The sequence below is a fragment of the Diadema antillarum genome, unplaced genomic scaffold, assembly GCF_040938485.1.
Source record: "Diadema antillarum isolate AM-2024a unplaced genomic scaffold, OU_Dant_1.0 scf00000165, whole genome shotgun sequence".
Lineage (NCBI taxonomy): Eukaryota > Metazoa > Echinodermata > Echinoidea > Diadematoida > Diadematidae > Diadema > Diadema antillarum.
Genome location: NW_027271054.1, coordinates 747457 through 812500, shown reverse-complemented (window position 1 = coordinate 812500; position 65044 = coordinate 747457). Strand labels below are relative to the sequence as shown.

At 39.8% G+C, this 65044-nt stretch overlaps 1 protein-coding gene across 3 annotated transcripts; it reads left to right on the top strand.

Annotated features, from left to right (window-relative positions):
- The first annotated feature begins 5321 nt into the window (after positions 1 to 5321).
- Positions 5322 to 35062, top strand: LOC139722431 (myophilin-like). 3 transcript variants are annotated; one of them, XM_071633724.1, is made up of 5 exons: positions 5322 to 5498; positions 21723 to 21838; positions 24580 to 24646; positions 26926 to 27063; positions 27830 to 29144. In XM_071633724.1, the coding sequence occupies exons 1-5, from the start codon at positions 5448 to 5450 to the stop codon at positions 28022 to 28024; spliced, it is 567 nt and encodes a 188-aa protein (XP_071489825.1). In that variant the 5' UTR covers positions 5322 to 5447; the 3' UTR covers positions 28025 to 29144. The 3 variants fall into 3 exon arrangements, with proteins under 3 accessions (XP_071489825.1, XP_071489826.1, XP_071489824.1); XM_071633725.1 differs by lacking the exons at positions 5322 to 5498; positions 24580 to 24646; positions 26926 to 27063; positions 27830 to 29144 and adding exons at positions 9204 to 9446; positions 32480 to 32546; positions 34078 to 34215; positions 34668 to 35062; XM_071633723.1 differs by lacking the exon at positions 5322 to 5498 and adding an exon at positions 9228 to 9446 and having other exon boundaries at positions 27830 to 29139.
- The last annotated feature ends 29982 nt before the right edge of the window (positions 35063 to 65044 follow it).

Below are 65044 nucleotides of genomic sequence, written 5' to 3'. Positions count from 1 at the left end.
TTTTGTTCTCTGTCTATTTCTCCATTCTTGATCTTCTGTGCCTTAATTCTCGTCTTTATTTAATGTCACTCCAAGCACTCCAAGCTTATTATAACGTAATCACTTCATCGACATTGTCATAACAGGGTATGCCCACGAAATTACCACAAACAACCAAGCCGGGATTTTTCATGTCCTGAATAACATTCTTATATTTTCACTACATTAATTTCTGTGATATTTCATGGTTTTAAATCGCATAACGAAAGACTTATGTGAGGAAATACAATCCTATCAACAAAGTAATATATTTTCGTGATCCAGCTCTAATGATGAAGAAACAACACGACGTATAGAAGTAGAACAGTGTAATCTGAGATTCAAATTCCAAAACGCCAGCGCTCTTCGTGTCTGAAATGTTCTTTGACGGTTCTTACATTTCCATTTTCAAGAACCACTCTTGATTGCCATCTCGAGTTATCACATAGAACCCATTTCAGAAAAGTGTTGCTCCTGCAATAATTTTTCTGGGGCTCAAGCTTAACTTAGGTCTAGGAAAGCCAATGTTTGAGGAGATTCCACCATTCCCGTCCAATATGCTAAAAAAAAGAAGTATTTCCTCTGTCCAAAGGACATGCACGGCACATGATAAGCAAGGATAGATAGGTTCGTCCAGTCATCCATCTCCCCCTCCCCCCCCCCCCTCCCCAATCGCCGGCGAGTTTTATTTCACACCAGCGATATTTTCGTTGAAAATTATTCCACCTGATATCCACACCCCTGGCCCGGAGTCCGCCGAGGAGGCCCGGTGCCATCATGGTGCATAGACGTTGAAAGTGACACCCCTGGTCGCCTGAGCTGGGCCTGAACACGTTTCTATAGGCTAATCTGACTTCTGTTCGTCCTTCTCTCTTATTGCTCATGACAGCGGAAAAATAAATCAGCACCGCTTGGTCCCACTTTTTTAGGTTCCGCCCAGCCGGTAAGCGCAACTGGTATAATCTGCCACGAAATTCGTGTGGATTCACCCTTTAAGAGGAATACTCCCTCCAGATAGATTTTTTTGAACGGAGAGGAACTTCTTGAATCTAGATTATCGGTTTGCGCAGCGAAAGAGGGATTCGTACCACTTACACACCGCCAAAAAACAAACTCTTCCAAATTTCCGGTTTCACACGGATAACCTATTTGCAAATAAACCGCCACCATGTCTCTGAGTTTGAACAGGGCGAATCGCGGACCACAGCTTGGCATGTGGAGGCAGATTTATCAGAAGGTAAGGATTACGGAGGTTATCGAAAAACATATTTTTTAGCCTCTACAAACCACTGGTGCTTATGATTTTGATCATGCTCCGTCTTGTAGTTCATCTCACGTCTATCAATCACATCGTGCACTTACCTGTCTTGCCATGATAGCGATGTTGTGTCATTATGTTAATCAGCTGTATACACGTGACGTCTGGCAAGCTTTAAGACAAAGAAACGATATGTTCGTGTTCGAAAAAAAAGGATTATCCCTTCAAAAATATAACGCAAATCAAAACTCTTTATATCGCGCGTTCGAAGCAATACAAGGTTGCAGTAAGATTAGAGCTTCGGTTGAATTCCATTTGCTCGACAAGCAAAAGCATTTCACTTTTTTACAACTAGTATATCTCTCTTCCTAGTTCAATATCTGTCATTTAGTGTTCCTGTGAGGTAATGTATAATAATTCTAACCTTATATTCTTCAAACTGTTAAGGAGGGTTATGATTGGTTGTTTATTAGGAGTTTTTTTTTTACATGATTTCTGAAACTGAAACCTTGAAGAATTTGCAAACTTTACAGGTGTTCCACCTATATGTAATGAAGCCTGATTTTTTTCTAGAAAGTTTATCCTTGTTATAGCATTCAAAATGTCGTCATAACCCCTTAGTCTTGCGAGAGAAGAAAGAGAGAAAAAAACCCTGCATTTCAGTTACTGCCGTCTTTTGAGACAAAAAATGAAAGGATGGAAAATTGCGTTTTAAGTTGTGGCGATATTTTCTCGTTTCTGTTCAAATTCTGCTTATATGAGGTTTGCAACACCGTATTCAGCGAGCAGCGATCCAAAGTACATTTATCCAGGAATTTATCCTAGCTATTTTGCTGACTTGGGTTAACTATTAGATGTGAAACAGTTCGCGTTATTTTCGTTGTCTGATCCCCTTCTGCTCAGTATAAGCTCGTCGTTTGTCGCGAGTTTAGTGATATGAGCATATGCTCTTATCCACTAAACACTATTTTTCATCTGTCGCTGTTAAGATGTTGCTGAATAGTTCGCCTTCGATCAGATGAGAAAAAGTCGTAATGATAAGGTTGCCCTAACTTTTCTATTTTGTGTTGGAATATCATCACCAACTACTGCTAGACTCTGGTACAAAGTGGTCTTTTGGGGTGCACATTCTTCGTCCGCATAACGTCGGTAGCTGACACCGAGGAGCGAACCGACAACATTCTTGTGCATGCATCGAGCGACGCGCATGCGCCTTTTGCGGGCAGGACATGAGCATGACGGGTTACAAAGCAGTACCTGAAACCTCATGACTCTGCACATGATACCTGCAAGTCTTCTGAAATTTGTTTTCGATATGCTTGGAGAAATGAATCTCACTCATAACCTATCACTGTGCATAGCTTTGCCTTCAGAACGGAGTATACTCCTTATCAACTCTTGTCTCCGAGTGATCCTACATAATTATGTATTATGAAAATATCACAGTCCTGCCGGTGACCCCTGCCCTTTCTTCCAGGCTTCTCCCCAAATATTTACATGACAAGTGCACTTGCGACATTGTTGAAACAGGGCAAAATGGAGATAATATCGATTCATTACTTTTAGGTATAAAAGACCAGAAAGAACTGAGTGTGTGTCAAGGGTTAAAAAGTTGAAAAGTAAGACAGGTGGCCGCTACGCACTAGTTCTTGAACACGATTTTTCTCTCAGGGGCCTCATGTATACGACAGGTGGTCGCCATAGACAGGTGGCAGCTGAGGCAAGTTTGACTGTATTTCAAAACTGGATTCTAATCCTTTTATTAGACGATCGTCCTACGTCATTCCCTATTGCACCTGTTAGAGTGTTTACGTCATTTCCTATGTCACTTGTTACTCTTATATGAGTGATTTGATTATTCTCCCTTTGTGTGTGTGTGTGTGTGCGCGCGCGCGCGTGTGTGTTTACGCGAGTGTTTGCATGTTTTGTGTGTGTGTGTGTGTGTGTTTGTGTGTGTGTGTGCATGTGCGTGTGTGCATGTACTAGGACGCGCTCACACTGTTTAGGCTGCACGGGTATTGTGTTATCATTGTGTATATAGGTAAGCTTTGTAATCGTTAAACATCTCGGAGTACTAAAGTACATGCATGCATGTAGATGTTGTTAATTGGGACAACACTATCAAAGGGATAGTACTTTTACGTTTGGCATTCTTCATAAACGCCTTTCGCATTTCTACGGTCAAAATCTTGCTTAGAACCTTCCCTGTATTCGAAAGAAGTTTGAAAACACTCTATCCTCTATCCTCTATCTTCGTAGATTGCATGTATGTGGTATTATTACACGGTGTGTGTGTTTTTTTTTTTTTACTAGCCCAACAGAGGCATAAGATTCCTCTGACATTCAATTTTATGTGATGGAATTCTTTGCACCTATTTCTTTGAGTATTATTTACAGTTTTTTTTTTTCAAACAATGGATAGTAAAGAGCGAATGATTGAGGAAAAGAACAGGTAAGCATATTAGAAATGGAAAATGCTTAAGTCAAGTATAGAGCAAGATATTACAAAAAAAATACAATACCCGCATGAATTATTTTCATACAGACATTTTAGAACTGAAATGAGTACGGGCGTTGTGACCTGGTAGAAAACTGAATATATTTCTGTCATTGTGCTCCCTGTATGCCATGTTTTATCATTAACCTCGGACTGAAGTATAGCGGCACAACACAGATTTTCATAAGAATTCGGCCTTTTACGAGGGAAATAACCAATACTACTTAGCAAAATCGTTATAGACCAAGATTCGTCATTTAAATTCTCTCTGGGTATCGACCTAAGTAGTAATACCCAAAAACTGTCATTATTATTTCTGGTGGGGGGGGGGGGGGGGGGGGGTCATTAAGGTATAGCCGGACTTCTGCAATTTTACTGATTTCACATCTACTCTGGACGGGATTTGTGTCGAGATTTCACATATTATAGTTGGGGCATTTATGTATGGAATTCGTCACGTAGGCACGACCAATGGGTAGTTGGTTCTGAGCATGTCCACGTGGATGGAACGTGGACCACATGATAGGCTCGTGTTGCTATATCAGTGGCATATCGGACCACTGATAGGAGGAGTGATCGAGGGTGGGGCATTCTGAGGGCACGCTCCTGATGAGGTCCCGCTGGCATGGCAAAACAGTCAAGATAAGCATGTTAAACAGCAGGGAAACACAGGCAGAAAGAAAGAGGGTTAGAGAGCGTGCGTGTATCTATCTGCTCATGTGTGTGAGAGAGAGAGAGTATGCGTGTGTGTGTGCGTGTCTGCGTGTGTGTTTGCCAGTAATCACATATTTTTAAGCAAAACAAAAGGCGTATAGACGCATCGCGATGCGATGATCTAATGTCTCTGGCGAACTGATAACCTGTTAAATGGGTTAATTGGTGGCCTGCGTGATTGCTTCTCTCATTGACCACTTCCCTAGATGGGGTGGCACGAGGAAAATGCCACGAAGGAGGTGGGGGGGGGGGGTGTTAAAGCGGTCGATTGCTGGTGAGAATTAACAGCGCGCAGTCTACACTTTGCGGTGTGATAAACTGTGGTGGGTTTATTGTACCTGACAAATTACTCATTTCAATTTTTATGGGCTCAGAAAGCATCACACTAACACTAACACTAACACTCACACGCGCACACACACGCACACACAAATGCAATCATACGGACCCAATAAAATTGTACATTTAGGGAATATTTATCTCTACATGAAACTGCATAGGCCTATATGTCTTATTCTACATTCTACTTTCCACATGAAACCGTTGGCTCACCCCTTAATCAACCAAGTAACCAATAATTCATGTACGAAAATTTTATAGTGTGCACACATTTTTGGGCTAGTTTCAATCTCTGAGCCCCCACCCTCCCCAGCTCCCCACCGCCCACCCGTCCATACCTTCACAGACGCAGTGCCGCTTTGAACGTGGACAGCGAAACCGAACGGCTACATACACCTTTGTTTGTTTAATACATTTATTCCACGCATGCGTACTCTGACCACCAACCCCATATCGCATCATCATGGTAAAAAGACATTTTAGAGCTCTGATTGTATCACTTCCCTATCTAGATTTTGCGCGAAAGGGGTTTCCGTGTCGTCTGCTCGGGTTGCAGGAGGCCGCACAATACTATTTTTTCCTGGATAAATATTAGCGCGCGTACACACAAAACAAGGCAACATGGCGAATCAGGTTCGACCAATGGGAGATACCCGTTATATTGCTTCAAAGGTAAGACTAACTAGGGAAGAGTATCTAGTTTCCATGACGACCGGCATTTGGATATAGGCCTGTCTTTGAAAGATCAAAAGTTGACAAGTTCCTATAAGGGCAAGGGGGTTTCCGTATAATGGCTATATAGGTAAATGCATGACAGTGATGCGTTAGATGTTTAACAAAATTACTTTAACGAGGTATAGTTCCTAACTCCTTATTTTCTTTATTTGATACGCTGTGAGCATCGTTGTGAGATGACAGAGAACGGTACCTCTACCCGATCTTATTGGTCTATAATGATAAATTGCCTTCATCAATTGATAAGTATTTATTTATTTATTTTTTTGGGGGGGGGGGTTGTTGTTTTTTTAACAGTATACCGACACATTATGTCTTGAAGCTTAACAGTAAAGGTATATAATGTTTACTAATTGGCACGTCAGGAATTCCCACGATGCAGTGTGAATTAAGCTTATTTTTAACAAGGAAAATGTCGCGGATTTCCGGCCACATACACAGGCATATACACACACAAAAAAAGGACATAATGAGCCCATTTGAAAACTTCACAGTCCAGCAAAGAACGATAACGATATTGATATACGAAATTAAAAAGTAGTTTGTTTCACTGGGGGAAATAATTGCTGACTACCAACTGTGGCGTTTATAGTTCGATATGTCATTACCGGGGCCGCCCCGATAAACACAGCACTCGCGTTTACGGTTTACATCACGGTTCAGCTCAACATTATCCCTCCAACTCTCTGTGGAGGAAACAAGGTTTCCTACATTGAAAAAAAAAGTAAAAAGTATATAAAATTTCACTTATTATAAAACATATAGCATGGCTCGACACTAACTTTTTTGTTTGGTGGCCCGATGGGGCCACCAAAATCCTAAATTTCAAATTTTTGGTGGCCCGAGAGAAAAATTTGGTGTCCCCCAAAAAACAATAAAAAACATTAAGAGTCCTTTTTTTTATGAGTCAAATATATAAGTTTATGATAGTACGAATTAGAAGTTGGACATATCTACTCATAAATAAACTTCAACAAACTTGCAACACTCACTCTCAGGCACTCATTCAGTCCTTTTCATCCATCCTTTAAGCAAATTTAACTGCCAATTTCGGGCGCAAAAAGTTACGAATTTATTGACATACTTTGCAAAACATTTTGGTGGCCCGAGGTGGGCCACCAAATTTGCCCTTTTTTGAAATTTGGTGGCCCGACTTTCATTTTTGGTGGCCCCGGGCCACCGGGCCACCGTTAGTGTCGAGCCCTGCATATAGCACTGAATTCAAGGGAATGATTCGATACTTCGACATTTTTCTTGCATATCCGTCAAGCCTCAAGCCTGCAATTATTTCCAAAATAACGCCAAAGACGTGCATTTTGGGGCGTTTTTTGTTTTTTCTATACTTGATAAGATTTTGAATATATTGAATTTCAAGGTAATTTGTATTTCTTGATATTTGCTCTTATGTTTAAAAAAAGTATCGTAAATACTGCAGAGAATACCCATCGATTATTATGCTGTGAAATATGATATAGTATATATATATATATATATAATACATTTGTTCGTCAATGCAAGGCAGATAAAGCATCTAATTATGCGATTAACAGCAAAGCAATATAGTGGGAGACAACACTTAATACCGAGTTTATCATCATACTTTATAAAGTTTAGACAAAAATTTTACAGGGATTTAAAATGCCATATTTTCAGCGAGGGTCAAAACCTTCCAAGGACATCTCTGCATAACGTTATCTTATACCCATCCTCGCACCATAACAGCGATCCCCGCCTGCCATGAAGCAGGTTTACATTCTGAGTGGCAGTGGACGAAAAAAACATGCGCCACCATGATAATTATCTCAGTTGAAGTTGCCTGCTTGGTTTTACGGAAGAAACTAAACACACAATAAAATGTCAGTCGAGTCTCTTGGAATGCTATTAAAGTCTCCCTGTCACGTTCCTACCGATATTTCGTAAGTTGACATTGTCGTTTATTCCTGACATACCAAATGATGCATTGACACTGTGTTTGTATGAAGTGTCTTCATGGTGTCTGTAGGTGTCGTGGTCCTCGGAAGGTTAAACTCCGATCACGTACCTTCGACTGACTTGCTTCGTACTTGAGGAATACAGGGTGGCAGACGCATCTTCCTCACCCCACCCCCCATATCTCTCTCTCTCGTTCCCGTTTCTCCTTGTCATTCTTTCTCTTCGATGACATTTAACCCACCACACGCCAGGGGGGCATTTCATGAAGCATTTTGGTCGGATATTTTTCTGACAAACCGTTACATCTGATTGGCTGAGAGCAAATCTGTGCGACAACTTTGTCGGACAAAGTGCTTCATGAAATGCCCCCCCCCCCCCTCCCGATACTATGTACCATTATCTGTCTGTTTAGACACTCATGCCGATTTATTTTACTGTAAAGTTTCATGTGGTATGAGAATGTATCTGAAAATACAATGTCTTACCTTTAATTTTTCCGAATACTGAGGTTTTCAACAGTCAACTAATGTTGATTGATTGATTGATTTGATTTGATTTCTGAATTTCCTTTTCATACATAAATGAAATATGAAGTCAATTGAACGAACTATTTGTTCGTTTGTTTTCCTTTTTTTCTGTATGAAAACTGCATAATAGCATATGATTTGCTGTATCCATGTAGGGATCCATTGTAATGCGATATGATAGATTTTCTATTTTTTAAATTTTGTGAACAATTTATTCAATGTGAAATACGTAATAAAATGATGTTAATATCAACCAAGGAATCAGTTTTCGATATCGTGATATTTTACGGGATATACCATTGGAAACCTCCTTTTAGATACGAGAAAGTGAAATACAACCTCAACTCAGGCAGTGTCAGGACATTGCTGTAACATCCCTTGCAAGGTTAGAAAGCAGACTGATTGAGTAAAGAACTGTTAAGAAGGTCACCGGGAAGAAAAATTCAAGAGAGTCTGCGCACTGAAGGAAGGCAGTGTCGACTGGAGACAAGATCTATAAGGCGCCAAAGTCATATCCGATTGTTTTTATGTCGTCTATGAGTAGGCCTATATCAGGTGTGTTGTGGATGGCGTTGCAGTGGCTGTATGTGCATTGTAGGGTCCCCCTCACTCTGGCACGGAGTTGGAAGGGCTGATATTTCCTCTGGAGTCAGGCAGGCCCACGTTCCGCGCCCAGAGCGAGATGCCATTGCGATGAGCGATTGCTGCTCAGAACATTCAGACGTTGTAGACTGCTCTTAGACTCTACGTTTTTATTAGGGGACCATAGAAAGGAGAAAGAGCTAAACAGCCATCCTTTGGTTCTAAATTTAGCTCCAAATGCCCGCTTACCCTTCGTCCATCCCCCCCCCCCCTTCCTCCTTACTGATCGCTTCACCATCTCATTGCCTTCTGGTAGCCCCTTAAAAGGTCTTTGCATTCCGAGACGTCGAAATTCCTTGCAAGGATATAAGATATCCTACACGGATATCCTCTCGCCCGCAAAAATCGTGACCCGCCCCGTCCTCTTTGCGCCCTTCTTACCTATCAACGAAGATTTCTTGCGCTCCGCGCGCGCGCTCTTCGACAAAGGCTCATCCTTAACCATCCAATCACGTCGCGCCGCTTCCTAGCAACGGACACAAGCGCACACCAACTGTCTATCCTAATCCCCTATCTACACCCTCTAGGTCTTGTTCGCACACCCGAAAGACAATCTTTAAATATTGTCACCCATCCGGCTCTTGTTTGCGTTTTGAGGCGGTCTTTTCCTGGTGATCAAGCGAGTCAGTTCTGTCGCGGTCGCTGATCGGAACCATACACGCCTTGCTGGTGCTCCTGCCCACAACACTTCCATTTCCACAGCTCGTTCAGGAATTAAACGAAGCTTTCCACAATGGCTTTCCAGGCGGCACCTATGGGCGATGCCCGCAAGACGGCGATGAAGGTAAGGCTCGGTGACGCCACCTCAAAGCAAAGCTAAGCAAAGCAAGGCAAAGCACAAACCGTTAATTGGTCAGGACTAATTAGAGTGATATATACTATACTATGGCCATCTTAGAGGCCTTTTCGCACTCACCGGGAGAAGAATGGGAGGGGGCGGTATGCAAATTACACGCGGACTTCACCATGAGCGATCTCGCGAGTCACATTTTGTTTTGTTTTGTTTTGTTTTTTTCGCATCACGTGATAGGCCACCTCTGCTTTCGCGATAACCACATGACACCTTAAACTTGACTCGCGATCTTTCCTCTAAAGCCGATTTTTTTTTTCCAATCTTTGGGACCAGGCGACTAAACGTCACCCTTTTACGCTGCTTCGACTTCTTTCCTCAAAGGTTTAATCGATGGCACATGGCTCCCATTTCGACAATTCTAACCCCCTTTGATTTAATCATTTATGGTTTTATTTTTTCTTTTCGTCTCGGTAAGGGCAAAGTACGTATTTTGCTATTTCTCAGATAGACACAAAATGATTTTGAATAGTTCTGTCTGGATATCGAAACTCAATAACTTCTCATTCTTCTACTGTGTGCACGACGCCAAAGCACAGATACCCAAACCCTCGCATCACACAATAAAGTTTATTGTGATAAAAGGCAAGACTTGAATATTCAGCTGACTTTGTGATTACTGGCCCATTCCTTATCACATTTTCTTCCTTGGTTAGAGAAACAAAAAGCAAAACGTAAAAAATAAAAAATAAAGAAACAGAAGAGGAAGGTGTCTACTCTGTAGATGTGTTTCAAAGCAACAGGCATTCTACATTGTAAGTTAATCACTTGACATGACGTTTATAACTCTGGACGTAACCGCACCCAATCAACACGTCACGGGACAACTACCCCCACCCCTCCTGACTTTAAGCTTAGTTTGTTTGTTTGTTTGTTTGTTTGTTTTTATTAGATTGTCATGTACTATAGATGATATAGATGCTGCAAAAGTTTATCTTACATAATCGCAAACGTTTGTAGTTTGATTTGATCAATGCGAAACTCTGAAAATTCATGGCACAGTAGGAACGGGGTATTTCCTTTGCACCCCTTCAATGAACTTCCGGCCTTGGTGGCAGCAGACATTGTTTCACTCATCTCTATAATAGCCTCCAGTCGGGGTGCTGCCGTTGAGCTTTCGGAAAAGATGTTCGGTATGTTTGGCCTGAAAGCGAACGCGCTCGTGGCAGTGACACCGTCGCATAACTTACCATAATTGCTAACATGGTTGGAGGATGGTGACGTTGACTCTCTGCCCATGTTGTGGCGCAACAGATGCCAAAGGAAGAAAGGAGTCCCCCCCCCCCCCACCACCTCCACCCTCCCCCTCCGCTCCAAGCATTCCATACGCATTCTCCTGGTTTCGGTTACTTCTCCCAGAATGCACAGCGATAGATGGAGGCAGGCAGGGAAGGACGCGGGAAGGACACACCCAGCCCAGCCATTGTTGTCGACAGCGCCATCTACCTTTCGCTGAAAGTTTACAAGGATAGGGATATAGACAGAGAGCTAGAGATACCCAGAAATAGAGACTGACAGTGAGAGGGGGAGGGAGGGAGGGAGGGGGAGATAGGGCGGTTGGTGCGGAGTTGTCAAACTATGTCATAGCGCCAACACAACCGAACTGACTTCGAGTTGTTTTGCCAGATGGAATGCGATTAATTTGATCATTTATTTTTAACAGCCACACCGTACTTCTGACGTCAAAATATGAGGGAGGTTGCCTATACCATGGAGCTACAAACGATAGCTCCATGCCTATACCAAGGCTGTGTAGATATTCCTTTGTATTGTAATTTGATTCCATAGTGTTGCATCAATTCATTTTAGCTTCTGTAAACATTTTGTTATCTCGGTAACGTCATATTTACTGAGGGCTTTTGACAAATCGAAAACATTCGATTCATTAAAGTTTAGTTCGCGCATCTTGATTTATTTGCGTGTACGTGTGTGTGTGTGTGTGTGTGTGTGTGTGTGTGTGTGTGTGTGTGTATGTAAGCATGCGTATATGCCACATGGTATACACGGGGAAAAAGACTACCAGTTGGTAATTCTGTCCCTGGTGCACGTTATGTTGTTCCCTAATATTTCATTTTCTCACTTACACCTCCGTCGTAGCGACTTGTCTCAACATCTGAAAAATACTGAAAGTAAAAACACCCGTAAGACAAAAAAAAAAAAGTATTAAGAAACCTTTATCCTTATTTCTCCAATCTATCTCTTTATCTATCTATTTACCTTTCTTTGACGGAAGGAAGAAAGCTAATGTTTACATTCGATATTAATTATCATCTGCATCAATACGACTCACGCCAATCACGGCCGACGTTTTTCATCTAGGCTCTTATATTGTTAATTTGACAATGTCAACATGCGTCCCCCCCCCCCTCCCCTTCTCTCTAACTCTCTAATATCGTCTTCGGATTCGTTGACCGACTCCTACATCAGCTGTTTTTGGATGTAAATGCACAGTGACATCGGTATGTGCAGAGATTGATTCCTCGTTTTCCCTCGTGGAAGCCAAGCCGTAAATTGGCTGGTCCCCACGGCGGCGACGCCAACGAAACTATCTCAAGCTTACTGCGCATGCGCGTCCCCATATTCCATGAGGAGTATGGGTGTTAAGCGCAGAACAACCACATCTTGCTCATTAAATATCCGCACGTTCAGTGTTACTGTATATTAACAACGAAAAATTTCGTTTCCAGTATAAGAAGATAGAGGGGTAGGGTGATTCTTACGACAGTTCTCTTGTTGGACATTAGAGTAATGCTATAGATGGAATTTTGTGGGGGTTTTTTTCTCTCCAAAGCCCACCGTATCGGTCCTGATAGGTCAACACTGTCAACAAGTTATACAAAATTCATAACTTGTATAGGTTCATCTATTCGCGCTCGTCGGGGTAATCTATATAGAGGCATTAAAACTAAAACAAAAAGACAATTTATTTTAATGAATCTGTCCCACACTGGCAATAACGCTATAGATAAACAAAACATTATGCTCTAGGATATGGAGCGACATTTCGTTTTTTTTTTTCTATAGTGCGTCCCAGAGCGGGTTAAACCCGCTCTGGTGCGTCCTTTATTGATCGGTTGCTTACAAATATTTTCAATTTTTCGAACTACATTACAAACAAAAATTAATCAAAGTATGAGGCAGTGTTAGACAACTTGGAACTGATTAAAAGAATATTCACACACATGTAAACATAAACATACATATAACAAAACAAAACAAAAATTTAAACTGCCGCCTATTTTCGTGGTACCTCAAGAGCAACCTGAAACCCCGTTTGTGTGAGAACATGAAAACCAACCGACGCAGAGTTAGCAATCACAGGCCATTCGTAAAAAAAAAAAATTGAATAATAAAGTTGGCAAACAAACGTAAGTACGAACTGGCGTTCGTTCGACAAAATGATCGCTCACGACGCAGCGGGGCGCGATGAAACGTAAGAATTTCTAAACAGGGCCATGCCCTTGTTCCTCGGGGATCTAACTTACTCGAGATCGCTGCTTTTCCTACGTAGTTGCTACCCTAGGTCAATGGTATGAGGTTACAATTAAAGTCAGCCTTTGTTCTCTTCGCAGCTGTTCTTTTCACCCCTGAAATTTCGCGCATATCGGCACGGAGAGTGAGGAGTGTAACAATGAGGTTAATGATGACATGACCAATCGAAACCTATATTTTACTATGGAAAAAAAGCAGCCCGAAATGAAATGTGATCCACTTCGTGTCAGTATCTGTATACTTTAGAATTCGATGGATGACTCATATCTTCCTTAGATTCCCCTTGTAATTTCAGTGTCCAAAAGTATATAATTTCATATCGTAATACCTCATTGACCCACAAAGGGGGGGGGGGGGGGAGAATGACTATACAAGGAGCATTTTGATCTCATACCTCGAAATTACATTTTGTATGATTACCTGCTCTACTAAGTAGGCCTACTTGAAAGTATGCTGTATAGATATGATGATGATGAGGCTGAAAGACGTAAATTATGTATTTTTCTGTTCGTTGAGGTCTTTTTTTAGTTCCATCTCCCCATATCAATTGCAATCATGACGCTTTTGTAAAATTTCTTCATTAATTCCAGCAACTTAGTATTTTATAACTTGTAGAAAAACGGCAATGACGAAAGTTAATGCGTGTAAATTCCTGCCGAAAAAGAAGAAGAGAAAGAAGGAGAAGAAAACGGAGGAGGAGGAGGAGAGGAAGAAGAAGAAGAAGGAGAAGGAAAAAAAGGAAAAGGAGGAGGTGGAGGTGTAGGAGAAGGAAAAAGAAAAAAGTAGAAGAATGAGGAGAATGAGGAAGAGAAAAAGAACGAGATGTAGAAGAAGAAAAAAGGAGGAGGAGAAGAAGGAGGAGGAGGGGAGGAGGAGGAGGAGAAGGAAAGGTTGAATAAAACGGAGAAGAAGAATTTGAAGAAGAAAAGAAGTAGAGTAAGAAGCAGAAGTAGAATGAGAAAGGTAAGGGAAAAAAGGAGACATTTCCCAACAAAACCTAAATGAACCAATTAGTACACTTGGAGAGAAAGGTATTAGTTTAAACTTGGATAATGTCACTAAGAAGATGGGGAAAAATGTAGGGAGTCTGAAGTAAGTCGTTCTTCACATTGCAACCAAAGAGGTATATGAATCATATATGAGAGAGAAACAAATTTGTTTTGAGAAAACAGTGATCACAAACAATGCTCGTTATTCTAAGCATTCGGTGAATGGCTGCAGAGAAAAGATCCCCTGTTGATATTGTGACATAATTGCCGTTTAGAAGACATTCCTTCCGGACGCATCCGTGATTTAAAGTCTGTTCAGATGCACTGAGGGGGTCTTCGGATCCTTTGCTGCCCCTCCCCCCTCCTCCAAAGAATGCTTCGTCTACCTGACATTGACTGACCTTGAATTCATATAAATGTCCGAATTATAAGAGGGGAGGAGGAGGGGGATGCCAGGGAGGGTGAGAGAAAAGAGGGAAAGAGAACATCCCAACTGGAAAGCTCATCAAATTAATCAAGGGGTTAGAGTATGAAATGGCATAATGGACAACGCACCCCGCCTGACCAAGTAATCTACCACCACAATCTCGCCCCTCCAATATCGGCTCCGTGAGGCGGGTAACTCGGAGTATATAAAACAGAGGAATTCCCACCCCTAGTCGACATTTTGCACCAACTCCTCACCGCCGTCGAGACATCGACTTCATTTCCCCCCCATTTGCCTTCGCTCCCTCTTACACCTCCTTCTGACCAACCGCCGAGGGAAGAATTTGATCCAATCCGACCCAGAATCTCGAACTCTCGCTAACGTCACGGGCTCACTTGTCGAGACGCATTTTTTCGGGGCATAACTTCTGTCGCTGGTCCAATATCCTAAGTACTCCTCCGAAGTTGACTGAGCTGTACGTGTGAACTAGACAGGTCACATTTATCCGTCGTTGATGCAGATATCTCTTTTTCGTTAAGATTCGCCAGAATATTTTCAAAGTGCTCCTCTTTTAGACACAAAGGGACGGCTCTACTATCTTCTTGGTTATACCTATTTGGATTTTATTTGAGCGGAGACCTAGACCCACATTTATATTATCAAACATGGGCGAAGCGAACAAGGGACCGGCCTATGGAGACATGAGGTATCGAATGATGAAGGTGAGGTCATCTGGTATATATTTGTTCTATGTAGTTAGCTGTCATGTATTATGATCATGAATGTATTATCTGCGGTATATCTGTCTATCTCTACCCCTCCCCCTCTCTCAATTTGCGTAACAATATACGATACATGTATATTATGATTATGCATGGCACAGCGTGGGTCTTGGTCTTGGGATTGCTGAAGCCATGTACTTTTATGAAGACCGTCATTCTCTGGAAAGTCGACTGGAGTATATCTCAAGCTAGAGACCTGCTTTTGGGATATGTTTGTATATTCCGATGTTGGCAATGCGCACAACAAACGTTTACTTAATACATCACGTCATTTCTTCCCTTAGCATGCCAATATATACCCCATAGGTCTGTCGTCTACGGAATCCTGCATGAATTATTTTCGCGAAAAAGTGCGTTCGACGACAGGTATCGAATTGTGGTTGTACAAAAATAGAATAACGCAGTGCAAATTGGATGTCATTGAACGTGAGGAAAAGATGGATGACAGGAGTCTTAATTGGATTAATTTGAGCGATATTTGTGTTCAGTTCAGTTCAGTTCAACTGACCTGAAACTGTGTACTAGTTTTGGAAAATACTTCCACATTTAACCCTGATACTCTTTTGCTTACTAACACCTCATGATTACAAAACTACTTCAGTCAAGTAAAGGAAACACTATACAAGGTTGTTCCTTCTCTATGGACGTTTGTTAGTCTGACCTCAAGCATTGATGTCAACATTTGACCGTGACTGCATTGATGTTATTTGATTGATGCATATTAATGGACGTACATGGCATTAGAAGGAGGGGAAGGGGATGTTGGTGATGTAAATCAACATCCGTATGAAGGATGTGTTTCTTCACCACTCTGAATGAAATCTGAATACGTGACTGACCTATTTTGACCCCTCGAGTCAGTCTGGGGGATTTTTTTTTTTCCTGCAGAAAGTGTCATCTTCTTATCATTAAATTGGCAACAATGAATTTTACTGCACGTCACTCTTACGTCAAAGAAAGATCAGATGGATTTCCTTGAATTCTTCCCATATGTTTACAAGAGCCTGGGATGTTCAAAACGAAGATTTTGAGAAGAAAAAGGCCAATTGGTGTAACTTCAATCTTCTAAAAATTAATGTGTAGTCCTTTTAAGAAACAGTTGCAACTTTAACAGTTCAGAGGCTTTTGAACAATTATTCTCAAAAGGATTTATAATCTCAATGAAACTCTTACGAAATTACTATTTTACGAAAAAGGAAAAAAAAACTCTAATTGATAAAGAATCATACCAAACCCCGGAAATGGGCATTCTTGGAGTAGATGTGTCAAAGCCTGTACTAATGAAGTAGTCTTAAACTTCTGCTGTTTGTTTATGGCTTTGTTCTCTTCATTTATCTATAACTATTAACATCTATACTAACTAGCTGCACATTTCAGTACTTCGTCGTTTACGGAGGCATAATTTCTTCACAGAGAAACAGACGGATAAGAAAAGAAGATTTATAAGAGGGAAAGTTCAAGGAAAGAATGAAAGAAAGCGGAGCAAACTGTGATGCACCAAGTCGCAAATATTTTACGGCAGACGACTGGTTCTCTATCTCCTTATACGGGTGCGCGAGGATAGGCCATGGCTTGACGATCGTCTGGTAATTCCGGGGGTAATTCTTACGTCTCAAAGAAGCAACTTTCAGTTTCACGGGCAAGAAGGTAGTGAAGGGGAAAAAGGAAAATGAAAAGACATTTTCTGCATACCTCAAACGAGTCATATCTGTTCTCAGTAAACATAAAACCGTCAGTTGAACTTAGAAAGGTAAGACGAGAGATGACGCTAAAAGAATTCAAGACAGCATGGGTTTTTTTTAAGTACAAGTATACCCTCCTCTACAATCGTCAGCACCCCTTTTTACGCCTCTTTTTTGTTGGAGGGGGGGGGGGGGGTCCATGCTTTCACTATATATCTAAATCTTGTCTTGAGTACAAAAACATGCAGTCCACGACCTACATTGAATTCACTTGAATTGAATTGAATTGAATGTGATTATCTGCACTAAGTCCTAGATCACTGAAAGAATTTTGTTTTTAAATCGCAGTAGAGACGTTTGACCCAAAAGACAGATACACAGAAAAAAGAACTTGAGATAAGAAAGAATGTTCCTCTTTTTTATAATCTAAACCAACATATGTAGATATATGATTCAACAAAAATTAGCTTTTAAGTGTAGAAATGGGATCAATAATAGTTAACTCATTACATGACCGTACTACAAAAAAAACAAGTTATACACGTATAATGATTACATATTAAAGAATTATGCACGTGATTTTTCAAATAGCTGTGGTCGACGCCTTCAGAAAAAAGAAACAAATCGACAAATTTTAACACGCGTTGCGAGGGTATAATTATACCACCATACCCCGATCCTGTTTTTGTGGCAGAGCGTGCATTAGTTGGGGACTGCACAACGCCGAAAAATGGGACCAAGCTTGTCTTGGTTAACCCAGAGGTCCCTTCCAAATTCCAACTCCCTGTTTTGAATACTGCCATGAGCACATCAGTGATAGGGAATGCCTCAGATTAGGAATGGGAGGGGGAGGCCAGGGAGGGGATGGAGGGGGAGGGACATTCCTCGCGTGGTCCGGATTTCCTTCCTCGGGAAAGAGATAGAAAAATAACGGAACTACAAACGTACAGATAGACTGTGGCTACAAACTCATTTTCCTCTTCATGATAAAAATTACGTCCGGCAGAACGCCCACAAATTATGGTTTTAATCACGTCGCCAAGTCAACGAGTATTTTCTGCTAAAAGCACTTGATAAATTGGCAGTCATCAATCATATTCTAATACTGCACATAAAAAAGAAAAAAATGGTGTGCCGTTATAGTTTTGATTAAATAACCTGAGGAGAACTTTTACACATCTTATTTCTCACATTTTGTCCCTCTAGATTTTTCTCCTTCTCTCTCTACTTTTGTGATATGTCTGCTTTAAAAGTGGAGAAGGGGGTTGAATGATCTTTTTTCCCCATCTGATTGCAGTGTGAAATTAAGTTCTGCATAAAAACACACATTATAGGGTCTACATCCTATCGTTTGGGTTTTCAGATGGGATAAGACTGGAATCCGAAAATTAATGTCTGATTTGTTACACAATATGTGACATTAGATCTTCAAGTACCGACCAAAGCAACAAGCAATAAGTAAACAGTCATATACTTTTAATAAGATACGTCGTTCAGTGTTCAACGTGTATGTACGGGGTGCCATTGTGCTGTCATTACGCTAACAAGGTGTCCAGCCCACAAACACCCAAGGTACAGGCCCCATTCATTACCAATGACGTCACGTTATGGAGTTGTCAATTTATCATTGTAAATAAAAATGATGAATCAGTATGATAAACTTAGCTTTTGTAGCACATTAGTCCATTACCCCAATCTTCATCACATAGATTTCACCCCCCCCCCCCCACCACGCACACACATACACGTAATACTAATCGAACTGCCGTCGGAATGTGCGCGCAAGCGAGTAAAATCGCGCGTCCCGTATAGCTCCGGTGTTGTATCAGCACGCAGCAAGCAGCGCGCACTCGCGAAATCTGTGACGTCATGCTGTGAACTGCCGAAGGATATTTAGACATCTTATCCCGACTACTCATGAGGTGCTAAGAGTTCGTGACCTCCTCGTTACCGGTCTATATCAATGATCAAGACCTGGTGCGGTGATAAGCTCGTTATTCTCGTACCACATCAATACTTGGGAATCATGAAAGGTAAAGATGATAGCGATTCAAACACTGGATATAATTCAATAGCCTGCATTGCGCAGAGTGTATATAGGGATTATTACAGCTGTATCAGCTGAAATACGCATCCACGGGTAATGTTCCCTTTTTGTGCTAAATATATGATGGATCTTTAACTGGCTGCACATTTTAAAAACTGAAGTTCCTCGCCGCTCTTAAATTGGCGATTTTGGGGTGAATCTCTTTTTGATTTTGTGCAGATGTCTAGAAGTCAACCAGTTCCACATCTATTCCGTTTCTACATATGCGGAGAGATTCAGGGGTGCCAGTCTTTTGGCGACATGTATGGTGATCTCTGCAGTAAAAATACGCAGGTGTTGATAGGTTCAAGGAATCATGACATGACACACTGAATAGAATGCTGAAGATCAAGTCAACGGAAATTGTTTCTCCTGTTCTGGTACTGTCGCCATACCACATCAACATCTAAAAACATAGCTGAACAAAGGCCTTTTTATTTGTCAATAATCACGTCTAAATGCAGCAGACTTTGTTTGACTTCCAAAGAAGCTATGCCTTACTATAATCATCTTTTTTTACATGCCGTCGTTCGAGATATTGTACATGACCCTCTGGTTTCTTTTTCTTTTTCCTTTCTTTTTAAGACACTTTTTGTGGACCAGAGTGACCTAGACATAAAAGTAAACATTGCCATAGGAATGGAGACGCAGACTGACGCATCTGGAAAAGTGTTTGTAGGAGTGTTTGTGACAAGCATGCCCTGAATGATTATAATATCTGGCGGGCAACAGGTTAAGCTGAGGAGTATACAGTACCCTTCCCTTTCGCCCTCACCAGTCTTTCCGCATCCCACCCCCTACTGGTATCTCACCATCCCCCCTCATCCCTCAACTGCCTCCACTAGAATTTCCTCTCTGGAGGAGGCATGGAAAACCATCTTCCCCATTCCAACCTCCTCCTCCTCCTTTTCCAATTCTCTTGTCATCCACTCTGCGCGTTGTTTGCCCCTCACCCCACCCCACCCCCCGAGAGGACATCCATGACCCCGAATGCCTCAGGAATGCCAAGCACGCGGTTTGCCCCGACGTCGACTGCCATTTTTAGAAGTCCGTCGAAATCTCCGCCAGCCATAACACGTCGAGCCCACACGGGCAGGGCTAATCAGTTGGCAGTCGCAGTGAACGTCACCCCGCATGTTTCCATGTGGTGCGTTCGGTTGACGGAAGTCTCTGTCACAGGAGTATAAGAAGAGACAGCGTTTATGATAAAAGGAAAAAAAGGAAAAGAGCTAAAAGGAGATGAGGAAATGCAGCAGATTAAACGCGGTTGGATTGTGATAAAGAGATAAGCAGAATAGACATTAAAAAGCACGATTTTGACTCGTTATGCTTCCGTAATTTGCCGAAAACGCATTTTTTTTTTTTTTTGGGGGGGGGGGGGGGGGTAAATCGTAATAGGGAGCTTAAATTCATCCGTTTGTGGGCCGAGTGCCAGATCAACATGAAAAAGGGAAAATGGGATTTTTTCCCCGCAATATTGTGGGAGAAAACGTTGACTGTGGATACAGCACTTGTTCTCCTAAAGAAATAAAAACGAACGAACATCTTAAGATTATGTCACCATTTTTTTAATCTTAATTCCACCGGAGGGCACCCTAACTCTCCATGACCTGAAATCGACTCTGGAAGGTGCAGGGAGAAGGAAAGGGAGCGGGGGGGGGGGGGGAGTAGCAATCATCTCCATTGTAGTCTGATTTTTCATGGATGTAAGGGCCTGTCAATCCTTTCCTTCTATCCTTTAACTCTTCCCTCTCCCCGCCCAACCCCAAACAACATCTTCTTTGGAGATCTAAAATGCCTAAATAAGTCGCCCTCCACCAGGAATGGTTAGTCAGTTTACACCAAAGAGAACTCCCTGCTATCTCTTTGGTTGCCAGGCAAAACTGCGACCAACCACAAACCTATGGAAAGCCACACAGGACATAATTGCGGGCGAGCACCCCGGACCAGCACAAGCCGTTGACATTTCTAACGTGGTTAAAAATCTTGATTTGCGATACTCTCAGCGCCATTGTCCGGGTCAGTGTAGTTTCAATATCGTACACACATAGCATGTGGCAGAACCGTACGGTTTGAACGAATGCCGCGGTTCAGCGATTCAAAATTATCAGCGTAGTAGAAAGACAGATGAAAATGGTATAAAGCAGACGAGAAGTAAAGGTCCGTCATAATGTATAATTGAGAAGTATAAGGCTGTCATCTGTAATTTATTGTGAGTTATTTCAAGTCATTCAAATAATTGATCTTTAACCATATCTTAGAATAAAGACATGAAAAACAGATCAATAGGCCAATGAAATACACGAGTAGATAATACATTAGATTAGTTACAACAGATAAGCCATAAACAAAAAACAAATGATTCTAGGGACTCGACAAAACGGCAGACTATGCCCCCTTCAAGTAAGAAAACAAAACTATTATAGAAATCATAATGAAGGAAGTAATCACACCTTTTCCTCCTTACTTGTACAACTTTCGACACCCTCTATTAAAAAGAACAAAAACCAAAAACCCAACCACAACATTGAGTAAGTTTCTGCTCACATTGCAGATGTTTTCTCAATTTCAAAGTGTCATGATATGTATCAGTTGAAAGGTATTCCGCCTGAGAGATGAACGTAGAGACAGCAACGGTCATCGGAATGGTAATACTCACGAAATCAATATTCGCTTTATTGATCATCCTTTTCCTGTATCACGACTTTTGACGATATTGGTGTTCTTATCTTTCTTTGACCTCCCCCGACAGATCGAGAGCAAGCGTGACCCGGAACTAGAAAAGCAGTGCTGCGAGTTCATCGAATTCCACACTGGTGAAAAAGTAAACGCATACGACGATCTGAAGAACGGTGTCATTCTGTGCAAGTAAGTCTTTGCAGTGAACAAAGTCCGAAGTCTTCAAGTTGAATATAACAGATACGATAATAGTGTATGGAACAATGCAATTATAGCGGATGTCTACTTATCAAGATCGTTTCAAATGTATCATAATTATTTATTTACAAGGTTTGTCTGTGATTCTCGTGTTTCTCGGTGTACCGAAATTTCATATTCCACCATCATAAAGCATTCACGAGTATTCATGCACTTATAAACTGTAAGTCATTAATCCATACCAACAAATATGAGAGTTGTTTTCCTATCATATAATGTCCTTAAATGCATTTTCACCAAAATGACATCCGTCAAGGTTCAAGGTTACAGATTGACAAACCTGTATTCGTGTGTTCGCCACACGATTTGATCGATCAAATTTTCACGATTGCAGTGAATTCACCACGATAGTGACAGAAAATCCTATGGAGAGCCAAATGTGCCTAAATGTTTATTTCCATCTCATACTTATTGTAACCTGCGTTTCGAAATGCAAACACTGATTTGATCGTTTGCTGTTGTTTTTTTCATCCTCACTATCATGGAATTTCTCGTTACGGTCTTCGTGACACTAACAACAGTTTGAAGCACGCAGAATGTATGCACGCTTGATTTTGATCTTGCCTCGTGTGTAACATAAAGTAACATGTTAAAATTGAGGTTTAATCACCTGTTTGTTTGTTGTTTTTTTCTTCAACCGCTCAAAGAAATAACAGCATAAGGTTATTTCCGAAATTATGATTTCACGAAATTATCATGGAAACATTTCCTGCCTTTTGCAAGATCTACTTCAATTGACGTTGAGGTGAGGCTGGTTTATCCTAAATATGGAGAAAGTGAGAAGTCACTAGAGATGAAGACATGACAATTCGTGATCATGAAAGAAGCAATTTTTATTCCATTTTTGTTTTTGTTTTTGCATATGAATTGAGATAATTGATGCATTGACGAATCATACGTATTAATTATTCTTTACAATAGACTTTCACTTTTAAAGTATGAGGAAAAGTCCTGGCATGTTTGTCATTTTTCTTCTACACTTCTGCGCTTCTTGAGATTGTGAGATGAATTGGTTTCCAACAAGATAATGCTCGTCTTTTCTATGCTCTTGGTTTTTTTTAAAATCATTTTTAATGGTTCTTTCGTGTGTTTGTTGTTCACAATGTCTCTTTTGATATGTTGGCATGCATCGATCGTTTAATTATTTTTCACAGGTTAGTAAACAAATTTAAACCTGGTGCAGTGACGAAAATCGAGAATGCCACAAAAAATCCATTTGCAAGGGTAAGTGTTATTGACACAATGCATGCTCAGTGTATAACAGCGTGACGTACTCAAGCAGAATCAGCGTGCGTAGACCGTAGAGTAGCCGTGAAAGTCCACGCGTAGACTGCTTTTGCTGTAATAATATTGTCTGTGTGTCGCTTTGTCCACTTCGGCAACCCATAGAATAATATTGTTCGTATAACCGCACTAACGCCCCGGAACAGGCTCTGCTACCCATAACGTGCTGACCGGGTCCTTCCTTTACACAGTATGCATGAAATAACACACATTTGAAACACCGCGCAAAACGTGTCGTGCCGGTAAACAGTCCTTTACTTCTTGAATATTATGAATATCAGTCTATCTTTATCTTTTGCTCCTTAGAATTTTGATGATTACATTGCCAACAATTTCATTAGTGAAATCTAATGTTGTCACAAACTTCGGGACAATAGTCATGACTCAACTTAAGTGAGTCCTAGCCCACGTGTTTTTACCCCCCTCTTTTGTATTCATTTGTACCATTTTTTTTATCTTGCGTCGTGTTTACCCTGTTGTCACATTTCCTGTGTATTCTTAATTGTCCGTTGTTTATCATTGGGTGATTTGATAATAAAAATTAGTGATAATAATCATGAAAATGATAACAACAATGTCCTTGCATGGATGTTATAAGTTTTCCGTTAGAAATAGACTCAGCCTTTCCTAAATAATTATATACATTACCACTACTATTGTGCTTTCAGTGACAAAACACTATCAAAGGGATAATTCTTCTTCAAAGCGACTTTACAACTTTACAAAAGAATTCACATATAACTATTTAGTCGATTGCATCATTAGGCCCTATGTGTAATCAAAGAAAAGTATTCCATCAATTATTATCTAATTCCATTTTTAATTTACACAAATAAACACGAGCCGCAAGGTACTTTCAAAGGATCGGTTGCTAGATGCGACATCTATTTTACAGTTGTAATATCAAATTGTTTTTCAATAAAAAATAATCTGAGGGGTAAAAAGGCCTTGCCATTATCAAATTACTACGGATTAATGCCACTCCCATTATGAGAAAAAGAAAAAAAATACAATTTGTGGGCCAAATGACAATGAGTTTTCTATAATGATGCATTGAAGTATGCGCAGTCTAAGAGATTTTAATCTACAGTGTTGAAGAAACACGTATAGAGTTACACAACACCTAACATACCTCTTACGTGCAAAGTAGCTACATACTAAGAAAAGAGATTTATTTGAGCAACAAAGAAAGGAAGGCGCGGAATCTATTTATGACCAGAAAGCTTTACCCCTAGTCCCGCAACCACGCTCCTGCACCCTCCCCCGTCATCGAGAAAACTCGAGACATGTTAGCTGTATTCAACCTCAAACCTACCCCTCTGCCCTATATAGTGTTGACCCGTACACACACTATGCATACACGCGTACATCTGTATGTCTTTATTTAGACTCGTTAACACATTCTCCCCTGGAGCTGTGAAAAAGTGCGAGGCCTCCAGTGCTGTATTCAAGCAGGTAAGACAGTTAACATTTACGAACGGACTTTTTTTTCCGTCACCTGTAAAAACTGAAAAGTTTGATCGCAAAAATGGGCTAAAAAGCACCATTTTTAAACATTTTGAAATAATTTTATTATCACATAGAGTAAAGAAAGATCTTTCCAGTGATACCTCACTTGTAACATATAACAAGGGATATTTTTGAAGTTATGACAAAATATATCCCATAGGTGCCTATAGGCCTAGTTTACTCTTATGATTTTCTTCGCTTTTTGGCAGCTTTAAATTCCAAATATCTCAACTTAACAGGAATGGTGTTAAGTCGTTTTGCGATCAGACCTTTCGATTCTTCCGTGTTCCTGCAACTTCTGTATAGCATTAGGAAGTACGTTTTAGTTTAGTTATAGCATGTTTCTCTATCAAATCACTTCTCCTTTGTGTCATCCCCCCCCAAAAAAAAAGTGAAAGCGTGCCATACTGTTGGCCTAACGTTGCCCTTTGACCCTGACTCCCCGCATGCACCTGACTTCCTGTTACTAAAATATCGAATCTTAATAAATAGAGTAAAATCAGACAAACGAAAAGGTGAAGGGTTCATCGAACGGGACCTAAAAGTTAGGTGTCATGTTCGTTATTCCGGAAGTTTGTTTATCCAGAAATTACATAAAGTTTGTTATTCCGAAGTACACAAGTTCCCTTTACGTAGATGTTCGTTAATCCGACCATTTGTGGTGTTATTCCGAAGATGCGTTACACCGAGGTTCATTAACTCGAATAGAAGGTGCGTACTAACGAATCTACGATATTACGAATCTTTTTTTTTTTTCGTTTTGGGATGGAATAACGAAACTTATTTCATTTCGGATTAACGAATCTTCAGAATGATGAAATGTTACCAATTTAAGAAATGTTTGAGATATCAAGACTTTACATTGCTTTCACAAAACAGTGATGATGATCACGACGGCATTTGCATATTCAATGAGGTGATAGTCTTATGGGTTCACAAGTTTCCAAATGACCTGAACACGAATAAGGTCCAAACTTCTTTTTCCTTTCAGAAACTTAAAAAAAAAAACTCAAAACGATCAAATAGCGTTGAATATTTAGGGGTCATCCCACGAGACCGACACCCACGAGTCATTCGGCCTACGACTTCGACATTGGAAAAAAAAAAGTCCACTAGTCGTCCAGCCCATGACTCATACAGCCCATAAGCTCGACACTAGGTAGAAAAAGGCACAATGGTCCTATATACACCTGTAAACAAGGCCCGCGAGTTCGACACTAGGCAGAAAATAAAGACCCACGAGCCGACGTTACACCACGGGGCTTGATGTGTCCGTCTAGTGGGCCTTTTTGGGCAGTGTCGAACTCGTAGGCCTTGTTTGCTTAGTGTCGGACTCGTGGGCCTTGCTTACCCAGGGTCTCAACTCACGGGTCGTATTTGCCTAGTATTGAGCTCATGGACTGTTTGACTCGTGAGCTGTATGACTGATGGACTTTTTTAAGTCGAACTCGTGGGCCGTATAACTCGTGGGTGGGTGGTCGTGGCTTTTCGGTCGATCTCGTGATTTTCCTCTCGAGTTCGAGGGGAAAATCCTGAAAAGGAATTTGGGAATATTTCTAAATCTTGTAGCCGCAGATGATTTTATCAAAATTGACGAAGGGAACACCGTTTCAATTCATAACTCTCGTATAACATTTTCGAATTATTTTTTAATTTAAACCAAGACCATAAAGCTGTTTTCTCCGATTCATCTAAAATTATTTGTTACACTGGGATGAATTTAATTGACTACTAGGCATAGGAAATGACGTCGCCATTTCTATTATATACTCAGATGCCATGATAACAATGAATGAAATGATCGAGCAGATATTTTCTGTTCTGAGCTCGTTCGGCAACATAAAGTGTATTTATCCTTTTGCTATTTTGAGCGGCTTCCCGACAGAAATATTTCTATGTAGGATGAATGATTCTGCTAAGAGCTTTTTCCTCAGTATGGCACAATGACATGGTGAGTCAAATCCAAAACAAAAAAGAAAGAAAATAAATATAAGTAACTAAATATATAGAAAATAAGAGCCAATACATAAATGAGTTCTTATGGGCTCCATGTTGCCAATGTTGGATAGGATACAGAAAAACGATTTTTCAACTAGTGATTATATTTATCGCATATTTTACAGCACAATATGTTTGACAACTTCTTGCTTATGTACTCAAGGTTTTCTTATCTATCCAATTTCTGTCTTCTCAACCTGACTCCACCTCTTCTCAATAAATAACAGAGAGCAAACTTAGAAGCTTTCATCAACGGGTGTAAGATCTTCGGCCTCAAGGACCAGGAAGTATTCCAAGTCAACGACCTCTTCGAAGGCAAGAACCTGCCACAGTTCACCCAGTGTATCATCGCCCTTGCCCGCTATGTGAGTACACACTACACTTCACACATTACACGTTACACATTACACTTTAATGCAATAAACGAACAATTTGTGCCGAGTTTATGTCTGCACACGAAAGAATGAGGCACAAATAAGGACAAATAAACCCTTCTGGACCTTAAGAAGTCACGTCGCTGTCTCGATTTTTTTTTCAGCAACACTGATACAAAAGGATTTTGCACTTCTAATAATCACGGAAACTCTCCAAAGATTATGTCGATGGTCCCAGATATAGAGACCTGTGTTGTTAATGAGTGAAGGCAAAGATGCTAATTGCTTAAGGTCCCTTCCCACGGGACGAAAACCAGTACGTAATCATTGAACAACCGAAAATTAAAGAGATCTCCTAGCAGTCTCCGAGACTCCCCCCCCCCCCCCCCCGCCAAAAAAAAAAAAAAAAAAATGTTTCTGGGGAAAATGCTCAGGGTACATCTTGAGCGGTCATTGGAGGACCTTAAAAAATCCCGCCAATCTCTCGTAGGATCTTTGACAACCTCCCGTGCAGGGCGCAATGTCCAATCGATTTCACATCGTTCTTCGTTGCAGTATTTCAGTATTTTCTCTAATGTTTCTTTCTTTTTCCGATCTTTCCATGATCTCCCCTGAATTCCCCAAAGTTGAGGCAGAAATTTCTTTGAAAGAATATTTAGTTACTTTACAGATTTCTTAGAGATGTCTTTGATTATTTCGAGAAAAATTTGTCCAAGATTGCGTCATCCTATGGTATGTATGTGTGTGTTCATGACAGGCCCAATCACAGCCCGGCTACAACGGCCCCATGCTCGGACCCAAACAGTCGGAAGAGAATGTCCGAGAGTTCACCCAAGACCAGCTCGACGCCGGCAAACACATGATCGGTCTCCAGATGGGTTCCAACAAGGGCGCCTCACAGGCCGGCGGCGACTTCGGCAGACCCCGCCAGGTCCACCAGGAATTCAAATAGACGACGACGTCGACGACGCACACCTCGACTCGTCCGTCATCGTCTGTAATCGCAAGAATGTATAAAGGAGAGATAGGGGAAGAAAAAGAGGAAGAAGAACGAAAAACCAATGAGGGGGAACGAATTTCACCAATAGCCTGATATACTATCCTTTCAGAAGTTTATATTTACCATCATTTCATTGCCTTCGATATCATACGCTCATATCGTTTGTAAAACAGTCAAAGCTATAAAAAGGCATTCTGCTTACATTGTTACATACAGTTATACTTTAAACGCTTCTCAATATCTGATGGTTTGAAATGATTATCGTTCAATGGTTTTGAAGACATGCTAAGAATTGTAATATATGGATAAAAAAATTTTCCACCTACTTTTACGAGTTAATTTAGACGTCTGTAAGCAGGTGTAGTATCGGTTGAACAATGTTTATCTCAATCACCGTAGTGTAGCTCTTTCGTTCAAAAATTCTATGTTTTGATATTGTACTGCGTTAGATTCGGATGTTTATGTGCATATTACATTTCTCTGCAACTTATTGTGATCTTTGCGGGATTTAAGGGGCAGTGATACAGCGATAAAGCAAGTAAACATAATATTCAGAGAGTATAAATTTTAATCCATTATGCTGAACATAATGTATCATAAAATGCGCTTTATGCTATTACAATCAATTTGCATTCGTTGCACATTCACCACTCTGAAAAAAGGGGGACTGAATACGCACATGAATGGTGTATTCTTTTTTGTTGCGTCTGTAGCTAGGCTTGGTTGACACTGCCGTTAAAGGAATGTAGGGAAGCTATGAGGTAGAAAAAATTATGTACAATTATAATTTGCAATATTTCCATTGTTCATAATTTTATATACTTGCATGTATATTTGTAAAGGTATTTTTCTTTCCTTTCCTGCTGGGCACGTTCTGAAGAAGAAGAAGAAGAAAAAAAAAAACAGAGAAAGGATTGTGTCGACTATCCGTTTTCACTCTAGAATGATCTCTACCCCCCATTTGACGTGGTCTTCCGATCCAGAAAGTACTACTTTTTAATCTTCCCTTGTGCTATCGGGCTATGTCGAGTTTTATGTGAGTTTCTAGCAGTATAGCGCAGAAGCGAATAAAGTGTTTAGCTCAAAATCAAGCAGTGTATGCCCTTCTTTGTGACGTATTTCGTGTCAAACTGTCAAACAAAGGAAATAATGATAAACATACCACACGCCCAAACACACACGCGTGCCTGCAATTAGCTTTATAGGGGAAACTCAGAATTACACTTTTTACTTTTCTTACAAACTTGCCGGGTGAAATTCTCGACGTACTACAGGTTTTACAAATATGCGGTATACTGGAGATACATTATTCCTATACAGCAATCAATATCTCTGATATTGTGTAAAAAGAAGCTACTGGAATATAAAAAAAAATAATGTGCTTGAAACTGATCTTGAAATGCTTCAAATAAGTAAATACAAACGAATGATTAGCTTATCACAATACACACTTTTCCCAAAATAAATGGTGTTCGGAAACGGACATGTGTAATACAATGTACATGTATGTTCATAAATGCCTTGATAGCTTTTCAAAACATTTGCATGGTTGATTGCTTCTTCTCAAGAATCTTAAGTTTACGACTCAGTCAGTAGAGTTTGATATACTTAATACAATCGATGTATGATAATCTCATGTCTTCAAAATTGAGCCATCTCGTTTAATGTCTTACTGAAATCACATCGTTTTCTCCTGCAGTACCTGTCACACTCACAGATACACACACACACTCTCACATTCACCTATTGAAATACACGTGTATTGGTTACATTCATGGCAGCACGTAGTTTTGACATTGGTACTTTGGCAGCAACCCTGCGAAAGTTACAACATGTATATATCGTGTGGAAATGAGAATGGTACTGAGAGAGAAGAAGTTGTGTATTATCACAAAGGAAATAGGCAGAACACACTCGCAAGCTATAACACCTTTCGCAAATTGCGCGACGGAGATGGGAAAGACACGTCCTTTTCATGCGCCCGCCCTCTACGCTGTCCATGATGCTGACTTGATCATCTGTGTCCACCACAATGAATTCAGCCCGCTCTGAAAGATTCTCTTGTATCATTGTTGTATCTTAGGTCTCAGTGAATTTATTGTTTTGAAGCTGTTGCTGTTCTTATCATAAAATGAATCACGGGCATGGCGTGTGATTGCACTAGCAGCAATATCAAAGAATCGTAAGACTGGTGAACATCATTTGCATGTTATTACATTGCCTGTAACACTCTGATTTGTCTGTTAGAAAAAAAAAAAAAAACACCAATGGCAATTCTGACATCTTTTTTTTTTTAAAGATTTTCATTAGTCACCGGTCATAAGCACAGTCATGTCTCATCATGCGATCAATTTTCCAGTCATGCAAGTATGTTCTTTTTACTTTATCACAAATTACAGTGGACCCCCGTTGTAACGAAGTCCTCGGGACCGACAGTTTTCTTTCATTATATCGAAATTTCGTTATAACCAAACAAAAACACTAAAAAACAAAGCACGGATTATATGATGTGGCCTGCATTTTTAGTTCGTTGAAACCAGAATTTCGTTATAACCGTGATCGTTATAACGGGAGCGCACTGTATAGCATATTTGCCGTAGATTCACTTTTATGTGACTCCTCACAAGGTACAGACAGAGGGAGAGAGAGAGAGAAAGAAAGATAGAGAAAGAGAGAGGAGGGGAGTAGGGATATCCGTTCGTCAAGGAAATTGCTGCCTGTCAGTAATGTCACCCATCTTCAAACATACATCACATTACCATTGAAATCATGTCACACATTTAAACTCTCCGGGAGATTCAAAATGAATGGCTGACGTTTGTTGTATAGGCCTATCTCAAGTCATTTTAACATGAGCAAAGTCATTCATCTATCGCATTAAACACAAAGACCATTCACGAGATCTGAGTAATAGTTATTGCTGTTATGAAAGACATTTTTGCAGTATTTCTCACGGGAACTTGGCGTTTCATATGAATACATGGATGGCATGAATGTTGGTAAGGTCACGCAGGTTCAGCGTACACGTCATTCATCTCATGTTATGGGAAAAGTATTCATACTACCACTCATCCGACACGCCCCCGTGACGGCACGCCGTTCGAAGTCCCTCCCCTGGGCCCCGTCTTATAAACAGGACAACGAGACGTCCGCCGCGGACCACGCCTATACGGATCAAGCCACGCCCCTTTCACTTCTTCATCTACATCGTCTCTGCGAAGCATGACCCAGATGTCCATCGTTGTGACTGCCCTCTTCTTTTTCATCTCTTTCATCGGTTGCCCTTCGTGGTCTGTTTCTCTTTAGTTATTTTTCTCGATATATAGAATCAGAATTATCTCAGCAGCTGTAAGTCCACTTCATTTTCTTTATTCTCAAAACGGGGTTTGCATGATTATTTTATCAGGTTCTATTCAACTTGCAATTTGATTCTTTTGGAGAAATGTTTGAGGTGGAAATACCAGAAGGTAAAGAGATTGTCGTGGCGTTTGAAAAGTCAACGTTTTATTCATTTATGAAGCCTTCCTAAGCTGCATGTTAGTATACATAAAAATCATTTTCTGTTTGCAATTTGTTTAAGAGAAAGACACATGCAACAGTCAAACGAAGTGCTGTATATCGCACATTCATACCTTTCACCGAATCGTGATCTAAACAGCTGTCATTTCATTACATCCAATTCTGTCACTCTTCACAAATACGAAATACGGTCATTCATGCATCCATGTTTGCCGTCACCCATTTCAGAAGAAGTGAGATAAAAATTGTTCTTCGAAAATGAAAAAGGTGTGCTTGATTCGTTTGCTGATGACCGAGCATTCGCCGATTTACAATCGCATTTACAATTGGCTTCTACTGGCGACTTTCCGTTAGAAGGCTGGTTGCCATAAAACTGTAAGGGTACAGGATATCTAGTGGTTAGTGTCCGAAAACAATTATGCTTGTGCATCATGGCTTTGTAAGGACAAGGTTCCTTTGGGACGTGTCCCGAAGGACCGGAGTGATCGGGAGAAAGAAGAAAAAAAAAGGAAACGTGTCAAGTCCACCTGTCAGATTTCCAATCGCAAAAATAAGTACTTCCTGCCATGCCTGGCGATGCTTCCTGGTCGTTTTGATTATTATTCACCTCATCCATGATCGTCATAATAATCATTATGTAGTCATAGGTAGGCAAAAATTTCAACGTGACCATAAGAAGACGAAAATCTCCTTTTATTATGGCGTCTCTTATATCCACTGTGACGTCTTCGATATACACTGGTCAGTACATCCTTTGCTCACTGGAACATCGGAATCGGACGGAATATATAGTAATTTAGTAGTTAAAATGCAGTCCAACTAATCAAACTCTGATTTGGACCATATCCTTGAAACGTTTTTGTTTTGACTCTATTTATTCCACTTCAGACTCGTCAACAAATTCTGCGAAGGAGCAGTAAGGAAGATTGAGACATCATCCGCAGTATTCAAACAGGTATTAGGAGGAGACTGAACTTTTTTTCTGTACACCTTCACTTTTGAACAGTATTTTCATTGTCATTACTGTTAAAATTGTAATAACGACTTGAATCACAATACCATGTTGCACTTCTCTTTCACCCCTTTCTCCCTTTCCACACTGTCTTTCTGCGTATATTTCTATGTTGATCTGTCCATCATTATTTGAAAATTTTCTATCTCTCTCTCTCTCTCTCTCTCTCTCTCTCTCTCTCTTTGCTTCTCAAAGAGTCCTCTACTGTTGTGCTTTATTAGTATACTCACACCAACAACGTCACACGTAATCTAATCATAGGACATAATCGTCAGCTGAGAACCAGAAGGGCGCTATCGCGTTCTAAGATTTGAGAAAAAAAACCCGAAACAAACAATTTTCATGAAACAAAAATTTCATTTAATCAAAAGTGGATAAACTTATAAGCATTGTTCCAAATATATGGTAAAGAACCCCCTTGTGGTTTTAATGTTTAAAATTTTACTGAAAACGGAAATAATTCAAAATTGACACCATAATGTAGATTACATCGAGGTCTACAATATGATACCAATAACTCAATACCCCCGAAAATTGTGATAAAGCCATTCTGGTCTCAGCCGACGATACTGAGACCGATATATCCCTGTTTAGCATTAGATCATGAATAGTTGTCGCGGGCAGTCAGTATAAGTCATCGATAGAAAAAGACTTCTAACAGATAGAATAATCAGGTTAGTTTTTGTGCGCGAAGGAAATAAGAATATGTCAACTAAAAGGTATAACATGTTTCCACAGAATTATATTTACCTCACAATGAATATGTGCGCTTCAGTACTAGAATTTCCAGAGGCGGAAGTAGATACAGTGTATCGCAACGAACTGCTCTGATATGACCGTTTGTCGATCAGGTAATAACAAACACGGCTTTCTCGAGGGGGTCATCCCACGAGACCGACACCCACGAGTCATGCAGCCCATGAGTTAGACATGGAAAAAAAAATCCATGAGTTATACAGCCCACGAGTCGTACAGCCCATGAGTTCGACACTAGGTAAAACAGCTTACGAGTTCGACATTGCAACACGGGGCTTAATGTGTCGGTCCCGTGGGCCTTGTTGCTTAGTGTCGAACTCATGGGCTGCATGACTCGTGGGCTGTATAACTCATGTGTTGTATGACTCGTGGGCTATATGACCCTTGGGCTGTATGACTCATGCGCTGCATAGCTCGTGGGCTGTATAACTCGTGGGCTGTATGACTCGTGGGCTGTATAACTCGTGTGCTGTATGACTCGTGGAATGTATAACTCGTGGGCTGTATGACTCGGGGACCCTTCTAGAGTACTCTCTTGTTGCTAAATGTTATTCTCTGATTGTCATACCATCATGTTGTAAAGCTCATTCGTGCAATCTTGTTATTCTCCTCCTCCTCCTCCTATTCTCTTCTCTCTTTTTTTTTTCGATCTCTCTCTCTCTCTCTCTTTCTCTCTCTCTATCTTTTTTTTTTCTCACGTTCACGTGACCGGGGTCAGAGGGCGAACCTCGAGTCCTTCATCCAAGGATGCAAGACATTCGGGCTCAAGGACCAGGAGGTGTTCCAAGTCAACGACCTTTTCGAGACCAAGAACCTGCCGCAGTTCACCCAGTGTATCATTGCCCTTGCCCGTTATGTGAGTACACGACGTCATCTTTTTACACATTACGAAATAATGCCATGAGCGAAGACATTTTGAAGAATCCATGTCTATTACTTTACCTATCTGTTTTAATCTACATTGATTTTGCAATGAAGTCCTCAATACAAGTGCTAAATATGTGGTAGATTTATTTTGTCAACCGTGTTTCAACATCCATAACGCGATAGATTTTTACCAGTTGTTTGCTTGTTTTGTTTTATATCGTATTTGTTTTTGTTTTTGTTTTGCTATGAAAATGACTCCTGCGAGCTGTACACTCCACTACCGATGTTCTATGCTGTCAGCGCCTGTATCACGAGGAGCACGTTGCTGTAAAAAAGCTTTATGAGTAATTGCTTGCATTTTTTGCCTCCCCATTTCTCCCCCACCCCTTTCTTCCTTCAACATCGCCCTGAACTACGTGCGAACTACGTGTCTACCATCAGGCCCAATCACAGCCCGACTACAACGGCCCCATGCTCGGACCCAAACAGTCGGAAGGGAACGTCCGAGAGTTCACCCAAGACCAGCTCGATGCCGGCAAACACATGATCGGTCTCCAGATGGGTTCCAACAAGGGCGCCTCACAGGCCGGCGGCGACTTCGGCAGACCCCGCCAGGTCCACCAGGAATTCAAATAGATGGCGACGTCGAGCAGGACGACGACGACGACGGGCGGAACGACACGCTGATCATCGTCTGCGACCTCGGTGGTTGACAGGGAAGGAGTGCTGGGACACAGCCAGGGTAGCGGGGGAAAACAAAATGACTTATCATCCAAATTTTCTTCTGCTTAAGATAATTTTCACATGATAGTTCGCAGATATCATTACTTCCGACAATTTTTTTTCTGATTCGATGAAAATTTTTGCTTGTTACTTAAATATTTCTTACCATCAACGTCTTGACGGCCATGGAGCAAAAGAAACGAAGGACTCCCCCTGTTGCCATCGGCGTAGACATGACAGGAAAAACACACAGTTATCGCGTTGTATTTAATCATTATTTTTACCTATAAGTGCATGGTTGTAAAAAGGAAAAAGGAGCAACGTTCATCTAAGACAGGAGCGAAATGTACTTCCGGTTTTATCTTGGGGCAAATATAATTTGTTATTTTATTTCTACATACTTTTTGGCTCCCCGTTGAGGTATTCCAAGGTAGTTCGCTTTATCCAAGTTGTTGATATTCTAAGTTTTTGGGACAGGATTGTTTCTCTTTTGCTTACATAATTTCAAGTACCTATACTATACTGCTGCTATTTCGTGATAGTAACCATGGTAACGTATGACGATTTACAATATTGTTTCCTGAGGCAAAAGTGTGAAGTATTTTCGCTAGTTTTAAGTTCTCAACGCCATGAAAAAAAAAATCCATCGGCAAGGTCGTAACGAAAAAGAGATAGGCCGTATTCGTAGTTTACTTTGAATCTCCATCTTCAAACTTTACTTATTGGTACGATTCATGAGTTCAGTCATTTCACTCTTCAGTAAACTTGTTGTATTCCAAATGATTCGATTTTCCACTACCACCCCAGAATAAATCTAAGAATGTAACAAATCGGGTTGAACTTTATATACAGCACGGTACTGATGACACTGGTAATATCTGACTGATATTTGCACAAATATATCGAATTTGAACATTCTGTGGCTTTTTGCTGTTGTTCTATCAGCTCAGTGTAATAATAGCGAGAGATGGGAGGGAGCATGCGTAGTGAAAGTACACCAGGGAGTGTTTCATAAAGCTGTTCGTAAAGTTACGAACGACTTAAGAATGACTGATGATCAGTTCTTGTGCTGAATTATGGAAATTCTGATAAGTATAGCACATCAGAACTGATCACCAGTCGTTCTCCAGTCGTTCGTAACTTTACGAACAGCTTTATGAAACAGGGCCCAGAAAGGGGAATGATTCTGTAAATGAATGTTCGTTTATTACCATACCATTTACCATGAATAAACGTCACACTCCTCTATGCCACTTCTGAGGTCATCGTTTTCTTCTGGTCTACCTAACCTTTGGCTGTTGAGATGGAGTTTGAGATGAATGATGGGTGGGGCGTTTTGATAGGAAAGAGGAACATCTTGCGTGGTACTCTCTAAAAAAAATCGAGTGAAAATTTTCACTCTAAAAAGAGTGAATACAAAAAAGAGTGAATTTCGAGTGAAATTGGAGTGAATTTTGAGTGAAAATGCTCATTTTCACTCATTTTGGAGTGACGTCAGAGATCACTCGAAGATTTTGGAGTGATCCCTGACGTCACTCCAAAATGAGTGAAAATGAGCATTTTCACTCAAAATTCACTCCAATTTCACTCGAAATTCACTCTTTTTTGTATTCACTCTTTTTAGAGTGAAAATTTTCACTCGATTTTTTTTAGAGAGTATTGTGCTCACTCACAAACCTTACTACACGTGTGTTTTGTCGTTCTCGAGTACTGTGGTAAATTCCATTACTATTTGGAAAATACTTTTAAAATCATCCCTCGCTCCCACACTTCGTCAGTACCTCATGGTCTTGGACCAACATTTATATGGGCAGAGATTCATGTCATCATAGAACTAATTTAGAATTCAAGAAGCAGGCAATGAGAAAGAGGAACGAGATTTTGATTTCTATTTCCCGAATCACTCGTCAAATTCGTGACGATTTAAATATTTATATATTATTTTTGACACTTCCAACATAAGCTGCAAACCACATACAGGGTCCGCAGTCTAGGCGCCTGCTGTGGACAATTTAAGACGGTTTCCAACTTTACAATCAAACGATACAATTGATAAAATTTATGATATTTATTCAATTAATTTTAAAGTAAATCGTGAAATGTTGTGCCAATGGAAGATTTGTTTGGTGATAACAAAATCACATCGTCTTAGTTTGAAATCGTTGTTGAATGTACTGCTAATAAGAAAGGATGGGTTGTTACATTTGAGTGTATCACATTGCGCATACTTTTTTCCTCTCCCACTGGAATAACTATCGACTGGCATATCTCCCACTGGAATATATATTATTCAATATCATAGGCCTATGCGTAAAACATTTGTCCGAACAAAAAAACGTCTTTACATCTTACTTTCAGCAACTGAACTGTCGTGCCTCTGAACATCATTATATGACATGTCAAGAAAACACGTTTCTAACAGATACCACTTTTCTGAAACACTTGCAGCTTACAATATCATGCAGTACATTTTCATTATTACAATATTCCCGAATGCCATCTTTGTGAAAACAAGGTACAATTCTGCGCATTTAGATGAGGTTATATGAGTAACTACATGAATGCATAATTGCAGGTAGTAATGGTGGGCTTAGATAGTTAAACTAAAGTTCAATTCTATTAAGAGGATGAGGCAAGCAAGATGAATATGAATAGATTTACAGATATTCAGTGAAAAGTGTGTGTGACGAATCAAACGACGTGGAGCTCTGTTTTCACTCGTATGAACTATTCGTTGCATGTGTGTGTGTGTGTGTGTGTGTGTGTGTGTGTGTGTGTGTGTGAGAGCGTGTGTATCTATGTTGTGGTTCTGTGTGTTTGCAAGTATCATTGCACGCTTTTATATGTATCTGCATATATGATCTTTCTTCTGTACATAATTTCCAATAGATATGTGTGACAAATGTGACCAAAACACACTTAAAAAAAACCCACTCATAAAACCAGTACAACAGCCGAAGTATTCTAATATGTTTCGTGTCTGATATGTATAATAGATAAACAGAATTGTAGCCTCAATAGTCCTGATATTTTCCATTTCGTTTCACTGGGAATTGATGAGGAAAAAGACATGTCCAGTCTTAATTCGATTTCATAATTCTTAATTTTTCGAGATGGATTCTCACTCACTGCGTGAAGTTGTAATGAAACTTTGGCTACTGTCCAAACGACTTCAGTCAGATTTGTCAATTTTTACAGGAAATTTATCACACTCTGATTGACTAGAATAATAATAACAACAAATTGAAAGACGATGACATTTTTTTCATTGTATGCGTGTCGCAGTAAAATTTTGCTATTACCAACAAAAATAGTGATTTAAACGCTTAAACCACGATAAGCAGATATACTTGTACATGTTATGGCAGTCGTCAAAATAAATTTCAGTAGAAATAAGTTCTAAAGTTGCAACTTCAGGAGTAAATATTGATGGGACATTGATGAAGCAAATTAGATTAGATTAATTGGATTTTTCATTGCAATTTTTCCCCCAGAACTCTTGTACCTTTATTGGTAGAAGCCTAAATAGATTCGCATACAAATATATACTTCTATATAAAGTCGACGGGCAATCAAACAACAAACAAAAACAATGTGTGTGTGTGTGTGTGTGTGTGTGTGTGTGTGTGTGTGCGTGTGCGTGCGTGTGAGAGGGACAGAGATAAAAAGGGAGGGAGAGAGGGATGACAGCGAGTCAGAGGAGTGTGGTACTTTTTTTTTTTCTATAGGCTGTTATTTGTTTTCTAGGCACCTCCCTGTCTGTACTGAAACATTTACCGAATAGATATTTTGCAACTCTAATGCAGTGATACAAACGTGTCATTGGTATTTATTCATACATAAAGATATTGTGATAAACCTTGATATATTTTTATGCTAAATATACGTCATTATATGGGTGATTAGTATAGTGACCTGCAATACAGTGTCATCAACATTCAATCGTCAACATTCTCATGCAGTCGTTCTCGGGTAGCGTGGCGAAGGAAAATCACGGACAAGGATTCAGTTCAGGTTGAAGCAGCACTTTATTTCTCAGAGAGTTCGGTCTTTACACCGCGACACTTAAAAGACACAACGATACATGCTACGCTCTTATACTACGACTCCTGGTTCAACGGGTTCTGGAGCGGACAGGACCAATCTCGACCAAGTCTCAAATCTGAGTACAAACCCTTTTGTTTGTTTGTTTGGTTTTATTTCTGCATTTTTCATCACTTCGATTCAAAGTAACATCATGAATGTTTTTCTTTTTAACATTTTCAATACAAAATAACATCATCAATAAAATTTTTAGCATTGCGAACAAAGGAAAACACAGTACATACCTAACGTACAAGTTAATTATCAGCGATGATGATAAACGATGCCATTTAATAGGGATTGTTTACAAGGTGAAAAATGCATCAGACCACATATCGTATGTGTTAAGCGTGTGCTTGAAATGATAGTTGCCTGGGGAAGTTGTAGTGGAAAAGAAAATTGAAAAAGAGTAGGAGTGTTAAGTCTGATATTGTGCAAGGTGCATCGTGCTGAGTGCGGAAGTGCATGGGCCTCAAAATAATGGACAACTGCGAATAAAAAGGATTCAGAAATTAGGTGCATTAAAACCATAATGCAAATGAGACACTTGAAACAAATTCCGATGTGAGACACAGTTTCAATTCAGTTGGTATATCCAGACAATAAATATTTTTTGATGGTTGCTTGGCAGGAATAGAGTGCTGTTCGTGATTTAAGTGTGACTGGTAATGAGTTCCATACGTCAGGACCATGATGTCTAATTGATTTATGCGCTAACAAAGATCTAGGATTATTGAGATGAAAGTCGGATGAGCGGCGTGTGGGGTAAGAATGGATATCAGTATTGTTGGCAAAGAATGATTCAAATGAAGATGGAAGTAGTTGTGTGACATGCTTAAACATAAAAATGGATGTTTGGAATGTATGGATATCCTCAACTTTGAGTGCTTTCTTGTCTTTGAAAATTGGAGTGGTATGGTCAAAATAGTTTGAATGGGAGCATATTCTAATTGCTTTCTTTTGTAATAAAACGAGTGCTTCGATCTTGGTTTTGCAGCAGTTCCCCCAATGTTGGAAGAATTCAGATGCGGAAGAATAAAAGCATTATATAACACAAAAAGAGACTTTGCAGATAACAGATCTTTCAATCTATAATATAACTATATTTTTAGATATCAAACTTAATACATTATCAACGTGATCATGCCATTTCATATTGGCGTTAATAATTACGCCCAAAAGATTAACTGAAAATTTCCTAGCAAGAGATATACCATTAATCATAATATTGAGATTTACAGTTGGAGTATTAAAATTTTGAAAATAATACAATTAGTTTTGGCTATATTCAATGATAACTTGTTACATTCAAACCATAACTGAACTTTCGCTAACTCAGAATTCATTGTTCCAGCAGGTACATCGATATCTTTATGTGAATATAATATATTTGTGTCATCCGCAAAGAGAATGAAAGTCAATTTTGGAGAAGAACGAACAATATCGTTGATGTATAGAATAAACAAAAGGGGCCTAATATTAAGCCCTGTGGGACTTCACATTTCAAATTCATTTTTTTTTTTCAGACTAGTGTCCGAGCATCTTATACCCCCTTTGAGTATCTCTGGTGAGAGCCAGGACCGAGCCAAGTCGTAAAAGTTTGAGTTTATGAAAGGCAAAAAAAGAAGATGAGAATCTTTTAAAAAATAATAACAATAATTTAAATTAAATTTAAGACGAGTGGGAGGGGGGGAGGTGTTTATGTTACCAAGGTACAACATTTTGGAATGACCTATACCAGTCAAAATTAGGAAGAAAGCATTAAGGTCAAGTTTTCGTGAAGCTGTCGTAGAATTTTTAACAGAAAGTACCTGCTCATGAGATATTGTTGACATAATACTGTGTTTATCCTTTAGATGTAGATACTTTCTGTTTTTGTAACAAATAGACATCGTGTATGATATACTTATATTACAATTATCAATAGGTCTATATTCATCATGTAATGAATCGTTTATTTCATCATTTTCCTTTTTAATAGCACTAGCATATCTTACTGAGAACTATTAACAGTAACCGCGGTAACATATTACTGCACAATTAAAAAAATAATGATAAAAATACTTCGTAACTGCCTAAGGGTGGGATTTCACGGAGCACGCGAACGATTTGCGAAAGACGCGAATGACAAAATCCAACATTCGGAAAAGTTTTTCTCCGAATGTTTTCCGACAATGAAGCCGAAAACTATTCTTGCGCAATTTGTGCGAAGTTTCCACGACGTATGTGCGAATGTCGTGAGTATCATTGCTAAAGTACAGCATGTTACGTACACGAAGAACACGCGACGGAAATGCGAACAACAAAAAATTTTCAATAATCATGGGAAAAAATGTACCCAAGGAGAGGTGGAAGCTGTCTTGAGTTGAATTTTTTTATTTCCTCTATTTCTCCTTTCTTTTTCTCTCATTTTTCTATTGTGTGCTTGCCTACATTTTTTTTCCTAGGACGTATCTCCACTAGTAAAGCATATTTCTTTTTTTTTGCAGTTCCTCCAACACATAATCTCTATACTTCAAATGAAATTCTACATGCTTTAGATTGATTTTAACTGTATTCTGCGATTTTTTTTTTGTATATCAAACATGTCTTTCTCTTTGCTAGTCTTTAATTTCTTTTGTTATTATAGTTGTTAATAATTGTTTGATGTTTAGGTGTATGCTACGATTTTTATTTGTAGAAAACGTATAGGTCATACATCCCCCAAACGTGCGCTAAACGTTCGCGAGAATGTCTCAAAAGTTACGCGAACAGTTTGCGATTACGTCGTAAAATGATCGGAAAAACTTCGCAGATTTCGCGTAACATACGCGAGACATTCTCCAAAGTTTCGAAGTCTGTTTGGGGTTTCACGAACATTTTGCGAACATCGCGCCTGTCTTGCGAAGGTCTTGCGCATATGACGAGGCTTTAAAGACACTTTCGAGAACAATTCACGAGCAAATCACGACCAAGTGTGCGGAAAAGGTTCGCAGAAAATTTCAAACTTTTTTGAAATTCTCGCCGAAGTAAAAACGACATTCCCGAACAATTGACGACGCTTCCGAACCCTCACGTTCGTTTGGCGATCTTTTGCAGACCAAAATGCGAATGCTGGATTTTGCCATTCGCGTCCTTCGCAAATCGTTCGCGTGCTCCGTGAAATCCCACCCTAAACTACAAGGGGCCAGATTCGATTAGCATTCATGCTTCTGGTTCCTTATTATCATTGCTTTTTTCCATGTGACTGTATACTTGTAAACATGTACAATGATTATGATATTGCACTGGATAATAAATACAAATTCATTCATTCGTTCATTCATTCATTCATTCATTCATTCATTCATTCATTCAAAGTAGCTCAGCTTTGGGCTATTTTGGCGCTGCTGGGCACAAACCCTTTTCGACCGTAAAAGAGTCTGTGCCAAAGCACTCTCCTGTACCAGCTACAGCACACGGCCTATTAGTCCGGGAGCCAGCGGGGGTCAGCCTAGCTGAAAAGGTTACCAATTTTTATGTATATAGCAATTTAGTACATATGCCCCTAAGTATGGAAATGCACGTCTGGCTGGTCATCGGTGGTGGGTGTGGCCAGGAGGGCCAAAAAAAGGACCCCTCAAAATTGGGCTAGCCTAGCTGGAAAAGTAACCCCATGAAAACAATTGGAACTTGTTCGTTACACTTACAGGATAAATGAATGACCATTGCCAGACGTTTTAAGTGGTGGGGGGTAGCCGTCAGACGCTCTTAAAGGCCCAACTCCAGCTAGGCTAGCCTAGCTGAAAAAGTAACCTCATGAAAACCACTGGAACTTGTTCGTTACACTTACAGGATAAATGAATGACCATTGCCAGACGTTTTAAGTGGTGGGGGGTAGCCGCCAGACGCCCTTAAAGACCCAAATTTTTCCAGCTAGGCTAGCCTAGCTGAAAAGTAACCTAATGAAACCCACTTGAACTTGTTCGTTACACTTACAGGATAAATGAATGACCATTGCCAGACGTTTTAAGTGGTGGGGGGTAGCCGCCAGACGCCCTTAAAGACCCAAATTTTTCCAGCTAGGCTAGCCTAGCTGAAAAAGTAACCTAATGAAACCCACTGGAACTTGTTCTTTACACTTACAGGATAAATGAATGACCATTGCCAGACGTTTTAAGTGGTGGGGGGTAGCCGCCAGACGCCCTTAAAGACCCAAATTTTTCCAGCTAGGCTAGCCTAGCTGAAAAAGTAACCTAATGAAACCCACTGGAACTTGTTCGTTACACTTACAGGATAAATGCATGACCATTGCCAGACGTTTTAAGTGGTGGGGGGTAGCCGCCAGACGCCCTTAAAGATCCAACTTTTTCCAGCTAGGCTAGCCTAGCTGAAAATATAACCTAATGAAACCCACTGGAACTTGTTATTTACACGTACAGGAATTATGCATGGCCGTTGCCAGATGTTTTAAGAAGTGGGGGGGGGGGGGGGGGTAGCCGCCAGATGCCCTCAAAGACCCAATTTTACCAGCTAGACTATAGCCCTGGCTGGAAAAGTAACCTCCTGAAACCCACTGGAACTTGTTCTATGTTTGTATCTCACCTGATAAACACTGTCGACATAGTATTCTGGTGTTCTTTCAATAACTTTCCACACTTTTGAGCTATATGACCACCATATTCACTCCTCAGATCATCTCCAAAATGATTGCTGTCAAGTGTTAATATTGGTGAAGTCCGACTACGTCAACAGTCAAAAAGTCAATGAACTAGGCCTATGCCATTGGAAAATCTCTGTAATCACAAAGTCGATACGTGGACGAGACATCACTTCGCTTTTGCCTTGTTAGATGGTGAATATTTGTAAGCTTCCGTTTCTAATTCGTACAGCACCAGCATACATGTCTGAGAATAGCGGTAAAGAAGATTAGAGTCTTTGGCAACAAGTGCAAAATTAGATTCTGTGCCTTATTTGCTAAACAAACGTGGTAGGAGGACAACGACCTGTTAGGCAATATGGCGGACCAATAGCTCTATATTATTAGTGTTATAGAATAAATGACAATGATGTAGTTCTGAAGCATACTCTTCATTAGATACTTTTGCAATGACTCAATGTATACTTTTAATCGAACTAAATATATCCATGACTTGCTCATGAATTACGGCAGAACGATTCGGTGAGGAAAGTTTTCTGTCATGTCATTACGGAAGAAGTGAACTTGTCAATATTTTGCTATTTGTTCCATAATTATTTCTGAAGTGTTAAAGGTATTTTCCTAAAACATTTTTTCTTTTATATGATACCTACGTTGCATCCAAATGCCTATTCGTTGAAAAAATGCGGGCCATGTATTCAAAGGTCAAAGATCATAGGTTAATGGAAGTAGGGCATACATTGTACAACATTTCACTAATTTTTTTTTTTTTTTTTTTGGGGGGGGGGGGGGCATGATTCAAAGTGTCCTAAAACCTTGTATGATACATGTACAGTGTATTTAGTTTTGTAGTCACGACTCTTGCTATGTATGATGCCAAACTCTTCCCGCTCATACAAATGCAGCCGTTTCAGGGAATTAATTATGATGATTGGTAATGCTGAAGTGGTTCATAACATTCCATTGATGCTATGTATAGAATAGAAAGTGAATTTGACAATGGTATATGATATCCGCAATTTACTCTTTGACAGGTTCTATCATCCGATTAATAATGTATAAATTGAATATACAGTAGTCCCCTATTCAGTAACTACAGGTTAAGTTAGATAAGCTGCATTCATTTTGCAAGCGACCATGGCGTTATAGCCAAAGATGATTGAATTCTGTAAATCTCTGTGTGCCTGCACAGGATTGGAAAACGAAACAACTTTCTGTGTATAGAACTACGAAACAGAAACTGGTGCATGCATTATTCTCAGTCACTTTGTTATGCATAATGATGGTTTGCTCATTGCAGTTCCGGAATCTCAGCTCGAGGGACTCGAATTGATCCCAAATCAGTCGGCATGCGTGTATCACCCAAAACAATATCTGAACACAATTATAACTGCAGTCCTCCATAGTCTGTATTGGTTGCCGATAAGGGCTGGTATCAAGTTTGATTTTCATATTATTTACAGTACCTTGTATTTAAATGTTTTCATCGAAATGCCCGTATACGATATGCGTATCTCAGTTAACTCTTTAAACCATAGTTGTAATCTACGTGCCAAGAATCTCATGTTTTCAATAAGCGTGAACTCCAAGACATGTCGAGATAAGGACTTTAAGACAAAAACGGTTTGGCATCGTCATTATAAAACGAATTCCCCTTTTACAAGACACGTTTTAGATTTTAGACAGAAATATGGATTCGTTTGAATGCATACAAACAGCTTCTTAAATCCTCTTACATTTTGTTTTTAAGATATGGTGTATACTTTCGAAGTGTAAGAAGCATGCTCTTGTTTTAGAGGCTTTGAGTACTGGTAAGAAGCATATGTTATTCTTATAGATTATGTGAATAAGTACGCATTCAAGAACGTTTTGAATAAAACGTATCCAGACAACTGCATATCATATTTTCACCTCTTCCTTCATGCAGATGTATACTCTTGCCGAGAAGGTTAACTGTTTGATAGATATAGTGCTCACCTTATTGAAAAGGTAATTGGGTAAATTTTTGGTTTCAGTATATTATTCTAACACAACTAAGTTAAATTTTACATTAACATTTTCACAACTCACAAATTCCACACGCACACATATTTCATGATTCACAAGATCCAAGTTACACTAATCCTATTTACTTTGCAGAGTGCAACAACAACATAAGTTATATACTGAGCAAATAGGCTTACATCAGTTCGCACTATTCTAGGTTTAGAGTAGTTAAGGAACTAAATCGTACCCGATTATGTGATGCTAAGTTGCACCTTGAGATGATGGGCAATATTGCCCCTATAAAGGAGCAGGCAGTGACACTGACTTGCAGAGCTACCAAGTCTCACGCATTCTGAGTGAGACTCAAGCACTTAGGGGTCGTCTCACGATCTCACGCATGCCACCCATTTTTCTCACGCATCGGGCAAAGTCTGCAATTTGGGCCCATAATAAGGAGCTTAGCTCAAATTGAAGGTATATTTTCCTTTTGTCTTTCAAAATAAGTAAAAACTAGTCACTTAAGTATGCACCTGATCGCACCATTAAGAGCTAAAAATTGAAAAAGCTCCCTACCGCGGGAGGCGCCACGGGGGGGGGGGGGGGGGGGGGAGGACCCCTCCCACACCCTCGCTCGCGCGCACATTCGCTCTCCGAGATGCCGAGTCATGAAAATCTCACTCATAATTTTTTTTCGAACTTGGCATCTCTGGACTTGCTCCTTTAAAGGAGCCATTTTGCAGCAGTCATGGAGCAAGCACCACATAGGTGCAACATCATACCAATAAGGCACAAGATTGCACCCTCAAGAGAGGGTACATTCTTGCATCCTTCGGGCATAAAGTTGCGCCTAAAGGTACGAGGTTGCGCCTTTTTCAAGGGGGCAAAGTTGCTCCCGAGGGTGTAACTTTCACCCTTTCTTGCGGGTACAAAGTAGCACCCAAAGTTCCAAGATTGCACCCTCAAAACAAGGCACAATCTTGGAACTTTGGGTGTTTCTTTGCACCCTCACGAAAGGATGTAAAGTTGCACCAAGATGTAAATTTCGTTACGAGAAGGCAATAATGATTTCATGTAAAACATGTTAAGGAAAGTTGATAGTTTGGTTATTTTATCATTACTCATCTTCGTCTTCTCAACAAGATGATACACATGAGCTCATTTGCTATAGAAGTTGAAGGATGTTTAATTGCTGGTAGCCACGTAGGGGCTTTTGTTATAACATTTTGCATCTTAATCCCTCGAAACTAAGTACATGCAGTATTAGTTTATAGATAACATAAAATTTTTGTTGTTGCTGTGAGCTTATTCACATGAATTTTAGACATGTTTCTCATATGTTTCTGTCATATGCTTTACTGAAGAACAGCAAATGTTGAGTTTATTGGCAAGAGAGGTTGATCATTACTTTATATTTAAGTTCATTGAAGTGCCGGAGCATAAACTTGTTTTGAAACATTAGTATCCAAAACCCTCCAAACCAAAAACGTGCAATACTAGACACGACAGGAATTCCTTGTTGTTGTGAGTTATGTTTCTTAAAAACACTGATTTTTTTCTGCTTTTGCAATGTACTATGTTCAAAAACACTCTTGAACAATTTTCAGATTTCGTTTCTTTCTTAAGAGAAGAAAACGGTGAGGTCATGTAAAACATGTTCCTATAAGTTTTATTTCGTTAATAATTTTTCTTTACCCATCTCCTCAACCGTAAGGTGATACGGTACCTAAAAAGTCATAGGCCAAAGGTTTTGAGCTTTACTTCCCCTTTTTAAAGTAAATTTAAGAGCTGGGGCATTATTTTTAAAAAGTTGGCATTTTAAGCTATGTACACCGAGGACGAGTCTTACTGAATGGATTTCTTGTTGCAGTAGAATTGTATTTTTTATGAGCTTGATGGAGCATTAGACAATTGTATATAGTGTTTGCAAAAACTGTTAATGTATTCCCTTTTGCTACTGTCCAAAGAGTTCATTTGCCAAGTTTTGATTGTCTTTTGTTTTAATCATCAGGGGTTTGTTTTATCATGGTCATAGAGGAAAGAAACTTAATTATTAAAAAAAAAAGCCTTCATATAAGAAGAGATACTGTAGGACACAATTTCATCAAAAGTTGTGATTTTCAACATTTCCAAAATGCAATTGATGAATATTTCTCCCCAGGGCACAGAAAGAAAGTAGTTTTTGGTCTTGTTTTTTTTTAACGTATGTTATAATACCCGCGGGCTTACGCCCATCCCACCAATTTCCATCCGGATACTGTACCCGGCCGTGTTTTTTGTTTTTTGTTTTTCATTTTTGTTTTACACTGCAAAGAAAATGAGAACACTGATGTTTGAGAAAAATCCCGACATGTTTGATTGGGCAATTCTTTTTTTATGTCTATTATTCTTTCCAAATAAGTTTTTTGGTTATCACTGAGGACAAATACAGATACCCTATTTCTTCTACCAAAACCACAGCACTGTATATTCTCATATATTATTCTACAGTATTTCGTCTCAACACTTGCCCTATTGATATTTCAAAGCATGTTTCCCTGTGCGCTCAAGAAACTCCCCCATTAAAGGAGACCTCCGGGTGATTCTCGGATTTTTACATTTGTACAACTATGAATTACTTATACTGAGGACAGAGTTTCAGAATTTTTGATAATTGGGATGAAGAATAAGAATATTTTCAAAAAATAGAACAAATTGCAATGAACAAGGATGATGACATGGGAGAGTCACCATAAGAATGCATGAGTCGGGGCTCAAGGAAGCAGAACAAAAGAATAAGGCAATGCATAGATTATAGACAGGTGAACTCGCAAGCAAGCGGTATTGTTATGGAATTACACTGCTATCATTTCTGAAATATGTGAACCTTATAGGTGGTAAAATTGGGTCTTTGAGAGCGTCTGGGGGCTACGCCCCACCACTTAAAGCGTCTGACAACGGTCATGCATTTATTCTGTAAGTGTAAGAACAAGTTCCAGTGGGTTTCATGGGGTTACTTTCCTAATTTTCAGCTAGGCTAGCCTAGCTGGTAAGAGTTTGGTCTTTGGGGAGTCTGGCGGCTATTGTCTGGCAACAATCATTCAATTATCCTTTGAGTGTATCACAAGAACAAGTTCCAGTGGGTTTCAGGAGGTTATTTTTCCAGCTATATATAGGCTAGTCTAGCTGGTAAAATTGGGTCTTTGAGGGCGTTTGGCGGCTGCCCCCCCCCCCCCCCCCCACCATTTAAAACGTCTGGCAACGGTCATGCATATATCCTGTAAGTGAAGAGTTTGTTTGCAAAAACCGATAAGTCCATTTTTGAAGATTTTGAAGTACGGTCTCTGTCATAAAGTACAAAATAATCCCTTTTAAATGATATATTGGTCACTACATAAAGGTACATTTTTAAAGTTATGGTCAAAAGAAGCAAAAAAATTCTGATTATTCTCTTTATTTTTCTGGACCTTTAATCGCAAATATCTCCATTTGGCAGATATGGACTTATCGGTTTTTGCAAACAAACTCTTCAAGTGTAAAGAACAAGTTCCAGTGGGTTTCACAAGGTTACTAATTTGTTCAGCTAGGCAAGCCTAGCTGGAAAAAGTTTGGTCTTTAAGGGCGTCTGGCGGCTACCCCCCACCACTTAAAACGTCTGGCAATGGTCATTCATTTATCCTGTAAGTGTAACGAACAAGTTCAAGTGGGCTTCATGAGGTTACTTTTTCAGCTAGGCTAGCCTAGCTGGAAATATTTGGGTCTTTAAGGGCGTCTGGCGGCTACCCCCCACCACTTAAAACGTCTGGCAATGGTCATTCATTTATCCTGTAAGTGTAACGAACAAGCTCCAGTGGTTTTCATGAGGTTGCTTTTTCAGCTAGGCTAGCCTAGCTGGAATTGGGCCTTTAAGAGCGTCTGGCGGCTACCCCCCACCACTTAAAACGTCTGGCAATGGTCATTCATTTATCCTGTAAGTGTAACGAACAAGTTCCAGTTGTTTTCATGGGGTTACTTTTCCAGCTAGGCTAGCCTAATTTTGGGGGGTCCTTTTTGTGGCCCTCCTGGCCACACCCACCACTGATGACCAGCCAGACGTGCATTTCCATACTCAGGGGCATATGTACTAAATTGCTATACACATAAAAATTGGTAACCTTTTCAGCTAGGCTGACCCCCGCTGGCTCCCGGACTATATGAGACAGTGCCCGAGGTGAATGTAGTCTTTTTAGCGCAGACTCCATTACGAGTGACTAGGGTTTTTATGCCTGCAAACTAAGACCGATCGTGGCGCAGCCACGAGACCTTTTTTTAACCTGACGTAAATTTCTTATTTTGAACCTTGTTTCTCGTTAATTCTGCTGCCAAAAAGGTAGCGTATGGAAGGCCATATGTTGCAAAAGTCGGGGAGACCACTGATCAGTGGTTTTAAACCACTGATCAGGGGTTTTAAAAAACTGATCAGAGGTTTTTCTTTGCTCGTGCAAAGTAAAAACTACTGATCAGAGGTTTCCAACTCTGCACGAGCAAAGCAAAACCCCTGATCAGTAGTTTTAACTCTGCACGCACAGCTCGAAACCACTGATCAGAGGTTTCAATTAGGCAGGGCGGACACAAAATGCTCGTTGTCAAATGTCTCGCCAACAGTGCTAAGTTTTCTTTTTGCATACTCTACCAAGGGAGGTGTCTTCTACCTCCCTGTTCGTATTACATTATTGTACAATATCTTGGTTGGTCATCATTGGCGAATCTGTCCACCACTGAAAAGTGCCCCACTGTCTCGAACATTGACAATTCTTCGCACGTGCAGGGTAACAACTACTGATCAGTGGTTTCGAGCTGTGCGTGCAAAGATAAAACTACTGATCAGTGGTTTCGAGCTGCGCGTGCAGAGTTAAAACTACTGATCAGTGGTTTCGAGCTGTGTGTGCAGAGTTAAAACTACTGATCAGAGGTTTAAAACTACTGATCAGTGGTTTCGAGTTGTGCGTGCAGAGTTAAAACTACTGATCAGGGGTTTGGGGCTGTGCGTGCAGAGTTAAAACTACTGATCAGTGGTTTCGAGCTGTGCGTGCAGAGTTAAAACTACTGATCAGGGGTTTGGGGCTGTGCGTGCAGAGTTAAAACTACTGATCAGTAGTTTCGAGATGTGCGTGCAGAGTTAAAACTACTGATCAGGGGTTTCGAGCTGTGCGTGCAGAGTTGAAACTACTGATCAGAGGTTTTGCTTAGCTCGTGCAAAGTTAGAAAACTGTGATCAGTAGTTTTTACTTTGCACGAGCAAAGAAAAACCTCTGATCAGTGGTTTAAAACCCCTGATCAGTGGTTTCCCCGACTTTTGCAACATATGGCGTTCCATACTAGCGGCCAATCAGCGACTTATTGCTTGCATTGACGTCGTATACTATGCATGTCAGCGGCTTGCTCATCCGTATCAAGAAAGCAATGCATGCGTGCGGTAGCTCTCTACATTGCCAATATTGACATGTGATTCATTAGCATACCAAGGCGAATTGACTCATGAGTAGGTTCCTGCATGAATAATCCATGCTATATAGCGTACGTTGCGAAGTAGCAGGGGGAAAAAAAAGAGGTTTGAAAAGGCCTAGTGGCTACGCCACTCGGTCTCGCTTTCACCCGTTCCTCGCAGTGCTCGATGGCGAGTACACGAGCCTGACGTGCGTAACGGGTGCCCACACGTCACGTTACGTTACGTTATGTTACGCCACGTGAGGGTTCGTGATACTATGCCAAGCTGGTACAGTCAAAGCGTGAAGTTACGTTACCTTTATGGGCGCGCATTACGCCGAGTCAGGCTAGCGTACGTATCATATAGGCATTTTGAAGCACTAGACGTGTCCTGACACTGTGAACCGTTTGGCTTGCCATATCGCGTTCACTTATTTCCTCGAAGTTAGTCTCTTTTTTTCAGCTACGAGGCCTTGTCTAAAGGCTAGGCCCTTCACTCTCCTCTTTCCAAGGGTCTTCTTTCGCTGAACATTTCTTTCAAGGACTACATACACTTAAAGGTACAGTATAGGGAGCAGTGATTTTTTAAATCTTCGAGTTATCACATCTGGCGCATAGGTCTATGTGTAGGTCAGTTGTATTAACATCTTATTATATTAGGCCATGGGGTGAGCTGGTTTTTTCGCTTGTTTCGTTCCGACAACTGCGGCACTAAAATTTCTCCACAGCTACGTGTAAACAAATAACCAAAAAGGCTACAGGAAAAAGTTCGACACAAACCCTCCTGCAGTATTTTGGTAATTTAGGGGGAAACAGTGAACTTTTTTGTCACTGAGGAGCTGAATATGTACACTTTGCCGTGTACGATATTCATTCGCGAACGATCATGTGATGTATGTTATCCAATCCGAATCGAGAATTATTGTTTACGAGTCAAAATGGCCGCCCCCTGTGAGCCTGTCGACGCGTCTACGTCGTCTGCTCAGCCGAAACTTATTATGCGTTATTATGCATGTAACATCGATGAAGTTTGAAAATTTCACGGCTGTGACAAACCTAAGATAGACGAAACCTATTTTGTGTGCCAAAGAGTGGATCAAATTGAGTGGGGGAGACCGTGAAATCGCAGACCAGAACGAAGTGATTCAGCTGCTCAGGGGGACTGACTGCAACCTACGTAGGATAATTTACAGGTTAGTTTACGTGCGTACAGTCGAGTCGTAGCAGTCGACACTGCAGTGCAGTCTCACTCATCAGTCATAATGTTAATGACCATGATGACTACAAGTACAATTGTACAACGTTTATTAAATAGCTATGTTATGAACGTTGCTTGTGTATGTTATAATGGGCGCTAATGCAGTAGCTTAGCCGTTAGCGTGTCTGTTACTTAGATAAATTATCTTGAATTTCACCTTGGCATGGCATAGCGCCGTTATAAAATGTCACCTAGATGTAATTTTACATGTTGTTCTATGTACAGCCCAGGTTAGGTTGATGTAGCTGATCGGTGATATTGTTTTGTAAAAGTCTTGACACACAGGACTGGATTGAAAAAGGTCTAAACTGCATGTAAATTTATATTTTCATAATCATGGCTATGGAGTATTAATATTAAAAATCCATCCTGTTTCTCTCACCCCGAAATTGGCGAATCCTCCCTCAAAACACACATTTAGCATCTCATTAAATTAAATTATTAATATTTGATATAGATAGATCTAAAAGACCAACAATGACAATAACATAATTGCAACAAAAACTCCCTAAAACATATGATTACCATTATGTTGTGCCAAACTATAAAGCAGTGGGTGGTGGTGATAGTGAAAGGCCAAGGATTACTAGTATTAATGATGATAAGGCAGTTGTATTCATAACTATGATAATTGATATTGCATGTGATCAGGTGCTGAAAGCTGTAGATGTAATTTAAAATCAGTAATTGCACTGCAAGTACAAGTTGAAGTAGTTGATGATGACAATGATCATGAGGTGTTAATGATTACCTGGCATAGTACTAGGGCCTGTGTATTGGTAATTACAAGATTCAAATATTGGCAGTCAATAGTCTACCGTACATCTAATGATATATTGAGTGTAATGTTCAACCCCTCCCTCTAGCATTTAGCCCTTAGCCCCTAACAAAATCCAACGGCTAATCATTGCTGTTCATTTCTCCATTGTATTAAATAGGATTCCATGAAACGTGCTACAAGAGGTTTATAGATAGCAAACGCCTGAATCTCCCTAGGAAACGAAAGCTGAAGGAGGAGCCTGGTCCGTCAGCAGGAGCATCTGTTTCCTCCCCTAAGACGCTCACATCAAGATCAAGATTTTCTTCTGGAAGCTCTTCAGGTTCTGCTGTGTTGCCTGTGAAATGCATCATTTGCAACAGAGTCAACCTGCTCATTACTTGCCAAGGGAAATAGGTTAATATGATTGATATTGAAGCATGAAAACATTGTCATGTTACTATAAGTTGTCCTTGATAAAATGGAGCAATATATAGGCCTATACACCACTGAAACATTCACACACATACACAAAGAACTTCAGTGCAAAGTTCAGAAACAACAGAATGTACTGTATATGCACCAATGCTTTGGTCAATGTGATTGATATTCAAGAATTGACATCTTACCAAAGTTGTGCATGATAAAATGTCTTTGTAATACAGATTGCTTCCTGTATTTTGAATGCCAATGTTTATGCAACATGTTTTGACTCCTTGCCTCAGTATGTGATTGTTCGCCCTTTAGCAAACATTTCTGCCCACTATTATGATTTGATTAGGGTTGAATTATTCTAAGAACAAAGATGTTTTCCTAAGTGTGTTTTTTTTTCATAAAACTGAGTGAGTGACTACGATTAAAATTTGTTTCTCCCACTCTGGGGAAAAAATATGTAACTATTATTAATACTGAAACAGAATGTTCATGTAGAAAGGTCAGTACAATGTAGGTGTGAGTACAAAATCAGTTTGCTAAAACTAATACACACCAGCCAAATGAAAATTGTGCATAAGTTGAGTCAGGTTTGCACAGATCCTCTGATATTGGATGTTAATTGCAATGTTATCATAATTTTTAATGCCAAACCTGTTTTATTCTCTCCAAGATTTTCAGGTACACATTGCCTCCAATGCAGAATCCAACAGTTTTCACTCATGAATGGGTAAACTATAATTTTGCCTTTATTTTATATATTGCCATTTTTCAAAACTTTTACACCCTTTCAAGGATATTTGGACCATGGAATGTTCCAGGAAATTTATTAAAACTAGAAAATTTGACTGATTATCATTTTGAGCTATCTTACATGAAAGGAGGTAGTGTCCCACCATGTTGTAACCTAATGATAGCAATGAAAACTTCAGGAAATTTTATGAAGATTAAATTTTCTAGTGCTAAAGTAATGTATAATATTTCATGAACAACGTGATTGCTATGTGATCTAAGTATATTAAAGCTTCTTAAGAAGAAGAAGAAGAAGAAGAAGAAAAGAAAAACATGTTTACTGATAAACAATATGATCTGTTTAATAGTAATGTCTCATGCGTGTAAATGAGTTTGTATGTGTGCGTGTGAGTGTATATAATATGTCAGCGTTTTTATGCACCTGTGTATGTGTAATGCACTGATCAGTAGGCCCTACATGTATTATATCATTGTGTGTGTTCATGTTTATGATAATCTTTTTTATGATGCTGATGTGATAAATGGCCAAGGCATGAAGAATAATATTTTAATACACTTGGGTATATTGAATCTTCATAACTATGTGTGTGCGTATGTGTGTGTGCATGTGAGGGTGTGTGTGTGTGTGTGTGTGTGTGTGTACAATAAGATTCTCCCACATGCACGCGGACACACACACAAACAAACACACTGATTTTTTTTCTTTTTTTTGCCTTGAATGATTAGTCATTTGATTAATAACATGTCTTTGAACAGAATATAAGGCATTTGCCTTGACCTCTGATGGTCAGTCAGTGCTCTCTCTCATATGGTCTTGAACCACTTTGCTCTTGTCCTCCTTTGCATAGCCAGCATCAGGAAAAGCTGAAACATGAGATATAATGCAACTATTAAACCAAAACTTCACTTTTTTTTCTAGGTATATGGCTAAAAGCAGTGCTTTACAAATGTGTATATGCATTTCAGCTTAGAAACACTATGGGAACTATACTGCGGCTAGCAGCCCCATACGCATAACAGCCCCATACGCATAACTGCGGCCAGCAGCCCCATACGCATAGCGTCATGGGGCTGTGAACTGTAGCATACAGGATCATGACAGATATTTTATCGCGGACAAATATCAACTTAAAATCGGGAAAAAATCTTCAATTTGAAGACTTATTAATAAATTTGAAGTATTGATAACAGAGTTCGTGCAAGGTTTGCTTCTGCAAATAGTTCCTTTCTGTTCAAATTGATGACTAAATGTGACTCGGTCGAGAGGAAACTGGGAGAGCTACACTGAATTGACGGCCAGCGCATGCACACACAGACATCTAATATCCAGTCAATGGATAAGAAATTTTGTGCGCAGTGATGTGTGCGCCTGCGCTGACCGTCAATTCAGCGTAGCTCTCCCAGATTCCTCTCGACCTAGTCATATTAAGTCATCAAATCGAACAGAAAATGACTATATGTAGAACCAAACCTTGCACGAACCCTGTTGTCAATACTTCAACCTTACTTGTAAGTCTTCAAATTGAAGAATTTTTGTTCGATTTAAGGTTGACATTACTTTGTCCGCGATACTTCCCTGTCATGATCCTAAATGCTACAATCCGCAGCCCCATTACGATATGTGTATTGGGCTGCTGGTCGCAGTTTATAAAATATGGATTTTCGCAAAAACTGCAGGATATTTCGAGGAGAACTTTTTACAGTATATTTAGGATGTACAAAACATCACATTTCCGCATTCAGAAAGTAGTGCCAGTGTTGCTGGAACGAAACCCATTTTCTAAGCCTCTTTTTCAGCTTCACCCCATGGCCTATATAAACATTTTGCAATAAAACCTAAAGTATAGGGAGATGTCACTGTGTTTCTTATCAAATCTTAACTGTAGATGGTTAAGTCTAGAAACAATTTTATTATAACTATTGCTCACATTTTGTATATTTAACAATACTTAACATTGATTATCCTGATTAACATTTTACAATGGTTGTTTCTTTGCCTACCTCACATTTTAGAACTATTTTGAAGGACTAAATCTGGGTTTTTGTTTCACCTGCAAATGGTAAATAATGCCTTTAATGCTATCGCAAATCTCTTTTCCTCAGCCAACTCTTGTGAGTAGTGAGCTCTTGATATCTTTCCTCATTAAAAAAAGAAATACTCGCACTCTCTGTTTCGAACTTAAAGCTGACGACCATTGTTCATTACAAATATACAAGGATATAAAACTGAATACAAATGGTCAAACTCTTCAGATATATTGCCTTTCGTTGCGTGCGTCACTTGTGGGATTGTTGCTCTTTCGATGAAAATAATACCAGCATCAAAGTTTTTCAAAATGCCGGCGTTCGAATCCGTGAGCTTGGCAGAAAGTGGACGATGGACGTTCTGTGTCGCCTTTATCACGTTTACTGCGTTGTGCTCTTCGCTTTTTATGCCCTGTGTCGGTGAGTAATGATAAAAATCAAAGAATACTGTATTCCAAAAAGGTAATACATGTAATGCACAACGAATAGTATCGTTGTTATTGTTTTTTAAGTCTTTGCTGAAAGCATACCACGGACAGTAGTTGTATTCGTGTTTTATCCTGTCATTCGTTTTGAATGAACGTTGGACCTGGTTTTTGTATATGTTCTACTCACATTGACTTGAACTTGAATAAAGTCATGATTAACTTAACAAAAAATCTTGATTTCTGATGATTATTTTTACCAAGTATCATTGGCACATGACTATTATTGTCCTTTTTTTTCTTTGTGTCCAATCATCGATCCACTCGACTATGCACGGGAGTTGATAATCATTGTTCCCATCTTTCATTTAAAAGCTCATAAATTACTGTTTGTTTTGTCATCGTTTTATAACTTTTTTAAGAAAAAAATGTCACATGCCTTTTGATTTGGTTTGTTTTGGTTTTGGTTCAGGATCTGCCCTGCTGATAGAAAGAAATTCTAACCATGCATCTTAAAAGATCACATAAAGTCGCTGATTTTTTAAGATGCATGGTCAGGATTGCTTTCTGTCAGCGAAAGGTTTAAAATATACCTATCATGGATTGTGATGAATGATCAGAACCATGAGCTATTTTATCTAAAATGTGTGCTTTGGGTCCATACAGTGATGTTCATGTTCTGTTTTGGCTATCTCTTATGAAGCTTGGAAGTACAAGGTTTCGGTAGTGCGTGTTACACCGTTTTAGAAACTCTTTCTGACCATTTTGACTGTCGGTTTTAAACCGATTGCATGGTGCCTGAAAATGTGCATGAACCCCCTGAAAGCCATGCAACGATAGCATTAATGCACGTACTTTAAAGTTTAATTTGATAACACTTCCGAGTCAAAAGTGATTATGCAAAGAGGAGAGATAATACGACAATCTCTCATAATGGCTAGTAAACAGTTAGAAGTGAACTTTAACAGACTTTTATTGTGCATGAATTTCGGTAAATCAGTTGATATGAGGAATCTCCTAAATTCAATATTGCGAAGAGTCTTGAACGAAAAGCGAACAATGGGAATGATAAATCATGTTGCAGTATATTCACAGACAAATAGACCCTTTTTTAATATTAGTACCTGGGTACAATCTTTTACATGGCTTTAGAATATTCCTGTTTCATACCCATAGATAATTGACCACAAAAAAACAAAAATGTTTCGTGTAAAAGGAAGTATTCATAAAATTCCTTGTTTAATCATGTGGTTGCTTATACAATATCAAAGGGATTTATTGATTTTGCACATACTCGCATCGTGTTTGCTTCCAACTTATTGCTGTTATTGGACTTACGGTTTGAGTGACTTCATAATTATTGGAGGAAAAAAAAAGATCGTAAGACATTTCCAAACAAAATTACAATCTAGCAAAAGAACTGGTATATCTAATTCATTTTCTCTCAAAATTAAGCAATTATTGCTGAGCGGGTCCAACCAACCAATTACTCTCGTCTTAATTGTTATAGTCCTCTTCACACCACGTAAACAGTGGTGTGAAGATATTCTCTCACTCTGTTCTCTCTCTATTCATTCTCTCTTACTGCGTGACAGCTACTTAGAGCAGGGATTTGTCCAGGATGTTTGTTTCGGGTTAGTTAGGTTTCCATATCTTAGTTTATTTTGTAATTCTGCTTCCTATGTAATTCTTCTTCTTCTGTAATTGTGCTTCTTATGTATATCAATTATATGATTTGTTGCAATACGTGTGCGTGTGTGTGTGTGTGGGGGGGGGGGGGGAGGGGACGCACTATACAAGCATCGCTTTTTATCATTCCTTCCCATTTCCAGCATTTCTGCAGACTTGCAATATTCTGTAAACGTTTATCTTTTATCATGTGTTGTGATGTATGTATTCAATTCCTGTATCCGATATCTATATGTTTCTGCTGGAAATGGAAACAATAGATGTATGAATGGAAATGGGGTAATTTGCAACATTTTCCTGCGATGTGAAATCTCACAGAAAAAAAAAAAATTACAAAAACGTGTCCCCCCCCAAAAAAAAAAAAAATCTTTGTTGAGGCCTAGTTTTCTCTTTTTTCATTTTTCTTCTTTAAAACATCTGCTCAGATTTTCACCAAACTTTACAAGTGTTGTCGCTGAAGTATGTATTTGTACAAATTCCCCATTTGGGGGACCCCAGGGGCATAATGCTGCGGGAGGGACAAATTCCAAATCTTTTCAAACGTTCTTCTATAGAACCAGAGGTGATGAGCCAAGTTACATTCTATAGTAAGTAGATTGGTGAGGGCAGTTTCAAGTCTGTTCATGGCAGTTCTGGGAAGAGGGTGGGGCGGGGGGCAGAGACCAAATTGGGTCTAATTCTATTTATAATAGTATTTTACCAGTGTGATGTAATATAATAGACACCATGCCCCCTGGAGGCCCTCAAAGCTGTCCCCTACCCCACAAGTTTGCATTGTTCTCAGGCAATGCATAGCCCGCAAGAACAGGGGCCGCGGAACGTTTTTCAGTTTGGGGGCCCGGGGGGGAGGGGATATCAAGGTCAACCCCCCCCCCCCCCCCCCCCCCCCCCCCCCCCCCCCCCCGCTTAGACGCACCGGCGTAGCCTGGATAATGATCTTCTGATCTTGGGAGGGCGGCGGTTAGGCCTACTACGCGAGGAAGCCAAGCGACCGAGCCCGAGCGAGCGGAGGGAAGGGGGGGGGGGGGGGAGGGTGTGGGAGGGGGGGGGGGGGTGTTCCCCCTCCCACGGTGAGAACTTTTTGCATTTTTATGTTGTAAATGGTGCAATTTGATGCATGTTTTCCGTCTTTTATCGACTTGAAACGGCCCCACTTGTTTAAGGTAGCAGGATATTTTGATGTGGATTATTATTGAACAATTTGCCTTTAAAGTGGTAGCATATGAATAAACTTCTTGTATAAATTTATTGTTCCAATTAATTTCATGAATGTTGTCTGTTAAGCAATCAAACAGAAAAGGCATGCTCACGAGAGTGTATATACAAAAGGGATATTTCTCCTCCTACACGAAGGTGATTTTACATTTTCAGACCTGAAATTCAGCGATCTGGTGCAAACTTTTGGTGCAATACTTAAATTTTTTTCTAGCTTCCCCAGCCCCCCCTAAAAAAAAATATTCATGGAAATAATTTAAATTTTTTCAGGAAAGTGTTAATACTGAATAGCGAAATCACGGCATTTAGCTCTTATTCCGCGTGTACATCATCTGTGTGTATGTACAAAGTCTAATGAGGTAGAGGGGGAGGGTGTGGGAGGGGGATGCCCCCTCCCAATCGACGGAGCTTTTGCGTTTTTGAAATCAAGATAAAGCGATCTGAAGCACACTTTTTTGTGAGAAATTCGGGTAATGTGATTTCCCCCCGATTTTTCCCCTTTCTTTCTTTTTTTTTCTTTGATTTTTTTTCACGATCAAAAAGTGTGGGGGGGGGGGGGGGGGGCTACAGCCCCCCAGCCCCCCCCCCCCCCCCGCTTCCGCGGCCCCTGAAGAAGGAGACCTGCAATACTCGGGTATCAACTATCTTTGATCATTCGTGTATGATTTAAGTTTTTTGTATACTTTTTAATGTGAAATGGAAGATAAGTAAAAAAACAAACATACAAACCCGTCGGAAATATCGTTGCATCGTCTGGTCATTACATACACATTAATTCTCTATGTCTGTGAATGTGTCCTTATTTTTCTTCTTGCTGACAATCACAGTTTCGTGAAGATAATAAAATGAACAAATTGTTTTTCAAAGGAAGAAAATACCTAATCAGTGGCGGATCCAGAGGGGGGCGCAACCGGCGCACGCCCCCCTTTAATTTTCGTTAAAAACAAAAGAAATAAAAAGAAAAAAATGAAATAAAACCCGGAAGTGGCACCAGAAATATTAGACACGCCCCCCCCCTTTACAGAAATCCTGGATCCGCCCCTGCTAATAATGATCATTCGTCTCTCCTTTTCTTCGCTTTCTGTTTTTTTTCTTTCATCGCCGATCTTGTAGCATGTCTTCATTCAATTGTTTAACTTCGCTAGCTCACATTACAGTCGGTTGTAATCGTGATCTCTCGAATGCTGCTTTTGATAGCGCCGCTGAAGTGCTTCATTATGTTCCACTTTCGATGCTTAATTGCTAGATGGCTGATCATATAACTTTTTCTCCTCAACATTATTTTGGACAACCTCTTTGATGTCTCCAATAGAGGGACACAGAGGCGAATCAAGGAATTCCGTACGGAGGGGGGGGGGGGGAGCGCAAAGCAGTTCATATACCACTTCCGGGTTTAATCTGTTAACAAGCCCCCCCCCCCCCCCCCAAAAAAAAAAGACAACAACAACAACAACAAAACAAAAAACGGGTTCATTCTCAGCATTATATAGTATATATAGTGCATCTATAGTGCATCTATAGCCTATAGTCCTTGTACAGGATGTTTTACCCATCGTTTCCTCTTCGACCCGATGTAATTACGTACTTGACATTTTTATAGGGTATCGATAAAGGCAGAGCCCTCTTGTAGAGCAATATCAACACTGAAGAGGTTACCTTGGATAAAGAAGACTTTCATTATCATTATCATTAACGTCTAAAGAAGATCCAATGTATCTAATAGCACAGGTAAAACAAGTTTCTCAAAGTACATGTATGTTCATAACACCTACCTAGGTATAGCTATCCGCTCATTGGCATTAATGTTGCAAGTAATGTTGTTGGTATCAATCATCTTGTTGCTTTCCAGGTAAGCAGGCTGCAATTACAATTTTAGCAAGAGGGTTTTCTTCAGTTGAGATTGGCTCTTATCCGTACATGTACCGGTGCTACAAAAGCTTCCCCGATCGGGGTGCCCAGCTGGAGTTTGGAATGGTACCGCCTGTCACATCCAACAATCTTTCAAATGCGCCTGTGAATTCTACCCTCTACGCTAGAGAGTTCGCGTCCTCATCCTTCCGGAATGCTAGTGGAGCATTCTACTGTCGTGCTCACACGGACGGAAGTGACGTCACGACCGTGTACACGTTCTTCAGGAGAAGTGACGGTACTTCCCTCACTCTGTTCCCGTTTGCAACTCTCTCCAACAATGAATGCTTTACCTTTATAGGCATAGCGAAATGATCATGGCAATGCACCTTATCCACCAAATTTTACTCAAATACTAGTCGCAATAGAAACAGCTGATTTGACTTTGATTTTTACCCCTGCAAGACCCAGAAGTCACAATTCTGTGTCTTCATGGTGTGCATTTGTTATGCCTCCGCCACGAAGTGGTGCCGGTGGCATTATGTTTTTGGGTTGTCCGTCCTTCCGTCCGTCCGTCCGTCCGTAATCAATTTTGTGGACAGGTATCCTAATAAAACTTGGCATGTATAGGTATGAGGAGGTGAAGTTGTGCCTGTCAACTTTAGGGTGTAGATGCTCAATGTCAAAGGTCAAAGGTCAAGCTCAAATGCTCAAAATTTCAGTATTTCCCCTGTATCTATGCAATGACTGAAGGTATTTTCCTGAAAATTAATGTATACATGTGCTACCTATTATCTAGAGAGACTTTTGGGTCATGAGGTCAAAGGTCAAAGTTCAAGTGAAAATGTTAAAATTTCACTTTTTTCACCCTATCCCGGAAATCGTTCAAGGTATCTTCATGGAGCATGCTACATATGCATGTAATGACTGGCAGTGATTATCTATTGAATTTTGGGGTCCTGGGTCAAAGGTCATGGGTAAAAGGTAAAGGTCAACTCTTCAAAATTTCACGTGATCCCTCATATTTGTGTAATGCCTGCAATTTTTTTTAACTTGATGTATGCATGTATCCCTATAGAGATTAACTGGGAAGGGTTTTTTTTTTGTGGCTTCGGAGGTCAAAAGGTCAAAGATCAAGTGAAAATGCTGAATTTCATTTCTTCCTCCATAATTATCTCGGAAGTGTCTTAAGGTTCATCATGAAACTTAGTACACATTGATGCATGTTCTGCCTGACAGTGATTCTCATGGGACTTTTAGAGTTATAGGGTCAAAGGTCAAGGGTCAAAGGACAGGTTAAAATGCTCACAATTTACTCTTTAATACAGAAATCATACTTTTCCTCCATACCTTGGCAATTACTCAATGCTTAAACTATATACAATTGTCAAAAGTCAAGTAAAAGTCCTCAAAACGCAAATACATGCTCTCTTGGAAAATATAGCCATTCATCCGATTAAACCTACTTCAAGGAAAGTGAACATTCAACACATTTGTGACAAAGATGTCATTTCAATATTTTGCCAATTATGTGAAACTGTCATCACACATTGTCAAGATGTACTGTATACCTATCAGTAGAATCCTGCTTTATGGCGGAGGCATACCAGTCGCTATAGCGACATTTTTGTTTATACAATTTCATCTACTATTCAATGCTCGTGATTCATTAGCTAGAGTAAAATTTCTCTCATTTGAGACTTTCTTGCTCATACTGTCTGTGCCATAATTTTGCTATGCTATGATATACTTTATAATCATGCATTCTAAAATCATAGTAAGTACTGTTCATAGTATGCTTGTATTATCAGCATCACATATCAATGAGCAAATGTACAATGATATAGACTGATAGATGAATTTAATATAAATATATTTTATTGGTATATTGGTGCTGTCGTTGTTTTCATTCCAGTGTTCCACGTCCTATAATACGAGCTTGGCTTTTTAGTGGAACACTCTTTTCCGTCGTTATGATTACTTACTTTTTTGTTACCATGACAAAGTGCATTGTTTCTTTTTTTATGACATCATTCGTTCATATACTTTATATTGTATTCGAAAAAATGTCCTTATCAGATGAATGGAAGTCAAATAAATTAACTATTAAATTGAATTGAATTGAATTGAATCCATATGATAATCGTGCTTTCAGAATTATCAAAAGCCTTAGATAGGCAATGCCTATTATATAACATATCTACACACATACACACACACACACCCACGCACATATCCACATACATACATGATATATAAATATACGTTTTCTATGACCTACATGTTAAGTGTAAAACAGTTTCTATATTATATTTCAAGGTACTTCTTTTTCATGTTGTTTTGTGCAACAGACCTTAAGCATTTAAATCACAGTTTCCAAAGCCATTAATCTCATTTTTGTCACCTACTCTTCCCCGGGTTCTTACTTGTGTTAATGTCCACTTCATCTTGCATCTTGTGTACTGTCTCGTAGCTGTCTGTGTTGTGATTTTAATTTCCTGTTCTTTATTTCATTCCGAATTTCCGTATTGTGTCGTCACGATTATTACAGCATATTGATTAATGGACAACAACATTCGAGTCATTCTAATTTGTGTTTTGTCTTTCCAAATCAATATTAGCTGGAACTGATTTGCTGAAGATAAAGTGGGATCCGCAAGGTCAGCTGATAAACGTAATGTAAAGCCCAACATAATTATTATGGGGAAATATAGCCCCAAGATGAAATGTCCAATCAGTATTGACTCGGCATAGCAAGATATAAAAATTATCAAAAAAATGGACATTCCACATTCAGTGTCATAATTTCTTCTGACATCAATAATCACATTGTGCGCATATAATTCTATGATTTCACAACAGCTTTCTTCAATTCCAAAGATGGACGTGTCACTCGTACGGTCAACATTGGAGACACAGGAGTGACCATCGAGATGGTAGAATCAATAGAATGTCCCGACAACTTCACCACTTGGAGAAAGGATGGAAGTTTGCTGACGACAGCACTCAACAATGCTGTTGTCTTTCCGAAGCCAGTTGTTCCGGCGGACGAGGGTCTGTATGAAATCAACTGTAGAGGCACGCGGGGGAGCGGCAGAGGAACATTTTATAGGCTCATTTTTCGAGGTATTTCACTCGCTTCCTAATCAAGGTATTCTTTTTTTAATCGATTTACATCGTGAGGATATACAGGAGGTATGGATATGATGCGGGCCTCTACTTTTGTATATACCTGAATGCCCGTGAATAACGCTGTGTATCTAAACAATATTGTCTGCATTTGCTATGTTCAAAACGTTGTCAGAATTTATATGCAGCGTGGCTGAAGTATACCTTCACCTGATCCTTACCCTAATCCTAATCCTAATCCTAATCCTAACCCAAATTCTAACACGTAACCTAATCCTAACACTAATTTTTACTCTAACCTTATCACCAATCTGTGTTTAGCCGGGGGTAATTGGCCTAGGGGGTTAATTTTCATGATACCTGCACAAGTATATGACTCATACATAACACAATTATTATCTCTTAGTATGCCATGCAATTATCAAAAAAACAACT

Excerpts from the sequence above, each read along its gene's own strand:
- LOC139722431 (XM_071633725.1), top strand. The coding sequence starts at position 9,396 with ATGGCTTTCCAGGCGGCACCTATGGGCGATGCCCGCAAGACGGCGATG. Across the intron at positions 9,447-21,722 it reads CCCGCAAGACGGCGATGAAG|ATCGAGAGCAAGCGTGACCC; the intron begins GTAAGGCTCGGT and ends CTCCCCCGACAG. Across the intron at positions 21,839-32,479 it reads AACGGTGTCATTCTGTGCAA|ACTCGTCAACAAATTCTGCG; the intron begins GTAAGTCTTTGC and ends ATTCCACTTCAG.